This window comes from Uranotaenia lowii, chromosome 2, assembly GCF_029784155.1.
Source record: "Uranotaenia lowii strain MFRU-FL chromosome 2, ASM2978415v1, whole genome shotgun sequence".
In the NCBI taxonomy this organism is placed as follows: domain Eukaryota; kingdom Metazoa; phylum Arthropoda; class Insecta; order Diptera; family Culicidae; genus Uranotaenia; species Uranotaenia lowii.
In genome coordinates, this window is record NC_073692.1 from 320,451,938 (window position 1) to 320,520,118 (window position 68,181).

The 68,181-nt window shown below is 36.8% G+C and overlaps 2 protein-coding genes and 2 long non-coding RNA genes across 10 annotated transcripts; 3 read left to right on the plus strand and 1 right to left on the minus strand.

The window, feature by feature from the left end:
* The first annotated feature begins 1,158 nt into the window (after positions 1–1,158).
* Positions 1,159–31,583, plus strand: LOC129747839 (uncharacterized). Of its 4 annotated transcripts, none has more exons than XM_055742200.1 (5): positions 1,159–1,397; positions 29,668–29,767; positions 29,853–30,052; positions 30,271–30,505; positions 30,579–31,583. In XM_055742200.1, the coding sequence occupies exons 2-5, from the start codon at positions 29,738–29,740 to the stop codon at positions 31,545–31,547; spliced, it is 1,434 nt and encodes a 477-aa protein (XP_055598175.1). In that variant the 5' UTR covers positions 1,159–1,397; positions 29,668–29,737; the 3' UTR covers positions 31,548–31,583. The 4 variants fall into 4 exon arrangements, with proteins under 4 accessions (XP_055598175.1, XP_055598178.1, XP_055598177.1 ...); XM_055742203.1 differs by having other exon boundaries at positions 29,920–30,052; XM_055742201.1 differs by lacking the exon at positions 1,159–1,397 and adding an exon at positions 1,429–1,652.
* A 2,550-nt stretch (positions 31,584–34,133) lies between these two features.
* On the minus strand, positions 34,134–34,859 carry LOC129747379 (uncharacterized). Its single transcript, XR_008737497.1, has 3 exons — positions 34,716–34,859; positions 34,492–34,653; positions 34,134–34,432 (listed from the first exon to the last, which is right to left on the minus strand). It is a non-coding gene; the product is annotated as an uncharacterized LOC129747379 (long non-coding RNA).
* Positions 34,860–46,776: 11,917 nt separating this feature from the next.
* On the plus strand, positions 46,777–47,359 carry LOC129747378 (uncharacterized). The gene is made up of 3 exons (XR_008737496.1): positions 46,777–46,837; positions 46,899–47,099; positions 47,153–47,359. It is a non-coding gene; the product is annotated as an uncharacterized LOC129747378 (long non-coding RNA).
* Positions 47,360–55,173: 7,814 nt separating this feature from the next.
* Positions 55,174–56,620, plus strand: LOC129746580 (HIG1 domain family member 1A, mitochondrial-like). Of its 4 annotated transcripts, XM_055740305.1 has the most exons (4): positions 55,174–55,349; positions 55,410–55,504; positions 55,583–55,961; positions 56,063–56,620. In XM_055740305.1, the coding sequence occupies exon 3, from the start codon at positions 55,603–55,605 to the stop codon at positions 55,861–55,863; it is 261 nt and encodes an 86-aa protein (XP_055596280.1). In that variant the 5' UTR covers positions 55,174–55,349; positions 55,410–55,504; positions 55,583–55,602; the 3' UTR covers positions 55,864–55,961; positions 56,063–56,620. The 4 variants fall into 4 exon arrangements, with proteins under 4 accessions (XP_055596280.1, XP_055596278.1, XP_055596277.1 ...); XM_055740303.1 differs by having other exon boundaries at positions 55,174–55,417; XM_055740302.1 differs by lacking the exon at positions 55,410–55,504 and having other exon boundaries at positions 55,178–55,349.
* The last annotated feature ends 11,561 nt before the right edge of the window (positions 56,621–68,181 follow it).

The window sequence follows — 68,181 nt, forward strand, 5'->3', positions numbered from 1 at the left end:
ATTATTTTTCTCGAAGTTATTCAAAGTTGAAGAAAAAAAATCGAAAAAACATGCCTCGGGAAAAAGGCTATACATCAGTTAAGAGGGCTATATGTTGCATGTTGCATTCATGTCAATATTGTTTCAATGTTAATTTAATATATTTAAAATATTTTTGTCAAGCATCGCTCCATCAATTTTACCATATCACTAGAACCAGTATGAAATTGATTTTCTATCAAACATTTTCAGCAAAAGATTTTCACTTTACGAAAAATCACATGATTCCAAAAGTCGTTTTAACTAATTTTGCACTGTTTAAAACCGTTCGAAGGACGGACCGTCCGAATTTCGCCTATGTTGAAGTGTTCAGCTTGACAAATCTGCTCGGAAATTGAAAATTCCAATGAAACATGCATTGACTTTGATGGAAAACAAAATAACAAACACATTAAAAAAAGGTTTCCTAGTTTTGTTCATAGCATTTTCCGGTATTGAAAGAAACATTGTTAAAACGTTTTGATTACCAAAATCGTACCCAAAAATTATCGTTTTATAACATCAACTACAGACAAATATTTAAAAAATCATTTTCACCTACAAAATACCTCACGTAGGTCATAACGTTCTAAATTGGGCGTGTGAAATAATAATTGATAATTCACAGCAGTGAAACACAAGTGCCGAAAAAATTTCCCGTGTGAATCAGACCCTTGGAGGAACCGCTGCTCATTTCCACATACATATGGAGCGCACGCTCAGCTAGGCGGTAGTTTCCTCGTCTAAGCTTAAGCGCCTGCCTAAGTGTTCTAACGCTCATAGGTACCACATTTACTAATGTCGTGTGGCTTATGCTACCTAGTCAACCGGGCGGCGCGGCGCATCAAGCCTCAAGTCTGTTAGTCTTTAGTGCTAAAGAGAAGCAAAAAAGACCGCCTTATTGTGCGCGGGTGGAAGCTCTGGCGCATGATGCTGTTAACCGGGCAGTCAATTCACCACCCAATTCAACAAATCCCCCTCAATGCACTGCGCCCTGGCCAGCGCAGCCGGCTCAGACTCAAACTGAGAATGACTTTGTCGCGGATGATGGCGCGGAAACTTAGTTGGGTACCAAGTTGGCTTGGCACGAGCCGCCCTGTCGACTGTATTGATGGTTCTCAGTATCTTTTCGGACGTTGCTTGTTTTGGACGCCTCCTGGAAGCCAATCGGTTAATTCGGTGACCATTGTCAGACGCAAAAAAAAACCTCAACAGACTATAAAGATATATCGTTGGGGTTTCAACGATTCCAGTCCCGGTTTGAACGTGTCGTTGCCAAGTAGTCCCATTTAGTGATAGTGATCAAGTCGTTAGCTAATCCGGAAAGATTATCGGTCGCGATCTTTGTTGACGGTTTTTTTTTTTGCTAATCCAAGGAAGTACGTTAAATTTGTGACTCACCGTTATCGAAGAAATTGCTAAATGGACTGTTTGGATAAGCCGCCGCAGTGTGACAAAAATTGAAAAGAGCAATCAATGAACCGTGGACTGTTCAAAAGCCAAACTCTTACGAAGAAATAGTGTCCTAATTTTGAAACCATACGGATATACAGTTTAAGCCCAATCGGCTTCGACCAGTTTCGATATCGAAAAACCACCAACAATGTCGTAACGATTAGTAAACAAGCAAGCAAGTAAGGTTTTGGGGGGCAGTGCAATCAATATAAAATCGTTCACGGAGTGACAACAAAATAAAACCATACGTATGCGCCACCCATCCTAGAGGGCAAATTATACCTAACACAACACACCTGATCAGAGAGTTGGGCCAACAACGGCAAAACGGAGGGTGAAGAATTGTCTTTCCGTGAAATTATTTCTCCGCGGATTGAAACGAAAAAAAAACCTTCACGCTAGGGCATTTTGGGTTAGTTGAGAACTTTCAATTGAATCGTTTCGATTCAATTCTACCTTTTCGAATGAGTCTATCATAACTACAAATTTATTTTTTATTTGTGTTGTTAAAAAATGAACACCGTTCATTGAAAAGATTATACATATAATACAAACATGAAGAGATAGTTCAGTATAACCGTTTCAAAATTCGGAGACAAACAGAGAATTAGACATTTTTAAATTTCAGTATGAATTCATAACAATCATGAAATCATATAAATTTGTACAGGATTTCAATATAAAATAAATATTCAACAGTCGGAATCCAAATTCAGATTCTAATAATGCACATTTTGATTGAAAAAACATATTCAAAATTCGAAATGAGATTAAAAAAAAAGAGAAAACCGTTCGTTTTTGAGGCAGAGAAACCAATTATTGTATTAACAATCCTGATAGATTGAAATTTAAGTTAGAATTGCCATAAAAGATTAAGGTTGGATGCGAAATCCGGATTAAAATATGATTTTAATAAATCATCTTCTGTTTCAACTTTTATTTAAAATCTAGACTGTCATCAAAATGGAAAAAATGTGGTAAATGAGCAGTTTTCAATTTCGATCTTTAATAACAAATTGCGGACCAAAATATGAGCTCAATTGGGATTGAAAGAACTTTCCCAAAGTTTCGAATTTTTGAGCCTCAAAAATCACCAAAGAAGGAACCGAAGAACGGGGTAACATTGATCACCTTGAAAGCTTTGATCAACTTGAAATTTTTTCACATAATCATCAATAACTAAGTCTAGAGTTAATATCTTAAAACTTTTTTCTACGTTTAAAAACCTACATGTAGAGTTTCAAATTGGGAAAAACTTGGTTTGTTTTTGAAAATTTCAAATGTGATTAAGAAAATACAATTTCAAAGTGCGAGGGCCTAAAAAATTTGATGAAGGCAAAATTTCATTTATTTTGCAGTAAAAATTTTATAAGTAGGGGAGAGTGGGGATACTTGATCCCTTTTTCTTATTTTCACCATATCTTTTTGGAAAAATTTAGCAACTCGCCGTCTTTGACATTTTCTGACAGCTTGTAACTTCAAGTTTCTATGCTCCAAATTAGAACGATACTTGAACCCGTTGATGAACTAGAAGCATTTTCGTGGGAGTAAAAAAATTATTCTGAAGTTAGGGGAGACTTGATCCCCTATTGAAAGAGACTTGATCTTTTATTCAGGAAGCCCTAATCCTTGTATAAAAATCAAACAACACCCCAAGATAGAATGTTAATTGACTATTTTGGTCATGTTTGTTCTCATTTCACAATTTATAGCAGACATAAGAAGAAAATTCTATAGCTTTGTCTCAACGCTAATAACGTTGCATACTTAAAGGCGCTATTTTTTATAATTAAGAGAAAATTAATTATTTTTGCTCTTTTCTTCAGACAATTGTTTGATAAATATTAGTTTTTGGATAAATATTAGTAATTTCGTAATCAGCAATTATAACGATCAATTCAGAAGAAGAATATGCCGTTTGGCAGGGGGATCAATAATTGTACCCAACTCTAGGGGATCAATTGTACCCATAATAAACATTTTAGAAAACTTTTTCTTAAAAAATTTGAGAGTTTCCCATTGCTTTGGAAATATGGCATTATGAAGTTCATTTTACGCGCGAACGATTGATACATTGGAACAAATACTTTTTTCATAATTTTCCCATGTAAGGAACATTTTAAAGTGATGAAAAAAGATCTTCAAGTTACATTTTGTGAAATTTTTCAAACAAAGTTCATTTACTCAAACAATTATTTTATTAAATTTTTTTAATCTACAAGCATTGTTGTTTTGCTCATTTTGACACATTTTTCTAGAACATTTGATCTTTGTAAGACATTCCAGTTTCGAGATATAGCTAAGGAATCAAGTATCCCCAGGGATCAAGTATCCTCATTCTCGCCTATTGTTAAAAAATTCAGCCCCTTTATTTATGCAGCATCATTGTCCATCTTTCGATTTTAATTGTTGTTCGGCCTTAACACACGAACTACCTCAGTTTATCAATTACTAGCATTTGTGAATATTATGAAGGTGTTTTGTATCCTTTATGATCAAGAAAACTCGTCGAAACCGTCAAAATAGAGACTGATCAATGTTACCCCAAAGCATCAAATCCCAAACAAAGTAGAAATCGATTTTAAAATCAAATTTAAATTATCTAATAAATTTCTTTTTTTTTATATAAAACATGCCATATTGAAAAAAGGTATCAATCTTGCCCCATTTTACAGAACCAAAGGAAATCGGGAAAATTGAAATAAGAAACGCATAAAACGTCGAGCTTTGGTATTATTTAGAAAAAAAAATGTTTTGTCGAAAATCGGCTTTCAGGGTTGTTTTCATTTGTTTTTTGGGTATGGTTCAACTGAAAATATAGCTTTAAATTAATTTTAAAAAGCAAATCACATAGATTTTAAAAATAAAACGGCTCAAATAGTCAAATGACAAAAATAACGAAAATGAAGGAATAGTGACAAAGGAGAGTAATGACAGTAATGAGAGTAATGATAACAATCACAAAATCATAAAAGTTTACCGTTTTTGACATTTCAATTGATTTTGTAATTTTTGTTAAACCGAAGCAATCGAAATATTCCCTTTAATTTAACCACGGTATGAGAAACGTTTAAATATCGAATTATTTAACCAAGTAGGCTCACCAACACATATTAAAGTTCTTTTTTTAAATTTTTTTTAAGTTTCATCATTTTTGTTTCTCTTTTTGTAATTTTCTGTAGTTTTAATTCTTTTTAATGCTTTTGTTATCTTTGCAACTTGCAAGTATAATATTTTTTGAACTACCATGTATTTTTTGTTTTTCATAATTTTAGTAGTTTGTTTCTATCAATATTTGTAGTTTTGTTTGGTTAATTGTGTTGTTTTTGTTATTTAAGTCATTTTTTCATATTTCTAATTTTGGTCGTTTTTGTTGCGCCCATCATTTTTAAATTTTTGCCATATTCAATCTTTCATATTTTGTCCTTTTATTTTTCAATTTTATGGAAGTCTTATGTAACGTTCGATTTTGGCAACATTCGTGCTGAACATTTTGATTTTGGTAACATTTGTGCTAAACAACAATGCATTTGAGCCAATCTAATAAATTTAATGCTTATATCATGTTTTACATTAATTTTAATTGAAATAAAAAGAAAAAAAATATACAAAAACACGGTTCGATTTTTGTAACACAAAATGTACGAGAGTGATGCCAAAATCGAACGGGGTCTGTACTGGCCCGTGCGAAGGCTATTTTTTCGAAATTAAATTGAAGGGTTTATAAAAATTTTAAGCTCTGAATATGTTTTGGCCGTCTATTGAAATATTGGGTCCTACAAAGAACAACATGTAGAAACTATCTTTTACTTTCAAATATTCCCGATTTATGGGCTTCCAAGAAAAATTAAAAAAAAAACACAAAAATACAGGATTGAAAAACAAAGAAAAACATATCATTAATATTACAAAAAAAATTGCTAAAACATGCTGTGAGAGTAAAATAAAAAGTTTTATGCAATTCGGTAAATTTATTTGAAAAATTAAAATGAAATATGAAGATGAAAAAGATAAGTTTTTAAACAATTTAGAAGAAGATTTTTTCAGTAAAAATAGCTTACAGTTTTAAAAAGTTATTTGAAGAATTCAATTGGTTACTCACACCTTTAATTGGTTAACAGCATTTTGGAGCCTATGTTTAAAAAAAGGAAGATTTTGGCGTCCTGAACTCGAACCTTATGTCAGATTTTGTCTGTCACCTCTAGTTTTGGTTATATGATGTTTATTAATTGTGAAATGAAGTTGAGTTGAGCTTTAAGTGAAATCAATCATTGATATTTGATGAACTATCAAATCTATATAAAAAACGATTCTGAATTTGTTTGATATACTTCATTCAAGGAAGGAATAATTGTTCAATGAAGATACCTAATGAGAAATGATATGAAAAAAATTAAATTCTACAGTTTTTAAAAATTTGTAAACATATCATCACATCGTTTGTTAAATCCTGTCAAACGATTTGATGTTTGCTCCAGAAAATATCTAATATTCAATTCGGTTAAAAACTTTATTATTTCAATAAACTTTAAAAATCGTCAAAATTCCCGTATTTTACAAATAAAAATCTTCTGTAACTTTTTTCGCAGAAGTTGAAAGTACTTGCGGTCTAAAAAAAAGTTGATAATTGGTATAAAAATTTATTATGACTTTTTAAGATTTTGTCAAAAACAAAATTGTATATTTGGATTCAGGACACCCAAATTTATCATAATAAGTTCTAAAATTCTGTGCACCTTTAAAAATTTGAATTTTGTGACTTCGTGTGATTTATTAAAACTCTTGAAAGCGAATTTAGAAGATCAAGAATTGTTTTAAATCAAGGCTGAAATTGGTTTCTTGATGAACGTTAAACCCCTACATCCTACATCGAAACAACACCTATACACGTCGCTGTATGCATTTTTAAGTCATTTGGTTTCAAAATAAAATTTCGAGGCACCCCTAAATCAACTCCGATTGAGCTGATATTTGGCACGGGCAATTTTTCGGACTAACAATTAAATTTATACATACATCAACATGTTTATCAACATATTTTGTTATTCGAATGTTTAGCCACACTGAATAATCATTCTTGTTATTCTTTAAGAACTTATAATTTTCGAGGATTTTAGAAAAAAAATCCTGTAAACATAAATAGACTTAGTGCCTTTTGTTATTGCGAAATCACAAAAAGCATGTTATTTAGTTATTATCACCTATCATACAATATGATATCTGAATTAGTAGGGGAGAGTGGGGTATCGTGGGCCATGGGGAAACGTGGGCCACTTTTAATATCTCAGGTGTGTGTTGAGATAAAAATCTCGAACCAACTGTCATCGTCGTCGCTTTGTGTGAGCATGTATTCCTATATGATGTTAACTGAAATACGCATCATGTGCTTCTTTAATTTATCGAGCTAAAAAAAATTAGAAAAATTTACTTAGATAATTAAAAAAACACTTGCTAATTTCATCGATGGGGAACCTAAAGTGCATAACAAAAATATGTTTATACGCTTATGATCTTAGTTTTGTCATGATCTTTCACTTGGAAAAGGAAGTTTTGATGAAACATCAATAAGTCATACAAACGCAACCAATTTGCAAATCATAGCTTGTGGGGAATCGTGGGCCACACATCTTGAATCACCTACATTTTTATGTTTTTATACACATTCAGAACTTAAAATACGTTTTACCTATCTGCAAAGTTTTCTTATGCCAAACGAAGAGTTATTAAAAATGTTTTGTCCATCCTATATAAGAAATTTTGATAAAAAGTTCGCGAGCCAGGTTTTGGAATCTATGCGATCATACACAGCTCTCTTTTTTGTTTAATCATCTGAAATTGCTTTTAAATAACGAAATGAATTAGGAAATCGCAGTTTTGGGTCAACTCATAAACTTTGCATGTTATTTGGTCAATTTGGATTTAATGGCCCACGATTCCCCACCATTTTTCAAAATCCAAAAAATATTACTTTTTTTCAAACAGTCAGAATTTGGGGAAAATAACTTATTAAAAAAATTAAAAAAATACCTTATGATACCTTGAAAATGTAGAAAACCATACCATTTTTTATTTTCATTTTATCTTTTATAATATAGAAGTTATGGACCAACGAAAAAAAGTGGCCCATGATTCCCCACTCTCCCATACTTATTTCAAAATATTTTTGAAGACATGATCCGATTACATTTATTTTTAGCAAGCCATTCTCTTGTAAATTTGATCCTATCCACCGTACAGTTTGTAATACAGTTTGCATTAGATGCAGTAAAAGGAATTTGGAAAACTCTTCTTAACCTACTTGCGAGTAAGCACATTTGCATCAAACCTCCCCTACAAATGCTGATGGCGCGAAGTATATTTTCGGGTGCTATTTGGAAGAACGTGTTTCACACAAAACGCATGCGAGCATAAGCTTAAGCCACGCACGTTTTTATTATGACCACACGACAGGAGTCCCAAATTCATCACAACCAACATACATAATGCGTTTCAAATCGCATTGATTTTTGACATGTTGACGATTGGTTGCTGACCGACGATCATTGGATAAGGTGATTTTATTCCGACTGGCTATTAACATGTAGATACATAGTTTTCCACAATCAAAATTGAGCTGTAATCTCATTTTGAATGGGGCTCAACAAACGCCGTATGAGTTCCGTTACGGTTCTTATAAAATATGTTCGCTCATGTTTTGTTGGTATCCAAAACAAACAAATTAATCTTCGTAACATATTGCAAGCAAGCAAACAGATTGATCATCCAGTGCTGCACTTCCAGGTGACCACCATTACTGTGAAGCCAACTTTTCAAAACAGTCCTCAGCCCACAGGTTCCGCATTCAAATGTCCACCTGAGTCACCTGGGCTTTGAGCAACCTCAATCCCTTCTCCAGCCGCGACGGCTACCAAAACTAGGTATAAGGCAACCCAGAATATATCATACGTACGTATAGGTAGAAGTTCAAACCGATTATCATAAAAAAGCGCACCAGAAACAGGCGTTCTCCATCTGGATAAACCCTACGCCCACAACTGGAAGCCTATTTAAGTTTAGTCGGTTAAGATTCTGTTGCGACAATTACCGATTTCGACTTAGTGCGGGCGCAGGACCACAAGGTTTTCTTCTTGTGCTCCAGTTGAGAAAGCCTTCCTCATAGCTATAGTGACTAGTGAATAAGACTAACGTGTTGCAAACTGCCACGGCAATGTGCATTCGCATGAGTAAATTGTGTGCGGTTTCGGAGTTTGTTTCCAATCGCCCATATCAGCACAATAATAAAACTTGTTATAATATGTATGCTGCTGGGTCTCAATTTGTTCGGTATAAATTGGTCTTACTTATCACCCAAGGTGAACCATTATCAAAAAAATTAATTTAAAATTTTCAGGTGCGGCTAATGATTTTTCCTAATGCTAGCGTATTTGACGTTTTCGTTCCATAGAATTAACGATTTAGCTAAACAGAATTTGGCTGAACATGGTTAACATGTGAAGTGGGACTTTTATTTTTTTAAATAATTCTTCATTTGAAACGGCTCATACGTTTAGGTTCGAATAGTCAAACTTTTTTTTGTTTTGAATTTCTTAATTAACTACCTTAACTTTAATTGTTTGGTCTATAGTGGGCCTAGAGTGATTTTTATTTATGTAAGGCAAAGCCGTGTGAATGGAGGAGGGAGTTTTAGGGGTTTAACCCTCCCCATGAAGATTTTTTCCAAGTAAAATTTTTAGTCCAAGATATGAATTTTATCACTCTAAGCCTAAGACGTTTAATTTACAACACTATTTGACATGCACGAATGGAACTCATTTTTAATTTATTATTATTATTATTATTATTATTATTATTATTTTATTAAAGACATTTATTTTACCATTTTTATGATATTCGTGTTTTAAAGGGTGATACGGTCAAAACTTGGTCGATATCAACTTGACGTATTTCTTTCAATTTTGCATTTTAAAAAACCTGAACATCCCTTATTTGGAAGGTGTGTGTGTAGAATGCTGCTCCTATTTTGATTTTGGAGTTCACTCTTTAGTTGTCAAAATGCCGTCCATGGAAGAAGAGCTGCGTATCAAAATTTTGCTCGCGCATCGCGAAAATCCGAGCTACTCGCACGCAAAGCTGGCAAAATCACTAAAAGTTGCCAAATCAACCATTACAAATGTAATCAAAGTGTTTGAGTAACGTTTGTCGACAGCTAGGAAGTCTTTATCGGGGGGAAATCAAAAACCGGAAGCCGCTGAGACGACAAAGAGAGTTGCCGGTAGTTTCAAGCGAAACTCTAACTTTTCTCTCCGAGATGCCGCAAATAAGCTGGGTCTACAACCGTGCATCGAGCCAAAAACGAGCCTGATTATCGACTTACAAGAAGGTAATGACTCCAAATCGCGATGATAAACAAAATACGACGGCCAAAGCGCGATCCCGGAGGCTGTACACGACGATGCTGACGAAGTTTGACTGCGTGGTAATGGACGACGAAACCTACGTCGAAGCCGACTACAAGCAGCTTCCGGGACAGGAGTTTTATACGGCAAAAGGAAGGGCAAAGGTAGCAGATATTTTCAAGCACATGAAACTGTCAAAGTTCGCCAAGAAATATCTGGTTTGGCAAGCCATCTGTACCTGTGGCTTGAAAAGCAGCATTTTCATAGCTTCCGGGACTGTCAACCAAGAAATTTACGTGAAAGAGTGTTTTAATAAACGTCTGCTGCCTTTCCTGAAGAAACACGGTTGTTCCGTACTGTTTTGGCTGGATTTGGCATCTTGCCATTACGGTAAAATGGCCATGGAGTGGTACGCCGCGAACAACGTGCAGGTGGTTCCCAAGGACAAGAACACTCCCAACACGCCAGATCTCCACCCAATTGAGAAATACTGGGCTATTGTCAAGCAGAACCTAAAGAAGACCAAAAAAACTGCTAAGGACGAGCAGCAGTTCAAGGCAAACTGGCTTTCTGCGGCGAAGAAGGTGGACAAGGTAGCTGTAAAAAATCTGATGGCAGGGGTTAAGTCAGCGTAAGGCCCGGCAATTCGGATTTGGAAAAGCGGAAGCCTAACTGAATATTTGTCCTGAATTTGATACTAATTAAACTTGAAAAAGAAATTTAATTTTATTTTTTAAATAAACGATTTCACCAATTTACACGCGTTTTCCCTTGACCAAATTTTGACCGTATCACAGTTTCTTAAAAGCTAATCAACATAATGATATCCTAACTTAAATCTTGATGAACATTTCAGTAGCTTTCATGAAGCTTATAATTGCTGTTTCTTTCGATGAATCGTTATGTAGAATTCCACAGATATCTCCGGTTATTCTATGATCTCGTTTGGCATGATCATATCCATCACAATCAACGAGAATATGTTGAAGAGTAATCCGTACTCCACAGAATTGACAAACAGGTGGCAAGTCTTTCTCGAAAAGGAATGAATAAGTTAATCGAGTATGTCCTATTCTTAACCTACTCAAGACTCGCTGTTCAGAAGCGTTCCTGCGGTCATTCCATTTAGTGGTACATTTCTTAATCCTTCTCAGGAAATTTGAAGAAGCGTACCAATTTTGTTCCCATTCAGCTCTTATTCTGCCTTTAACTTTTTAAGCGTTTTATGCCTTGGGCTGGGAGAGGTATAACCAAAGGTGTTTCATTTCTTCCTGCTTTAGCTAAAGAGTCAGCTTTATCGTTACCCTGTATGCCAGCATGCCCAAGAACCCAGGCTAAAGAGAAATTATTGTTAGCCAACATTGTACTTAGCTGTTGAATCCAAGGGTTTTTTTTAATTTCCCAGTTTAATTGCATCAATGCAGCTAGCAGAGTCCGTTAAAAAGATGGTATTTTCGGTATTAACTGCATGTCTCAGCGCAAATGTCTCTGCCGAAAAACGCTACATATACCTGGAAGGCTGAAACTTTCACCAAGTTCACCTTTTAAGATGCCGGCTCCGACACTGTTGTCTTCTTCGATCCATCTGTGTAAATTTGAACGTGGTTGCTATAATTTGACATAAAATCACAAAATACGGGAACTACAATCGTGTTAACTGTGCCTGCTTTTATATGCTTACGCATGTGATGGTAAATATTTATATTTGGTGAGTACCATTTGCGTTTGCAGTTATGTTTCACTTTGGCAACTTCAGGTAAATCCAAATTTGCAGTCGTATGTAACAAATTTTTGACTCGATGGTGTAGTAGAAGATTCTCAGAAATAAAACCTTTTCCCAATAATCGTATCGATTAGGATGGCAAACGTTCAATCATCAGATAATGGAAAGGCAAGCAACCAGCTTCAACTAGGATAGATTCTACAGGACTGCATCGAAACGCTCCACAGGCTAATCGCACTAGTTCATTATACTTGGTCGTAAGCGTTCGATTCATCCCATCGATGTTGAGGCTTGTGATGCCTAAGCCATAAAAGATTTTTTTAATTTTTTAATTTTCAATTTTGATTAGCAATTTAATTAAACTTTCATCATGAAACTCAAATCTTTACACTCAAAAACCCTAAAACTTCTTTAAAATGGGTTTTTAGAAGAATAACGAAAAAAGTTCAGAATTTGAAACTAATTTTAACTTTTTTCAATTCATTCATCAAACACTATTTTGACAATTCAACAAGTTGGTAGCCATGTGACAAGTATTTACTACCCAGAATAGTCATCATAATTAGCAAAAAAAAATTCCTGAAACCTAGTATCCATTACTTTATAACTTATCACTTTGATTATGAAAAAATGGTTAATGTCAATACAAGTTTTAAGCTGATTTGTGTTTTTCTTCAAGAAACCAATTTCCACCTTAATTTTATTTTATGTTTCTTGTTCAATTCCACTTTTAAAAGGATTTTGACAAATTCCTCAAGGCCACAAAATTACGTTTTCCCAGATGCAGACAATTTAACAGCTAATTTTACAAATTTTGGTGTTCTGAATCCGGATGTGCTTATATAATAAATAACTTTTCTTAATTGGTCATAATCATATGAATAATTTCCGAATAATTTTTTTTTGCCTAATCCGAAGTAAACCTAACAAAAAAAATAAAATAAAGGTTTGAATCAATTTTCAACTTTCAAAAATACAAAAGGTTAGTTGAACTTTTGTGAAAAAGAGTTTATAGAAATTTGGTATTTGTTTACTTTCCCTCTGAATTTTAACGAATTGTCAATGTTGTAAACCAATTTGAATTTTAGATGTTATTTAAAGTATGACAAAAATACTTATGATGACATCTTTTGAAATTTTTAAAAACTGTTTAATTTAATTTAAGATCATTTTCTAAAGTCTAGGCAAAATATTCTTCTTGAGTCAATTAAGCATAATAAACTAATTCAGAATTAGTTTAGTATGTTTGTTGTTTTTTTTTCAAATACCAATGATTGATTTCACTCAAATCAGATTCAATTTTAAATATGATAAACTTCATGTAACAAAAACTAGAGGTGATAGACGAAATCAATTGATTTTTTTTTAATTTCAAATAAATGAATCGAATTCTAGTCAATCTATTTGAAAAAATTTGAATTTTTTCTATAAGTTAACTTTGTTTTTCGTTCCTAACATTTTGTGTACGAATCTAAATTTTCAGTAAGAAAAACATTGTTTGTATCTTCCGTTGTTTCGGGACCAAATATTTAAATTGACAGCAACAAAACCGTGCTTGAAAATTTATAAATGTATTACATATTTTTATTTTTTTTAAATATCTTTTTTGAATCGATCGTGATTTTTTATTAATCTATGAAAAGTTTTAAAATTATTTAAAATATGAACTATGAGCAGAATGTTTATGCAAATGTTAACTAAATACGTATTTGCTTTGTGATTTCAATACTTAAAGGGTGATACGGTCAAAATTTGGTCAAGGAAAAACGCGTGTAAATCGGTGAAATCGTTTATTTAAAAAATCAAATTAAATTTTTTTTTCAAGTTTAATTAGTATAAAATTCAGAAAAAATATTCAGTTAGGCTTCCGCTTTTCCAAATCCGAATTGCCGGGCCTTACGCTTAACCCCTGCCATCAGATTTTGTACAGCCACTTTGTCCACCTTTTTCGCCGCAGAAAGCCAGTTTGCCTTGAACTGCTGCTCGTCCTTAGCAGTTTTTTTTTGTCTTCTTTAGGTTCCGCTTGACAATAGCCCAGTATTTCTCAATTGGGCGGAGCTCTGGCGTGTTGGGAGGGTTCTTGTCCTTGGGAACCACCTGCACGTTGTTGGCGGCGTACCATTCCATGGCCTTTTTACCGTAATGGCAAGATGCCATATCCGGCAAAAACAGTACAAAACAACCGTGTTTCTTTAGGAAAGGCAGCAGACGTTTATTCAAACACTCTTTTACGTAAATTTCTTGGTTGACAGTCCCGGAAGCTATGAAAATGCTACTTTTCAAGCCACAGGTACAGATGGCTTGCCAAACCAGATATTTCTTCGCGAACTTTGACAGTTTCATGTGCTTGAAAATATCTGCTACCTTTCCACTTCCTTTTGCCGTATAAAACTTTTGTCACGGAAGCTGCTTGTAGTCGGCTTTGACGTAGGTTTCGTCGTCCATTACCACGCAGTCAAACTTCGTCAGCATCGTCGTGTACAGCCTCCGGGATCGCGCTTTGGTCGTCGTATTTTGTTTATCATCGCGATTTGGACTCACTACCTTCTTGTAAGTCGATATTCTGTTTCTTTTTTTCTCGATGCACGCTTGTAGACGATACGCCCAGCTTATGTGCGGCATCTCGGAGAGAGAGGTTAGGGTTTCGAGGTGAAACTTCCGGCAACTCTCTTTGTCGTCTCAGCAGCTTCCGGTTTTCGATTTCCCCCCGATCCAGACTTCCTGGCTGTCGACAAACGTTCCCCAAACACTTTAATTACATTTGTAACGGTTGATTTGGCAACTTTTAGCGATTTTGCCAGCTTATCGTGCGAATAGTTCGGATTTTCGCGATGCGCGAGCAAAATTTTGATACGCTGCTCTTCTTCCTTGGACGGCATTTTAACAACTGAAGAGTGAATTCCAAAATCAAAATAGGAGCAACATTCTACACACACACCTTCACAATGAGGGGTGTTCAGGTTTTTTCAATGCAAAATTGAAAGAAATACGTCAAGTTGATATTGACCAAATTTTGACCGTATCACCCTTTACAACAAAACTTTTGATTCCTTATACTTTCATCAGTTTCTAATTGATAATTCAAAAAATACAATTTCCCAACATGTACTTTGTCAGTTTTGCTTTTTTTAGCTAAATTTGAATTTCCTTCGCATGGGCCTGATGTAGGGGATAGTGGGGTATCGTGCAAAATTTTTGTCTTTGCCCCATTAATTCTTTATTACAAAAGTTAAGATTAAAAAGATAAATGGTATGGTTTTCTCTACGTTTCTAACGTATCATTTTGCAATATTTTTTTTTTTCAGTTCTGAAGTTCTGACCTTTTTAAAAAAAAAAGGGTAATTTTTTGGATTTTCAAAAATGTGCGGAACTGTAGGCCACCAAACCCCAAATGTCCAAAAACATGCAAAGTTTATGAGTTGACCCAAAACTGTTATTTTATGATTCATTTAGTTGTTTTAAAGCCATTTAAGTTGAGTAAATAAAAAGAATGTTCTGTATGATCGAATAATTTTAAAACCTGGCTCGCGAACGTTTTGTCATAAATCTTCACATAGGGATGGGATTTACGTTCGTGTCTATCGCATTCAATAAAATTGATCAAATATTTTTCATAGCTCTTCATTTGGAAAAATGTACGGATAGAGAAAATGTATTTTTTATTCATAAATGTGCTAATATTTATTGTGAGCCTTCTTGGTTGAATAATTCTACTGAATCAAAGTAATCGAAAGATTTTCTTTAATTCAACCAAGTTCAGATACCGGAATTTCGATAGCAACTTACCTACTATCTTCTTTAGTGAGCGTTTTCGATTGATCTATTCGATTGACTATTTTGCAACACTCATAATCAAGAACTTCCTTTCAAAACCTGATGACAGTAGCAAAATCATCGGCAAAGACATGATATATTTTGAAACAAAAGGGTAGTTATCTGAAAATTTACGAGATTTGATGAATAACCTGAAGTCTAGTTAACCAACTAAAAACTATAATGAAAAATCTTTCTCAATTATTTCCTTCTTATGGGTTTTAAAATTGCTAAATGTTTGAAATGTTTTGCAAAAATACTAACTTAAAATTCAAAAATAGCATATTAGATAAGTTTTCGTATGCAGTAAGAGTTTTAAAACGTACTTCGTTAGAACCTTGCTGTATAACTTCCGGGCACGTCCTTTGGCAACTACATTCTACTTCAATGTCCGGTTTGATTGCTTACTGGCCCGATAAGATCGTATTTCGCGCAGCAAATCCTTCTGACGGTGCACCGGTCGGCATTGAATTTCTTGGCGATGTCTATAGTCCGACTGCCCTGGGTTTGCCTTGATCGTTCTCAATACCTTCAAATGCAGTTTTAGATCCTTAGTTCCACTATGACGCTTGGTATGAACCTGCCGATCGATAGTATGCATCTCACGGAAACGTTTAAGAACGCTGCACACGGTAGATTTGAACATTTTTAACAATTTCACGATTTTTTGAACCCGACTACGTCGGTTTTTAACGTGGGTGTCTAAAATTAATTCTCGTCTCGCAACTTTCATGACGTGTAACTTTTTTTTAATAAAACGAATCGTAATGAAATTTTAAGCACTGTTAGAGGGAACATTTCAAAGCAAAGTACTGTCAAAACATTCCAGATCCGACAACTAGGAGCACAATGGTATAATAAAGATGATCAATGCTTAAATTTTGGAAAATGAACTTTTGATGAAACATCAATAACTCACACAAACGCAACCAATTTGCAAACCATAGCTTGTGGGGAAGCGTAGGCCACAGTTTGTGGGGTATCTTGGATTATCTATATTTTTATGTTTTTATACACATTAAGATCTTAAATTAGGTTTTTCTTATCTGTTAAGTTTTATTATGCCAAATGAAGAGTTATGAAAAATATTCTGTCCATCTTATATAAGGAATTTTGCCAAAATGATCGCGAGCCAGGTTTTAGGAAATATTCGATCATACACAACTCTTTTTTTTATTTCATCAACTGAAATTGCTTTAAAATAACTAAATGAATTATGAAATTACAGTTTTGGGTCAACTCCTTAATTTTGCATGTTATTGGATCAGTTTGAATTTGGTAGCCCACGATTCCCCACCATTTTACAAAATCTAAAAAATATTGCTTATTTTAAAACAGTCAGAAATTGGGGAAAATAACATATTGAAAATTTAAAAAAAAATGCCTAATGATACGTTAGAAATGTCGAAAACAATTCCATCATTTTTTTTTCATTTTATCTTTCATAATAAAGAAGTTTTGGAGCAAAGGAAAAAAGTAGCCCACGATGCCCCACTATCCCATACGATTTTCCGAAAGGTTCATATACATTTATTTATGAGAATATTTCAAGATCCTGATACTGGTTGGCCTGAAATTAATTTGTACCTGTAGTATGTACCTATTATTTTCGAGAGTCAACTGATTTTGGCCTCTCTATTTTGTATTTTAGCAGTGTGTTTTGGAATCATGTACACTACCGGCCGAAAGTTTAAGATTACCCCCTCAAAAACATGAAAATTTGGATCGACCATATCGCAGCCATTTTATTACATATTGGAATTCTTTTGATCTCATTCAAAAGATCATAAGCAAAACCTTCTTTGTACAAATTTGCATATTTTTTGAACGGTCGGACTACTTGGTGAAAATAATCTTGGTGAAATTAATTTCTAAAGAAGTTAGTCTCCTAAAATATTACAACTAAATATCCATAATGAAAGTTCAACTCATTAGCTTCCAAATCAGCTAACCAGTTAAACAATATGTTGTTTGGTAAGACAGATACGCGTGAAATAAAAGCGCATGTTTTAGAAGACTGATTCAAAACTTTTGGCCGTTACACCATATTTACTATGGGGTGATCCCAAACTTTTGGACGATGACTGAAGTAGCTATTTTATATATTTTGGGTACATTGCAAATTTTTCGCACAAAATTAACTAAATGTATTATTATAAGTATGAAAAAAGAATTCCAATACAACTCGAATTTTGAAATTTGGTCCGCCCCACCCTCAGATGATCGGACTTAAATTTGAAGTTCAGTTTTTAAAAAATGTCCAAACTTCAAGCTAAATTTAAGTCAAATAAATACAATATAAACAATCTATCAAAAACATACAAAGAAGTTTTTGCTCACGATCTCTTGAATGAGATCAAAAGAATTCCAATATGTAATAAGATGGTCGAGATATGGCCGATCAAAATTTTCATGTTTTTGAGGGAGTGATCCTAATCTTTTGGCCGGCAGTGTATGTATCTATTAAAAACACATACTCAATAATACTTATCAAGTTGAAATATTTCACACGACGGTTTTTCCAATTTCCAAGTATATGTTGTCAAACATGCTCAAACTTTGAAGAGTTATTTGGATTTCATTCCAAATAAGCAAAAATCAATAAAGATGTATCAAACATGAGAAGTCGTCTCCTTTAAATGTTTTTTTTTCATCATGTGCATGTGAATTTGGCCCCTTCATACTACATCTAGGTATGAACGATCAACAACAAACCGTTTGAAGCCATTTTCAAACATTTTCCTATGATGGTAAAAATACACTTATAACGATTTTTACGTAGATACCTTATTTCAACATTGAGAGAACGATTTTTTCTTGCATTTATATTTCTTTTTGGTGAAATAGGATAAGCCGACAGACACGCGACTTTGAAGATAGTTTGCGCTTGCACATCTCAATCAAAAGCTGTTTAAAGTTTTCAAGCATGTACATATTTGGATACATACAGAAATATTGACTCTAAAAGACATTTTGTTTTGCGTTTGACAGTCATTTTTCTATCATCAACACTCTCAGCGTGTCATATATCATCATATTAACTACCATTTCAATCAATGGTCGAACACAAAAGAATTGAAGACTGAATGGCTATAGAGCGCTAATCAAATAGTCGCCATCACTCCGCCTGGTGGTACTTGACATGAAAAATAATTTCTTAATTTTCGTATAAGGTAGTACTCATGTTCAACTCACGATTAGCAAATCGCACGAGTCTCACTACAACTGAACCTCTTTAGCTGCTAATGTTGATAATTGTAAGTAGTTACCTACTTACATTTCAAAGCCATTAACGGAAGCAAACAGCGTAAGAGAAGGTGCAATAAGAACTATAGTGTTTAGTAATTCGATTACAGTCAAAACATAATTGACCGGAGATATTTGTATGAAACAGATTCTTCCGCGAATGGAAGTTGTTGTTTTATGGCATGCAGCGTGCTCCAAATTCCCACGTTCAACAAAATAAACATCGGTCTCCATAGAGGGCACAAACAAAGCGGTCTAGCTGCTTCTACTTTAAGGTCTCTATCCGACTTAACCTCAAGATTAGTTGCGGAAAATAGCTTACCTACCCTCCCTACAACAACAGCCCATGGCCGGCTCTCTTGTTGAAACGAAAATTGCATAAATTATGAACGATTTTTGAAGGTCGTCCAATGGCATTGACTGTTAGATACTTCTCGATAGCAACTCAGCCAGTTAGTGAGGGAAAACCCTGCGATATGCTAATTGAAACAATTTCATCTGATTTTCCCTTTTTGTCATTTCGATTCTCTTGAAAGATCGATAATACCTTTGCTGCTTGACTGTTGTCTTTTGTTTTGTCGTTTCTAACAAAAAGCCCGCCGAGGGCAGTACTGTCCCAATAATAATGGCCCACCACCATGAATGTCGTTGAGTTCGAGCAGCCGGTTGTTTTGTGACAGTGCGATTAATTGAAACCTCATCAATTTGTCACGATTGTCAGATTAGGTCTGATGTTATTGGAAACCTGCATAGATTGCAAACATATAGTTGTTCTAATAGACACAACAAAGAAAGTTAACGATATCAATTACATACTAAAGGGTCTATCTTTTGCTTTCTTTGTTATAACCGGATCATGCAGCAGCGATATGCGTGATCACGAAAAATTCTGCATCCATAATCAGTTCAGCCTTCCATTCCATTGATATTATCACATCAACCTAGGCTTGCCAGATTCTTAAAAAAAAGCGGGACATTTCATGACAAAAAGCGGGACATTTAAGAAACCCTTAAAAAAGTTCAATTGTATTGGCAAACTTATACACTCAGAAAAATACTATTATGTATGCCATAAGATTCTCTTATGAAGTGGCGCCATAAGAAAAATCATTGAAATTCATAAGATTGTCTTATGACGCGAATGAATCCTGAAGATGAACGCCTATTGCAATGAGAGGTTGTTGCTTTTCATAAGAGGTTCTTATGGAAACAGTAAATCACTTTCTAATAAGAATAATTTAATTTTTAGATATTTCATGCTGAAAACATTATCTTTATTGTTTGCCAAATTTTTTGAAATCAAATCATTTATGGTCACCATCAGCAGTGCATCAACAGACGCTTCCATCAAAGTTTTTTTTTTTTGCCGCATCCCAATCTTCGACCTTGTTAGATCAGATAGCTGAAAAGTAAACAAAAATGTATTTCAAATTACTAATATGTCGCTCACATCAGAAACAACAAATCGGACTTACCATTCCGGAAATGACAATATCATTTATCTTTGAAGTAAAACTAGTAACTATGAACTGGCGATTGCTTCGTTCTGTTAGATGATGAAAAAACTGTTGAAATGAACGAATGTGTTCATTACTTTCACACAATGCCGTTTCTTCTATTTTTCATAAGAACATCGTATGAAAATTGAAAGAATTTCATAAGACTCTTATGAAAAATTATTTCACACTCTAAAAAGCGGTTCATAAGATGCATCTTATAAAAATTATAATAAGAATTTGCCTGAGTGTACGTATACCATCAGCTAATGTTTTTCAAAGAAAATACACTAAGGTTTTAGACTTCTCTTCTTACACGCCTTCTATTTACACGGTTTTTTGCCATGAACACGGTTATTTTCCACGATTCTCACAAATTAACACGTTATATTAGGGCAAAATATCAAGTCCTACATGTAAGAACGGCGGATTAACTATCGCGTAAAAAACCTTTGTGCAGTAACAAATATTCCAAATTTGTTTTAAAATTTTTAAAACTCAAGAAAACTTCCATCATTGTATACTTTGGACAATTGAGTCAAAAAAGGTGTTGTATAAAAGCTAATTTAACTAAGAGGTTGTCGAAAAAATAGGATCTATAAACACTTGGAAGCAACTTGAACATTATTTTCTTCAAACCAGAGTTATTTACATTGCATTGGAAGTCAGCCATGATGCCAGTTCACCAAGGACGTTTATAAATTTTTTATCTAAACGCACAATATGTATGTCGTGTCGGGATTCGATCTCATGCCCGCTGGCTTAGAATAATAATATATTTGACCCATTCCAGCGTGACATCACACCGTTTGCAAAACAATTTTTGGTACATTGTATGTAAATTTTACAGTTCATATCGCACATTGAAAAAAAATTATACCGCTAAGTTCAGAATTTAATTCGCTACAATCAAAGGTTTTTTTTTGAACGAATAGTTATCAAAATATAACTGAAACCGTATTTTTCTGCTCCGTACAATAAACCGAATTTTTCTGCTCTTCTGTTTATTCTAATTTTATGAAAATTGCAGAAAAGTACCAACAAATCGCTGTTTTTGATTTTTTTCAAATGTTGATTTAAATTTATTTTAGAGCGATTCAGTTTCGTGACGTCACAACGCACCATTTTTTTTAGCGCAGTTTTGCAAAACGTTGTGAAACGTCACGAAATTTTATGGTCAGCTACATGAAATAAATCAAAGTATAATCCTAAAGCTAATCCTGTATTTATTAAAAAATGTTCAAAACTCAACAAATAATGTGATTTGATGATGAAATCGATCCATTTATTCCCAAAAAAATAAGAGCATTGAATCTAAAAGGCCCATACAATATTATCTAGAAAAAAAACTTATACTAAGAAACATTTATTCTTAAAAGCGTTGAAATGTGTCTCTGAATATTTTTAATATTTAATTGCAAAGGAAAGAAAAAATAAATGAGAATTCGCCTTCAATCTTTTTAAAGTAAGTTAATGGACTCTAGATTGCCTAAATCAGCCGTCTTATGAAAATCTAATAAGTTGCCAGCTTAATTTTATCCTAGGCTTAGCACAAAGTCCAGTTCCAAATTTTGGGGATCGGACCACGGAAATGCCTTAAATTTATATGGAATTATGAGAAATTTTGATTGGAAGGAACATTTTTTTTTTGTTTCGATTATAGTCGTTTTACCATCTTTATGGCATTCGCGACTTTATCAACGTTGCAGTTGGCGGATCGTTATTGAAAAACTTATACGGTACAACTGTGTTCGATGTTTACTCTTGGGCTCGAACTCGCGGACATCGGCTCAGGAGACAACAGACTTGCCAACTGAACTATATCACAAGCCCAGATTGGAAGGAACATGAAAACCCAGTTTTGCACCAATTTCTGAAGTACCTATCGGCTGATTTGTTATCATTATAGTCATTCACAAAGCTTTCGTTATGACAAATAGCCTACCCCAAGGTACCATTTGGATAAGGGTTTGGTAAAAAAAGATATTGAGTTTCCAAAATTAGCTTCTGATGGGTCAATTACAAACAAAAACATGAATGATCGTTAATCGACGCTTACAGTTGCGTTCAAAAAAGAATGAAATCGCGTAAAGATGCGCACCCACTTCCAACTTTGACAAGCTGCCATTTCTCTCTTGGTTGATATTTTTTCATGAAAATCTCACACAATCTGGTTCAACTATCCAACTAACATTCTACGAAATTTGAAGTCTTTACAATGACGGAAAACAAAGATAAAGCTATTTCCGTAAAAAAGGAAAATTTGAAATTGCTTCACTAAACTTGCTGTATCTTCAACAATTTTCATTGAAAAATCTTGAAATTTGGTCCAAAGATGTAAGAATGTTTGATCTAATACCAGGCCAAGTTTCGTCAAAATCAATGAACATGATCAAAAATGGTGCCAGGTAGAAAATCAGGTTCATTATCGGCAACGTACGATTTCATTCATTTTTGGACGGATGTTTGTATGGAAAACATCGTAATCCATGTATTCTTGGTTTTTTCTTTCACAAAACCAAAATTTATCACAAATAATGTTGAAAATTGATAAAAACTTCATTTGTGCTTTGTTTCGGAAGAGAAAATGTTTCAACGGAGTTCAAAATTAAAAGAACAGAGTTTCAGAAATGACATGCTAATTATTCCGATAAACAAATTTGATACACGATTAAAGCGAGTATTCTATTCGCTCTTGTGTTTCCATACCAGCTCTGTTGGAACTATTTCTATTTCTAAACAAAGCAGGAATAAAGTTTCTATCAATTTACAACATTCTTTGTAATAAATTTTGATTTTGTGAAAGAAAAAACCAAGAATACATGGATTACGATGTTTTCCATACAAACATCCGTCCAAAAAAGAATGAAATCGTATGTTGGGCGATAATGAACCTGATTTTCTACCCGGCACCATTTTTGATCACGTTCATCGATTTTAACGAAACTTGGCCTGGTATTAGATCAAACATTTTCACATCTTTAAACCAAATTTCAAGATTTTTCAATGAAAATTGTCGAAGATACAGCAAGTTTAGTGAAGCAATTTCAAATTTCCCTTTTTTTACGGATATAGCTCTATCTTTGGTTTCCGTCATTGTAAAGACTTCAAATTTCGTAGAATGTTAGCTGGATAGTTGAACTAGATTGTGTGAAATTTTCATGAAAAAATATCAACCGAGAGCGAAATAACAGCTCGTCAAAGTTAAAAGTGGGTGCGCTGCTTCACGCGATTTCATTCTTTTTTGAACGCAACTGTATATACCCGTTTTTAGAACTTTATAACTGTTTTATGATAACTTTAATCGAAATGCGTTCTTCAGATGAAATATTGTCATAATTAAAGCTTTAAAACACTCAAATTAAAAGAAAAAATCGGTTGATAAAGACCAAAATTATTGGTGAAAAACTGTTTTTTTTTGTTCATCCCGAACGAAATCCACGTAATTTAATACAAACTTTAGGTTTTTTGCACGACCACTTCACTTAGTATAATCCTGACCTCATTTTGCATGAGACCCTGTGCTAGTACCTAAATATTTTAATTTTGTAATTCAGTTAAAAGTCTCTTCGTGGAATTTAATGTGAATACGGGGATCGATTTGGATTTTCTAGTAACATTCTTTGAGGTAGAAATTTCAATAAACGACAATTTTTTGTTAAATAATTTGATGAGAAATTTATTTTCCAATGAAGTCTTATAAAATTGTTTGAAAAAGTAAGACGATTTATAAAATTCACCATGTTTTAAGATTTTTTAATCTCATTGCCTTTATTCTATGGATAATTTGTTATTTTGTTAGAACATAATGCCAGCATGTAGTAGAAACGGCGTTGTTCTTTTTGCAGAATTTTTATTCAAACCACAGATACAGTGAGGGGCAAAATAAAGTGTCCAAATTATTTTTTTTCAATTTCTTTTATTTTTCGGGTTAAAATTCACCGAAAATACATCGTAATCATTTTTCAAATATTGTTTATTATGTTCTTTTTAATTTTTGTTAATGTTGCGCTGGTAAAAAAAGTAAGTTTTTCTGATAGAAAAAAAAACAAATTATATTCCAAAAAAAATGGGCAAAATAAAGTGTCCAACTCAAAAATCAATATAATTTCGATAATTTTGTTTTTTTTTTTTTGTATTTTGACGTTTCATAAACAACTGGCTTGGCTCTAGAGTATTCAAATAGGTGTCTACATTCGAATAAGTTGTAAAATATGGAGAACGCATAAATTTCTGGTTCCATTCCGTTGTCCTTCCGGAAACTGGTTGTTCGTGATGTGAATAACGGTCAAACGCACCGGGAAGTGGCCGAGCACTACGAAATCAGCAAGACAACGGTAACAAAATTCATGAAGAAGATGAAAACGTTCGGATCGGAGATGGATCGTCCAGGAAGAGGACTGAAGCTCAAGACAGATGCCAGAACGGACAAGAAAATCATTCTTGAAGTGAAGAAAAACGCAATAATAACGATCCGGCAGATACAGGAAGAGCTCTAATTTTCGGTATTGCGTTGTACTGTCCGTCGCCGCATCCATGCAAAGGAGTACCATAGAAAGATCGCAGTGAGAAGGCCTTTCATCAGCCAGGTGAACAAGGCTAAGCGGCTCAAGATCGTCAAGGAACACGCCGATAAACGGCTTGAGTACTGGAAAACATTGTTGTGGGCAGACGAATCCAAATTCGAGCTATTCAACCGGAAGAAGCGGGATCATATGTGGCGCAAGTTGGATGAAGAGCTCCAAGATCGCCATATCCAAGGAAAAGTCAAGCACGGGGGAGGTAACGTGATGGTGTGGGGGTGCTTTTCTTGGGGTGGGGTGGTCAATTTAGTAAAAATTGACGGAATCATGACAGCTGAGTCATATTCCAATATCCTGCGGGAAAACCTCGAGGTATCCCTCATCAAGACGGGCCTCGAAGAGCGCTCCGTTTTACAGCAGAATAACGATCCGAAGCATATGGCCAATCTGATGAAGTCATTTTCCCGTTCCTGCCGCATCAAACCCCTTGAATGGCCCCCACAAAGTCCTGATCTGAACCCCATCGAAAATCTGTGGGCTATCCTCGATGCTCTGATTGATAAGACTGGTATGACAAATTAAAAATACTTGTTTTGATGCCATGGAGTATGCGTGGGAGGAACTCGATCCACAACACTTGCACAACCTTGTTGAAAGTATACCGAAGCACTTGTAGGAGGTGTTGAAGGCCGAAGGAGGCCATACCCATTATTAAATCGTATTTGTTTGCCTTCAGTTTGAATCAATTTGAAGCTGTACCGATCTGGACACTTTATTTTGCCCCTGCTTTTTTTGGAATATTAACTGTTTTTTTTTCTATCAGAAAAACTTTTTTTTTAACAGCGCAACATTGACAAAAATTAAAAAGAACATAATAAACAATATTTAAAAAAATGATTACGATGCGTTTTCGTTGAATTTTAACCAGAAAAATAAAAGAAATTGAAAAAAAATAATTTGGACACTTTATTTTGCCCCTCACTGTAACTACCTGCCAGATTTTTATTCAAATCACACATAACTACCTGCTGTATGATTCATAAATATTCTTTTAATAAATCGATGAGGATTTCATGTTTATGATTGTTTGTTTATTCTAGAATCAAATTTTTAAAAAGCGAAATTTTGTATTTTTTTATTAGAGACGTTTTAAAATAACCGCGTTTATACGAAAAAAATATGATTCCTAATTTCGTTAAAAACTTGATAATTGAATTCCTTTATTGAAGCCCATTGTTATGTAAAACTTGCTTTGATGCCGTATTCGTTTTCATCTGGTGGCCAACCGGTTGTGCACTAACTGCTGTCATCTTCATAAATATTTAAAAAAAAACGCTTTGACAGCACTTGGTGCACAACCGGTGGATCACCAGGATGAAAACGAATATGGCATTGATGAAATACTATAATAGTGTTGAAGTAAGAAGTAATGAACGTTTCCAAATAAAAGTAAATGAATTTTTGGGACGTCACAACGCATTCTTCACCCGGCTGCAACTCTCAACCTTCTGAACCGATTTTAATTCTGAAAATTGCATTGAATTCCTCTCAAAAAGTTTGAAGAGATACCCGATTTTCGATAATATGTGACGTTTAAAGGAATCATGAACTGAAAAACAGTAGAATTTTCGTGACGTCACAACGCTTAAGAATAGATACCATTTTTATCACCGATTCTAGAGCGTGAACTTGCTGTGATTATTGTTAATCTAATATCATGCTAAAAAAATGGATTTTTACAATCATTTTGCAATAATCTTTTTTTAAAAAGCTAGATTTTTGACAAAGTTATGTTTCAAATAAACAATAATTCCTATATTCAATTTATTTGCATACCAAAATTTTTAAATTTCAACGACCAAATACTCAAATCTAAAAAAGGTAACTGAATATTTTTTTATGGAAAATGACGCTCAAGAAATAACTTTTCTATTGCTGTACAAATTATTTTTGAACAATGAAAAATAAAAATCGGTTCTCCAGTTGAAGGGCGCATGCAATGGGTCATTTACAATTACTTTAAGTCTACATCTTATTACTCTTGAGATCCAATTCCATATTATATAAGAATTTGTACATGAGAATATCCTATGCAAATTAGAATCTATCTGCTGACAAATTTCACAATAATAACTATTTACATTAGCAACATTATGGATATATATATATATATTTTAATTTGGTTGGATACACATGATATCATCACTCAGAGAAATTATGGTGCATGAACCAAAAAAATATTGATTTTGATCAAAAAGAATATTATATGGAAACAAGCTCTTTTTTTATTTGATACAATGTATTATGAGTTTGGTTCTAAAGAAACATTTTGAAACAAAGAATATATTCTTTGAATTAAAAAAAAATACTTTGAATCAAAGAATTTTTTTAATTTCAAAGGTGAAAAATTCTTTGAAATAAAGGAAAACATATTAGAAACAGAGGATTTTTTATTTGTCCCAGAATCAAAGTAATTTTCCTTTGTTTGGCCACAAAACAAAGGAAAATTCCTTTGTTCTAAAAAACTTTTTCGCTGCGTGATTATAAACTTCAAATAACATAGATTTTGCTTTAGATGTTAGATTTTTTCCTATGTTTTTCCAAATATTTGTCCATTTCAGAGAGTAAGAAAGTATTTACTAAGAACATTTTTCAATTAAATTCAATCTCCGCGAATTGTATAAATGTATGGTTGATTTCATATTAGCGATTATCATATTAAATTTTGTGTCTCTCATCTGCTTCATATCACTTGTTTTAAATAGTTAATCCTAATACCTTTGATGAATTTTGTTCTGCGATAATCTGAGGACCCAAAGAACAACTGTTTCATCTTGAAAACCCTGATTTCTTGAAATTTAGTTTAATTCCTGCATCACTGGAATATTTATTGATAACTTCGAGAGCTTTAACAATTTTGTCGTCATTTTTTTTAACAACCATTGTCAAATCATCTGCGTAACCTGCTAGTATTTTTATGATTTTGTTATCTAGCAGAACACCCACCAGATTGTCATTTAAATATCTGATCATTGGTTCAATGTATTTATAATGAAAATAATATCATAGACAGGAGACAACCTTGGCGAACTGATCTTTTTATTTGAAATGAATTTTTCAAATATAAGTAAAATATTACACGTGAGGATGCCTTGCAATATATGCCTTATAGTAAGGTTGCCAGAATTTTTTCAGCACATATCCGGGCCGGATAAACCGGGCAAATTTATATAAAAACCTGGCAAAATCCGGGCATTTGATTTCAAAAGTGACAACCATAATTCCGGGCAATATCCGGGCAAATTTTCTCAAAAGCCAGACCTTACTGAACAAAAATTAAAAACAAAATTGATTTTTTTTTCATTAAAACTCGTTGACAGATTTTGAATCGTGTTTAGGGTTTCTTAAAAACCTTTCATGATTATTTTCATAAAACTTGCTCAAAACATTTCATTTTGGAAGCATTCGTGGTTTATTTTTATGTTTAATGAAGTGAATAAATCCGGGCATTTTTTAATGAAATCCGGGCAGCCGGCCCGGGAAGGGCTGTTCTCAAATTTTATATTAATTATCCAGGCAAACCCGGATAAAACCGAGCAATCTGGCAACCTTACCTTATAGACAACTTATAACCTGTGAAGGAAATCTGAAATTGCGAAATTTTCCATAATTTCGAATGTTGAACTGAAACAAATGCTTTTTCTTAATCAACAAATTTGAATCTTTTCGACTGATGCAAAGTGTTCTTATTATGTCAAGATTATCTGTACAGGAACCGCCAGGTTCGCAAGCTATTTGTTCGTTTCCTAAAATTTGTTGCATGCATAAAGAAACCCGTTGAGCTAAAATTTTAGTGAAGATTTCGTAATCGGTGTTCAGTAAGGATATCGGGCGGGTTTGTTAATGTCACTTTTATTTTCAGTTTTGGGTATAAAAATAATAGTTCCACTAGAAAAGATTCAATAGGCACCAAATTTCCAAATAATATCCCATTAAATAGTTTTAAAAGATCTGCTTTAATTGTTTCGAAAATATCATTAAAAGCATATGTGAGTCAGGCCCAGGAGCTTTTTTCCTGGTTGCTTTTCAATTCTTCTTCACCAATCTCTTCTAATAATTTCATTTTGCTTTCCACTGAAAGCTTCTTATGAAGATGATTTAAAGCCTCAAAAGTACCACTGAGAAAATGTATTCTTCCGTACATCAGATCACACAAAGGGCCAGTAAAGTTTTGGCCAGATTTGCCAAGCTGCCACTACAGCAATGAGGTACTACAGTGGTATCAGGACAACAGGGTGGATTTTGTCGAAAAGGACTTCAATTCCACCCTATCGAAGAATATTGGGCAATTGTCAAGTAGAAGATGAAGAAGAATGGTAGGACGACTCGGGATGCAACAGAGATGAATAGATGGTAAAACGAAATGGCCGCTGAGGTCAGCGAACAGGGTGTCCAAACTACGAGTAGTATTCGACGAAAAGTTCGAAATTTCATCAAAACCACATCAGTTTTTTTTTTTAATTATTTTTCCTTTAAAGTGCAATAAAAAACCCACATTTTGAGCACAAAACATTTTTATTTTAAAAAAATGTTTTAAGTGTTTTTGTTCTTGATTTTTAATCTGTTATCCCTGCGTTCTTCTTGAATTTTGCATGGATATTGCCTGAATTTCGGATTTAACATTTCGAAATCAAAAACGTCAGATTTTGAGGTAAAACAGTCTGGCTTTGGTCGGCTCGTATACGTGCGGCAAAAATTATGGTAAGAGCTTAGTTTAGTTGGATGTATATGTAAATAAAATAGGGATCCAAAAAGGAACCCTGGTCAACGCCGTTTGTGGTTTGCGCTTGTGGCCATTAGCTCAGACGGCAAGAACGTATCCGTATGGCCCACTTTTAGGCTTGTCCAATTTTAGACATAGCTGGTTGTTCGATATTCGGAATGAGGTCAAGCCTTATCAACATATTTGTTTATTAAATTACTTTTTATCCATTCAGTTAAGGTAAATTTTGCAATTAATTAGAAAAAAAATTCAAATGATTAGGAATCTTGAATAAGTTATTCACAATGCGATTGGGATACTCAACAAACATAAAAGTAAGTTCCGGTCGAAATAAACATATCAATACTATTAAAATATAGATGAAACCCAAAATTCGTTTAACAAAAACTTTTTGCACAGACCATACAAGTCCTTCCTCTGGCAGCATTTTTATTGGCCTCGTGTGGCTCGATTTTTGCCATTGAAGCACCGGAACCATCTTCTGTCCTGAGGCCCCGTGACATCAACCCGCACCCGTATGACGATGCCTACGATGGGGTTTCAATATTCGAAAAAAATGCCGCCATCAATGGAGAGAAATTCATGGAAAACTTACTCAAGTGCGTAATATGTAGTCATAAGTTTAGAATTGAGTTGGTGAAGGCATCTTATTCAAACAAGTATCGTAAGGCTATCTCATGGTTTAACTACCGTTGCAGTTTTGAGAGTATGTTTAAATTTTGACTACTTGACTAATGTGTCTTTACCTAAAAAGCCTCTCATTTACAGTCTACACACCAAACAAGTTAATGTTTATTAGCATTTCTATCTTCAACAGTCAAGGTCCCATACAGTTCCCACAGATCGTGGACAGCGACGCGATGAATGCTCTGCCTCATCCGTACGAGCGATTCGCGCTGAAAGAACGGGCTGGCAAGACGGAGAGGTTTTCCGGTGCGGACAATCTGATTGTAAAGCCAGCCTACAGGGCACTCGCCAAGCACGCGGCCAAGGTGTTGAATCGGCAGTTGGCGAAAAGTTTGGACGACGAAGACGAGATTGATAACTACAACGTAAGTTGCTTATTGTTTGTTGTAAGGTGTTAATTTATGGGTTTTATAAGTGCGTTTCTTTCTGTCGTTTTAGGAAGCTACTAATGTTCAGAATCAGTATGCATTTTCGTACGCGGTGAAGGATGCTGCCTCTGGAGATGATTTTTCCCACAGTCAGCAGCAGCAAGTGGACGGTGCTGTCAAGGGAAGTTATAAGGTGCACTTACCTGACGGTAGAATGCAAATTGTGAAGTACATTGCTGATAACAATGGTTATCGTGCAGATGTAACTTATGAGAATGAGCCGAATTCGAATCTCATTAATCATGCAGTAACAGCAGCACCAGAAGAGGTTCAAGTTCCAGCTTCAGCTGTTCCGGTAGTTTCTCCACTAGCATCAGCACAACCCATCTACAATTACTACAAAAATCTACATCAGCGCCAGCAATACATCCAGCAACCAGCCCTCATTCAGCAACAGCATCAACCTCAACAGCAAGTGATTTACTATCCGCAGACAGGACCTACCCAAATTCCTGCTCCTTATTACCCGGCTCGTCTTCGGGTTAACGATGTCAAAATACACAGCTACAATACGGCTCCTCATGCTAATACACTAATTCGCTCAACGCTGGCTCCGAACGGTAGAGCGGCCTACATTGCGTTACATCCCTCCGCTAACCTAGCGTACGTATCGTCGACACCGAATCCATCGGCCCAAATTCAATCGAACGCCCTGAACCAAGCTGGTCTGATCCCGGTCATTGTAACGACTGCACGCCCAACTGCCATCCCTTACTATCATCGTGATATCCACGTTACTCCAGCGCCTCTAGGTCCACGAAGAACAACTATTTACAATAACGGACCAGGTCAGCAACGGCTCTACGCCCAACAAATCGCTGCTCCCATCCAGGCAAACAACAACCAAGAACAGGCCTATCAATACGTGCAAATACCGGCGAGCAACCACGTGTACAAACGTAACACCGATAAGGACAGCAAGGTCGTGAAGAGTTCTGCCGACGTAGAGCAGAAGAAGCCAACGAAAGTAGCTTCGTAGAATAAGCAGCGAATGTGATTGATAATAAAATGTGTAATAGCTAATAATCTTTTGTAAATAAATTTCTTCCAAAGTGATTAAAATTAACGATACAAAAACGGTAATTAAAATTTCTTTTAATTCCGAAATACATATACACAAAGAAAATTTGATTTTTGAAACAAAACAAAACTGACTTTGATTCGAAACTGTGCAGGTCCCGTTTGTAGCATCGGCTATACATCTCCCCCCGACACAAAAATTTAAACATAGGAACATAGTTGTTTCTTTCTGAAGATATTTAGATTATAAAAGAGTTGGTCACAAAAACGCCTTTTGTTCTCCAAGTTATTTGTTATGATTTATCTTGGTCGGCTTTCCTATATGGCCTTCCACATTATCCCTAGGAATCATGCAGGTTTCAAATAACTTGTCACCGCTTCATTCTGTAACGCAAGTTTTTTTTAACCAGCACGTCAGTTTGGGTTTGATTTCGTTGGCACATTGCACAGTGGTCCGAAAGGACAAAAAGTGAAACTTTTTCATAGCGCCTCTGTCTTTCATTTTATCTCGAAAGTGTCTTCAGAACATTTTTTCAATTTTTTTCAATCCATTTTTTTTTGTTTCAATAGATTGAGCTTTACTTTATACTACAAGGTTGTACAATACGTGATAATATGAAATTTTGTTGAAAACATCAAAACTCTATCTCTTCTCAGAGAGATGTTTTAGAGGTTATATGTGTTTTGCGTGTTTCCATACAAAAAACCCGTGCTAAGCAGAACAAAGGCAGAAAGCAGTTGAACATAATTTTCACTCTTTATGTTGGTCTTCCCGATCCAACGTAAATTCGTAAAATAAACCTTCGGAACACTTTCCAAGTTGGTCCTCCCGATCCTACGTAATTTCATGAAGTGAACCTTCATAACACTCATCATGTTGGTCCTTCCGATTCAACGTAAATTATAAAGTGAACCTCCAGATCACTCTTCATGTTGGTCATTCTGATCCAACTTAATTTCATCAAGTGAACCTTCAGAACACATTTCATGTTGGTCCTCCCGATCCAAAGTCATTTTTTAAGTGAACCTCCAGATCACTCTTCATGTTGGTCATCCAGACAAAACGTAAATTCGAAAAGTAAATCTTCAAACACTCTTCATGTTGGTCCTTCCGATTCAACGTAATTTTATCAAGTGAACCTTCAGAACACACATCATGTTGGTCCTCCCGATTCAACGTAAATTCGTAAAGTGAATCTTCAGAAAACTTTTCATGTTGCTCCTACCGATCCAACGTAAATTCTTAAGGAGAACCTTCAGTACACACTTCATGTTGGTTCTCCCGATCCAACATTATTCCATAAAGTGAACCTTCAGAACACTCTTCATGTTGGTCCTCCCAACCAGCCAATTTGTCGCTTCAAAGTCGTTAATAAACAAAGAGAATGGGTACCAGTGAAATCTAGGAAAATATATCGGTACAGAAGCTTTTGGGAGAAACGGTATATAAAATTCCCGGAAAAAGGGTCCGGCAACACTGAACAGTAAATTGGCATTCGATTGACAATACTGTGAATTTAAATAAAAATTTTAGAAACGTCGCTGGTGAACTGGCAACAAAACACAGACTTCCGACAATCTAGTACTTCACTTTTCTTTGTCGGAAGTCGGAAGTCCGGACTTCCGAAGTAAAATTTAGTGCTGGCGCTATTATATTGTCGATGCAGTTCGAAGTTTACGCCTGGTAACCTTACCAACCAGCGACGATAAAAAAAATCATCAAATGCCTCGACAATTGGCAACCCTTTCTTGTGTTTGGTTCCGACACATGGAAGATGTTTGATATATGTTTTTTTCAACTTGGAATGTCGTCAGTGATTCGCCGTCACTGATGTTGACGAAAGCTCCGGTTTGGGGATTCAGCGACAATATTGTGAATTTCAATAAAATTTTGATAAACGTCGCTAGTGAACTGGCAACAAAACACAGACTTCCGACAATCTTGTAATTCATATTTAACTTAATTTTTGAAACAAGAGTTTAACCACTGACCACACTGACATCCCGAATAGAATAACACTGTGAAAAAACCATGAATTTCATTTTCACCTTACCATGGATTTCATAGTAGAAACCATTAAACTCATGGTATATGAAACTATGAATGTACTGTCAAAGTTAACGTTTTTGTTTGTGCAATTCATGGTTATGGCAAAATTAACCATGAAAAAAGGGGGTTGTTAAGCAACTTAACAATGAAAAAATTAACTTTTTTCCATACATTTTGAAACACAATACGATAATGTTTATGGTCATTACACCTTCCAATTTTGATCTAGAAGACAATGCAATTCATTGTTATCCATTGAATTTTCATCTTTTGATTTTCAATAAAAAACAACGTTTTTTCATCTTTTATTCTATTTTCGAAACCGTGAAATTTTATGGTTTTCTTTAATTTAATTCCATTTTAAAATAATAAAATTCATTTAAAAAACACAGAAAACAGTAATAATATATAAGATCCCAAATTGAGACAGAATTTTCTTTCGTACATATATATAGTCAAATCTTTCATTGGTTTTTTTATAAAACTTGTTAGGATTCCAGTAGCATCACAATCTCTTCGTTATTATTATTCCGCAATTCTTTGACACAATCACAAATAAAGTTGGCCGCACATTACCGGTTTCTGGTATTCTTTGCATGGTTAACTACCCAAGTCGGAACATCTGCAAGTGATCGTCCTCAACGTAAAATGCTTCGTTTTCCAGTGCTTCGTTTTCCACTCCATCCTGTCAATTTGTTCGTTTCATGGTGGCCTTTCTCTGGACCTGCTATTAAACGAAACACCTTTGCTCTCACCTTTAGCTAGAGCCGCGGAACTGCCTTTCATGTCAGCTCCTAGGAAACCAAAATTAAGGATAAAAAAAAGCGCTTAATTAGTCTAAAAAGGAACTCACCCTTGCACGATTTCCACGAAGAACGCAGAAGCCCATTTTCGGCGCCTCGTTTTTCACTGCTATCTCCGACAATAAGCTCGTTTTCCATGACCAGTGGCTTTCCTATTGCCCTGGTGTTGGACACAAAGTACTGCAGTTTTCGTCCCATCATTCTTAGTCTGTCTGTTGAAAAAAATTTCACATTTATTCTTGAATGTTACCCTCCACTCGGTGCCCATGTCTACCATAATTATTACTACGGTAATCGACCAGATAATCCTTTACGGCACTTGGCCAGCCCGACCACAGCTTTCAAACGATTGAATAGCGGTATAAACAGAAATATATTCAAATTAGACCGATTTCACTATTTTCGACCGTGACTAGATCGTTCAACAACGTTTTGAATCGTTTGCTTACACGAAAAACTGTAAATATGTGAAACAACTTTGAAAATAATGGTTTTTTACTGTGACCATAAAATATACGGTGATTTCAAAATATCAAGTGGTAGATAAAGATTTAGATATTATGATGAAGTTTATTGTTCAATTGAAAATCATTGTTCTGTTATATTAATACCACGGTCTTGGCTATTCGGGATGACACTTAGAACAAAACTTTAACCATTTTCTGTCTAATTTTTTGTTGTCTGACTTGACTCTTAGAACAAAAATTCAACCATTTTCTGTCTAATTTTTTGTTGTCAGCTTTTGCAGGTTCGCAATACCGACGGCAGGTGGCGAACCTGAAAAATTTGACAAAAAATGCCCTGTAGGAAAAATGGTCCTGTTTAGCCCGATTTTATCGTAGAAATTGCGTGTTTTATTTTTAAAGTTGGGTGGCATTTCCTAACTGGGATAGCATTTCTTCAAATCGATCGATGCGCACTCTGGAATCGACATTGCGTACTGTTGGAAAAATGATTTTTTTTTGTTTTTTTTTTCTGGAAAAATTATCCAGAAAACGAAATCGAGTGTATGTATGTATGTATGGCTTTGGTGTTTCTTGGCCGAGAGTTTTATACTCTATATAACCACTTTTCCTCTTTTTCTAGTTAGATGCTTCGAAGACACAGTGTGTCGATATTGAATATTTTTTCAAATAATAAATCGTGCTTTTTCCAAAAAGCTGAGAGCTTCTTTAATCTTGTCTTCGTTAAAATCTTTTATCAACTCGAAAAGATTGGAATATGTTTCCCAATCATAGTGGTTTCGTATGTGGTTATATTGTATGCAATTAAATAGGGCATGTTCTGTCGTGAAATTTACTGAGCATATTTCACATTGTTTCGTGTCACGGATACGCATTAGGCCAAGGTAATATGGCGAATAGTCATGTCCACTTAGTAGCCTATTTGTCGTGCGGATTTGTGTGTTACTCAACTCAGAATTGTAATACCATGGCTTTAGATTAAAGTGGTTTTGAAATTGGTAGAATTTCAAACCCTTCTGTTTGTTTTCTGCTATGTCTCTGTACCACTCGTTGGTAGACGTCGTGTAATGATTTTTGAAGCGCCTGATAGCGTCGTCTAGCCGAAATTTGTTTTCTAGGATAGCCGGACAGTCCAGGCCATGTTTGGCTAGTTGGTCAGCATTCTCATTCCCAATAATTCCAACATGTGAAGGTATCCATTGAATTGTTGTGCGTTTCTCTGTTGCTAGGTTACATATATCATAAGTTACCTTATCAAATATTTGATTTTTCTTATCTCTTTTCAGGATTTTACAAGCCGCTTGTGAGTCAGTAAAAATGACTGTTCCCAGGGAATTTTGATTGCTTATTTGTTCAAGTGCTACCCTTATTGCTAGGAGTTCTGCCGACGTAATGCTCACTTCCTGCGCCAGCGCTAGACTGATACTTTGATTTGATGAATCATCAAAGATCCCAAGTCCGCATTTCGATCCCATTTTTGAAGCGTCTGTATACCATTTATCGTGTAGAGGATATTTGGTTCGTATCATTTCTTGAGCAAGTGATTTCATTATTGTCGGGGATGTTACATTTTTTTTTATAGAAGATCCTATTATATGATCTTCAACCGTAATTTTCATTCTGCTACAAGGCCGTGTCTGTAGGTATAGTTTTTGAAAATCGTCGAAGTTTTTAATGTATACTTTTTCTATGTAAGTGTACTGTGATTCTTTTTTAAGAGAGTGTATATTTATTGAATGTAACTGTTGAGCAATTAAATCATTTTTATAAATATGTTGAGCAATTCTTTTTTTTGCAAAGAGTTCACGTTTGAACAAAAGAGGTCCTTCTCCACTCAATGCTGCTAACGTGTTTATCGGTGTTGTCCTCGTACATCCTGTTGCTATGCGTAAACCTTGTCTATTAATCGTCTCAAGCATATCACTGTATCGTTTCGATGTGTTTCCGTATAAGATAGATCCGTAATTTAAGAAGTTTCCGTATAGGGCTTTATGATACATCATCATCACTTTAGGTGTTCCTCCATGTTTGATTCCTCCTATTATTTTTAACATATTTTGTCTTTGAATGAAAGTCTGTTTTAATGTTTTGATATGGATTCCATATCGAAGAGTTTGGTCTAGGGTTATACCCAAATATTTGTAGCTGGTCACTGTTTCTAGCGTTTCTCCATTTAGAGAAAGAGGGAGTGTTTTGCTCGTGGTTTTGAAAATCATTGCTTTCGTTTTGGAGCTATTGAGTGTTAACCCTAGTTCTGCAGCTTTCGTCGAAAATTCATTAATTTCTGTTTGCATTTTTTGAATTGCTTTTTCAAGAGTTTTTGCTCTAACAATTTTCAGAAAATCATCTGCAAATTGGAGAGTGATATCGTCTGTTTCAGTGTTTGTGTTATGAAGTGCAGCAGTGTAAATGTTGAAGAGTACAGGTGATAATACATCTCCCTGGGGTACTCCACAACTTGTGATTTGTTCTACAGTTCCTTGGTCAGTATGGATTATCATTTTTCTGTTTGCCAGAAAGTTGTAAATCCATGTGACGGTATCTCGTTTGAATCCATAATCAAGCATTATAATCTTTAGTTTGTCGATGTTTACACAGTTGAATGCATTGGAGAAATCGAAGAAAACTCCTATGGTTGCAAAACCTTCTCTTTTGGCGGTCATTATGTAATTTGTCGCAAAAGTCACACAGTGTTCAGTTGACATTCCTTTCCGGAATCCGAATGATTGATCAGGTAGTATGTTGTTGTTTGAGCAAGTGAGTTGGATATCTTTCAATACTGATGCATTCAATGTTTTTACAATGGTGGGAAGCAGAGCTATAGGTCTACTGGATCCTATATCTTCTGGGGGTTTGTTTGGTTTTAAAATGGGTACAATTTTAATCTCCTTCAATTGTTCATCTAATGTTGCCTTTCGCCACATTTGATTCAATATTTCTAATAATTTGGTAACAGTGACCAAATCCAGGTTCTTCAGTGTATCATAGTTTATATTGTCTGTTCCCGGAGATGAACGAGAAGGTTTGTTTTTGGTAAAATTGTTCCAAGATTCCAGATCTACTATGTTTGTTCTTGTGTTCAATTCAGGTGGTAATGGTTGTTTAAATTCTGGTAATCCAAAGTTTTTAACAAGGAATTTTTCTGCCGTGCCTTTCTCATGGAGAATGGGGTTATTTCTGGGATTTTCAACAGGACTAAGTCTTAACCGTTTTATTAAGTTCCAATTTTCCTTAATGTTTCGTGGATCGATTGAACTAGACAGTTCTAACATTTTATCTTTAATGTGTTTTATTTTCATTTTTTTAAATTTTGCTGTTGCTTTTTTCCATTCTATCAGATTTCCTGTGCTACTAGTTCTATTATAATTCCTCAGCGCTTCCTGTTTAGCCTCATACAGTAAGGAAAGTTCATCGTTCCAATAATACTTCGGGGTATATACACTGAGCTTTCTATGCTTTTTACGAATTTCATTGGATAATGTGACAAAATCCTGAAATTCTTCAATTTCCCAATGTTTTATTTGGGAAATTTCTTGAGCAATTTTTATACGGTCAAAATAGAACTTTTTTTTGGGTTTGTAGCTTAGTTGTAGTTGTATTTTTAATATAAGGTGTCCACTTCCACCGAAACTCTTTCCCAGCACTTCCCATTGTGCATTATCAAATAAATTTGAAGTGCACATTGACAAATCAATAGCACTAAGTCTTTGATTAACGTTTGACGGCATATATGTTAGGTCTCCAGTGTTTTTTTTTTTTTTTTTGTTTAAAAATTCAGTTTTATTTGTCAATTTATCTTACAAAATTTGTCTCTTCTAATTTTATCACTCATCAACATCTAGATGGAAATTTAGTTCAGCTATATCGATTCTACCGTTACATTTATCAACGAAGCAGATATATTTTATTAACAATTTCAGAATTTCCATTCTACGCCTTTCGTTTATTCCTGCTAAAACAGGTCTCAACAGGTCTTCGAAAACGAGCCGCCTCCATCCTCCCAAGATGACTGCTATTCTCTGCTGAAGAACCGTCCAAGCCGGTTCGACTCGAGTACATGTGCAGAACTTGTGGGTTAGAGATTCCGTTTCGCCATTATCACAAAATGTGCAATTTTCGTCGTTAGCTCGCCGCATCACGAAAAGCAGTTTCCGATGAGGTGTCTTCTCGTTCACGAAAAGGTAGAGTTCGGATTTTTGCGCCGACGTCAGTCGCCTCGATGCAATATTACGCCACGCACGTGGCCAGTCGTTCGCCGGACTGTTTCGTTCCACCCTTGGCAGTTCGGTTTGCAATATGAAATGCTGGTGGATTTGATCGGCGGAGGGGTTTTGTTGGATTTGGTGAGGTATTTGGGATATGTTTGAAAGGATAAGTTTTAGGTCGGGAAGATCTATTGAAATTGCTGGGCGGGAATTTGCTTGGACAAGAAAGGAGTTATAAAAAGGAAGGGAAACGATCTCTTTTAGATGACGAGAAATTGCGAGCGACTTACATTTTAGCGCCGGTAGTTGCAGCTTCAGTCCTCCGTTTTCCCTGCTGCGAGCAAGCTGCATCATTGGAACGCGGGCAACCATTCCTCTCCAAAGAAACGTTCCCATCGTCGAGGTGATTTGCGCCGTGTGTACGCAGAACGGCGGTAGAATGGATGCGAGATACCAAATCCTTGATGTGGCGAAGGTATTTAGCATGGTAACCCGTTGATGCAGCGTCAACGTTCGGAGAGACTGCAGCCACATAAGCTGCGAGAATTTTCCCACTTGCGCATTCCAGTTTAGTGTTGTCATAAGACGTATTGAGTTCGCGAACACAACACCCAGAATTTTGACTGTGTTGACTGTTTGCAGCCATTGGGTGTTAATAGTGCTGCCTTCGCAAAACCCAACGTCGATGGCAACCGTCTTCAGCACATTCAATTTTGCTCCGGCAGCCCTCTCGAAGCGAAGAAACAGCCCATTCATCTGATCGATTTGCCTCGTAGAGGTGACAATCACACTGATGTCGTCCGCATACGCTACCAGCAGATCATTGGCGCACACGCGTTCCAGTCTGTACACGAGAGGATGTAGGTACAGCACGAAAAGGTGCATGGACAACGGGTCCCCTTGCCGGACCGATCGTTGGATCTCGAACGGCCGAGAAAGACGACCGTTTATTAGTAGCCGCGAGGTGGACCGGCTGGCAATGAGCGAGAGAAGAACGATGAGGTCCTCGTTGATGCCGAGCGACCGCATGGTCCCGAAGAGAAAAGAGTGCCGGACCCGATCGAAAGCATGATCGAGATCGAAGCTGATCAGCTTCCCGGCGCGATGGTGGTGGCGGAGGCTGGCGATTCGGTCCTTCAGAGCGAGAGTGGCTTGAAAAATATTTTGCTCTGAGTTGGAGCATTTCTGTCCGTCACTTAGAATGCGATGCTCTTTCATCACGCTCTCCAGCCTGGACTTAAGGATGCGTGAGAAGAGCTTGTAGTCGCTGTTGAGAAGCGAGATCGGGCGGTACGATCGCGCCGTGTTATCTCCACCTCTCTTTTTGACCAGCACGATGATCCCTTCGACAAATGCAGAGGGAAGATTTCCTCTGAGGGCCTCATTAAGCAGCAGATTCAGTTCACGGTGGATGACATCGAACATGCGGTGGTAAAACTCTCTTGGAATACCATCGCAACCGGGGGACTTACGTGGAGCACTTGATGATATTGCCGACCAGATTTCGGCCGTCGTGATTTCTCTCGTGCAGGCTTCGTTCGATGGGTCGTTAGGTGGGACGACATTTTCGCAGGCAAAGCTGTTTTCGTCCTCTGCTGCTTCCTCTTCTGCATAGAGAGTCGAGAAATAATCGATCATGTGCGCCTCGATCGCATGCGGCTCTGCTATTGTTTCGTCCTGCTCCGTCCGCAGCTGTGTGATGACGGTCTTTTTTCTTCGCCTTTCCCCCAACTGGAATACAGAGATGGGTTCTCCCGCCACATGCGTTTCATTGATTCGCATGAACGTGTGAGAAAACCTCCGTTGTAGGGCGAGCATTTCACCTTTCAGGCGGTTGATGGTAGCCAACATTTCTGGGTGCTGGTAGTACCCATCGTATGCAACACGCAGCTCGCTGTAGAGGCGCTGATGTTCGTCGTGGAATTCTTCGAAGAACACACGAGATTTCCACTTAAAAAATCGTTTGATTTTCGGCTTTGCAAAAGAAATCCACCATTCGATCCAAGAGCCAAAATTTCTACGCTGTCGGGTCCAGTATTGCCACTGTTGCTGGAATTCCGCAACGTTCTCGTGGGTCAGGAGATGTGGACGGAGGGACCAAAAACCTCGGCCCTGCTCTTGTCCCAGATGTGGGAGGCAAAGGCGGAGTGTCAGTGCTTTGTGGTCGGTGAATGAGCAAACGTGGGTGTGTGCTGCTCTCAGGTGATCGCGCAAACCGCTGCTGACGTACATGCGATCGAGACGTGATTGGGAGTTGCGGCAGACGTACGTGAAACCACTATCGCGTGGACATAATTTTTCCCATACGTCATGCAGCTGCAGTTGTTGGATGGCTGTTTTGAGAGCGGGACTGGTGTTTGGGCTGCTTGAATCGCATGCTCGAAGCACACAATTGAAGTCGCCGGTCAGGATGACGTGCGAAGTGCGGTGACGGAGATAGTAGGGAAGTGTTTCCCTGAAGAAACTCTCCCGAGCAACTCGTAGTGCGGAACCCGAGGGAGCGTAAACATTGCAGATTGTCGTGTCTTGCACTCGCAGCACAAGCAGACGGCTGTCCAGGCTTCGCTCGACATGAGAGACCTGGATGTGCTGCTTAAGTGCGATAGCTGTGCCTCTTCTCGTGTGGTCTACGTTGAAAAAAACGGTGAAGCCAGGCAAGGAGAGCTGTTCGTTTTCCACTTCTTGCAGACACACTATGTCGAGGTTTTGGCTGCTGATAAAGGTTCGGAGAGCGTTCAGTTTCGTGGGGTTCGTGATGGTGCCGATGTTGATCGACGAGATGTTGTACGACGAGAGAGCCATTACAATGGAATTGCCAGCTCCTCTTCGGCGTCCATGCCGTCTCCAGTGGGATTCGGTCGAGATTTTTTATTTTTTATTCGTTGGCTCGTTCTGCTACTCGTGGAGGCAGTGGAATCGTCGGTTTCATTGCCATTGCTGCTTTTGCTCTTCGATCGCCCCGATTTCTCCGCTGGCTTCTTAAAAGCATCGACCAGAGGGACCACCAGTTGCGGTAGGGCTAACGACGACGATAACGACGACGACGTTGGGATTTGCGTTCGTTGGGTTCGTGATGGTACAACCACCACTGCAGGTTCGTTGCTCGAGCTCGAGGTTCCATCGTGGCCCGGAGCAGTCAGTTCAGGAAAAGCCGCCGACGACGATAACACTGGTGGTGCAGCGGTACACTTTTGACCGACTGTGTTTTTTGGTCCCGCACCAGCTGGCTTTCTGGGTTGATGATCGGTGGTTGATCTGTTCGTCTGCCCAGAGTGCTTCGCCACGTTTGCGTAGCTCTTCTGAAACAGAAGCTTTTTGTTCTGGACACATGATATGCCAGTGTGTGCTTGCTCCTTGCAGTGGCGGCAAGTTTGCAGCTGTCCCTTGTAGGTGACGAACGCTGTCTCTCCGTCGATGTTCACCCACGAATCGATATTCTGCCTCACTATCATACGGGCAGACCATATGCCGAGCGGGATCCCTTCGTCTTCTTCGCTTCCGCCCCACATCACTTCGCGGATCGAAAACACTTCACCGGACTCGTTTAGGAAGCTGACGATTTTTTCTTCGGGCACGTCTTCAGGAAGATCATGGACCCGCACTTCAACACTGCCATCTTCCAAGCTGATCCGTAGCTTGATCTTCTTCCCCTCCCCAACCTCCACTTCATGTTTCGCGTCATGTTCATCTACGACTTTTTGTGCTATCGCCAAGTCAGTGACCTTGACGAAAGCACAAGCTCCACCTCTGTGGCACTGAAGTCGTTTAATGTCTTCTCTCTTCAATCCAAGCACGGATCGACAGAAACCAAAAAGTTTTTCGACCGACGGCTTGACGGTAAACTGCGAACAGTCTATCTTGAAGGTATTTTCACGCCTCATCGCGGAAACTTCAAAACGCGACGCGGCACGGCACTGAGAAATACAATTTCCAACGTTAGATGCTTCACTTGTGATAAGCGCACTCGAAATAAAAAGACGTCTGCACGTCTCAGAAGCTGAGCGATAACTGAGTGTTCATAAACAGTAAATTGGAATTTGTAATTAGATCATAAACCAAATTACCTTTATTATTTGTTTCTGAGCATCCCCACAACTCATTATGACTGTTAAAATCTCCTCCTATAAGCACTTTTGGGTGGTTAGATATTTCATTTAGTAGTATTGATATACATGTTTCGAGTTCTTGGATAGTGATTCTTGAATTTATGTAAATGGTTACAAGAACCAGGTCGATTGAATGTATTTTTATCCCCAGAGTTTCAAAATTCATGGTTGAACTGAGTGTGATCTTTCTGAAAGATAAGTCTGACCGCAAATAAATGCCTACTCCTCCAAAACCATCGGATCTCGGTGCTAGTACACGGTGATATCCTTGGATATTCCACCGTTCAGTTAACATTTGATCTGGTTTTACCCAAATCTCCGATAATAGTGCTGCGTCATATTTACCAGAAAAAATTTCATGTGTAAGTTCATTTTTGTTTGTTTTTAAGCTCTGAATATTTGCTTGTAATATGTTGAACATGTTTTCTATATAAAAGTGTTTCCAGTCCACTCACCTGCTTTTCTCAACTCACCCATGATTTGAGCGGATAGTTCCTCTCCTGGTGTGCCGTGAGGTTTTAAAATTTCTACTAATTTTGTGCTAATTTCTTCCATAACTCTATCCCATTGTGTTTGTGTTTGCTTCTTGATTGTCTCTTCTAAATGTTTCTTCAGTTTTTCCATTTCTCCTGTTCTGTACTCATTGCTCAAACCGTTTCCTATATTTTCTTCCTTTTCTTCTTCCATTCTGCGTTTCTTTACAAACTCCTTCTGTGTCAGACTCGATGCTCCTGTTGTAAAATCTGCTCCTTCTTTTCCTTCCTTTCCTTTATTTTGTCGGTTGTTTATCGGTGTATTATTCCGTGTTTTAGGTACTTGTTGATAAGATTTTGTTGTCCTTGTTGTAATGTTAGCATATGATTCTGCCGGTGTTGGATACTCCTCAGCGTTTCTTAAAACATCGAACTGGTTTTCTGTTGGTAGTTGATATGATTGTCTTGCTTCTTGATACGTCATGCTTTTTTTCGCCATGGTTGCTTGGATATCGCTCTCTTTCTTCCATCTTGGGCATGATTTATCCGTCGTTTTGTGCTCGTTGCTCTCACAGTAAAAACATTTTATTTTTTTGCAGTTTTTGTCTACCGGATGTTCCTCTGAACAACTAGGGCATTTTTCGGCATTAGCTTTGCAGTTTTTCGACAGGTGGTTGTACCTTAGGCACTTGTAGCAGATTACGGGCTTCCTGATGTAGGGTTGTATTCTGAAAATAGCAGAAAAAATACTAATATAAGTGGGAAGAATATTGCTCCTGAATACCACCCCCATTTTGTGCGTTGGCTCTTTTTTTCCGTCCTTGAAACGACTCATCCTGAACACTGATTCAATTTCTATGTGGCTTTGAATGTTGTCTTTTATTTCTTCATCCATGTCTATGGGAATCCCCGAAATCACTCCAGTTATTGTCACGAATTGTTTCGGTATGTATGCCTTGTAGTTTTTAAGTTGCAGATTTTTGCATGCAGCTAAACGGTTTGCATCTCTCCAGTTTCCTACGTACACCGTCACCTTATTCCTTCCAGTCTTCCTAATGTCCTCGATTGATTTATCGAAACCATTCTGATGCAGGATTTCTCCGATTTTCAAGCGATTGAGTGTCTTCGTTTTCTCAATATCTGTGTTTTCTATTTGTACTCTGTATGGCCGTCCATCACTCGGTTTGTATTCGTAGTTTTTAAAGATTTTTGTTGATCTTTCCTGTTCATGTCTTTCTGTAGTTCTATTTGTGTTAATATAAATTTCGTCCTGTTTCCTGTTTGTTGTTTGTTGCAACTCGATGCATTCCATAGAGTCATCTCCTCGTAGTGCTGACTCATTCCCAGTTTCAAGGTTAGGGGGCCTTGTCATTTTAGATGCTGCTCCATCAGGAGCAGCATCTGCGAAGCTCATTGCTCTTTTTTCACTGGTTCACTTCACTATATTGTTTATTTTTGCACTCTACTTCACTAAACACGTTAAAAAAACACCATACAGCGACGATACAAACGAAAAAACTATTAAAAATTAAAATTTTTTTCGTCAATAATTAAAAATCGGCCTTCCGTGTCGAAATCAAAACAACCTTTTTCGAAATCGAGTGTCCAGTCAGTATGGTCAGTGGTTTAACCCCATCTGTACACGGAAAATAATAAAAAGGTAAAATTTACGGAGATAGCAAGGTGAACGCTCGTGAAAACCAAAAAGGTAAATTCTACCTCTTCGAGGTAAAATTCACCTCATAGCGAGGTAAAGTTTACCTGTATTGAGCTGAATAGAAACAAGACAAATCCATAAATGGTACCTTTTTCAGACGCGCATATATTAAGGTTATAGACATTTGCCAATTTGTCGACCAATCTCAGGATGAGCAAAGGAAAGGATCATCTGGCCGGATCATCACGAGAAAGTTGGGAAGAAAGCTGCGTTGGTTAGCTTGATCAAGTTCCTCATTTGAAATACGGCGGCAGGTAAACTATTCAATAAATTTTCATTCCGCTCCAGTGTTTTAAATGCTTTATTTATTTTTCAGATTGTTCGTTATCATAATCAGAAACGGATCCGGTCAAATGTACAACCCGCTGGCAGTACGAAATTGAAGTGATCCTGTCCTTTTGTAATTGAACGTCATTGAAGTGCATACGAATTTTTTGCTTATCTCATAATATAGGTATTAGCAGGAAACTCTCTCATTCAAGGATGAATAAAATCAATATTTGAATAAATTTTGTTTTTTGCATTTCTAAATTGAACTATTTCATTGATAAACCAAAGAAAGAGGGATGGAAAAAATCACCTCTGCTTTTCAATAAATTTTATTTTTTTTTCGTGTAGCTTCTACGGCCATGAGTTATTCACAAAACAGTATTACTGTTTTCGGAAAAAAGGCAAAAAAAAAGGAAATTTTTAAGAATGGGGAGCTCTTTTGCATAGGGGGTGTTCCGATTCACCCAAAACTTTGGGTTTTTCTTATTTACATTACAATGCTTCTGGTTCAATCGGAGAGGATCGATGAGTTTTCATGGTCATTTGATATGGAATGATTCATATGTAAGCAACAGTCATGATTTCTTAACGTTTAATGCATGACCTTCAGACCATGCTAGATGACCAAATTTATTGCCAAATAGACGCGTATATTCTAAATGCTGTAGCCATGGATTACTCTGCTAGTATCAAACTAATAACCGCAACTATTTTGAAACGAAAAAACGGGTGCTTTATGTTGTTTTTATTAGTTTTTCCTGATTGTTAAGTGACTGTTCTGTCTCGGGAACACTTGACTCATATTAGACAAACAGAGCAACTTGTGCCGTGTCTTTATTTGATCAACACGATTTTCAAATACTACACGCAGAAAAAGAACGGGGAGTCGTTTCAACAAAACGGTTTTGTTGATTTATTTTATATTTTCAATGCAGATTATTTCATAACTATCACAAAATAAAGGAATAGAAATAATAATAAAAAATAGTAATTTGCACACACACATTTTTTATTACCTTGAATTTCAATTTGGGTTATTTTTATGCGAAAAAGAGTTTATTATAATAACCGTGTAAATTAAAATCGATAAGTCGAAAAAAGAAAAAAAAACCGAAAATTGGTCCGCCGGTTCTCATGGAACGTTAAAGTTTTCCAGTTAAAGTGAGGTTTTATGGTAAAACTGTGCTGTTGATTTATTTAATTACGTGTTTTTTTTTTCCAGAAAAATCGTTGGTTTGCAGATTCATAGGCCGAAATAACATTTTTCATCTATGCTGGAAGTTATCACCGCTGCCGCAGAGATGGATGAAATTTCAAAAACATCCAAGTCCGTTTCACATAGATCCCGGAGACGGCCAGAAAGTTCAGCAGCAGTCGGCTTATTTTGCAGCTGTTTTGTCCGCTATACTAAACTGGGCCATAGGTAAATATACACAGATTTACATTTGAAAAGTCGTTCTGATTGCTTTTTTTTAGCTGGTGTGTGAATGCCCTAAACAACAGCCGGCTGGCTATTTGGATTTCGGCAAATTTTGGATCGTTGGCAAATTGCACTTTGCCCCGACCTTGGGCCGACGTCAGCACCTTCTTACTCTCCCGATGGTAGCAGGTTATGAACGTGGAACTGCCGCCTGCCGCTGCTGCAGGGTGCCACTGCATCGTATTGGGGAATCAGCAGTGAGGAACGACAAAACTCATATGTAGCTATAGTGTTAGTATCATAAGTTTTTATTTAATTAAAGGTTTTTGAAAAATTGAAATATATTTTTGTTCAATCATCATTCTTTGAAATCCAATAAATAACATACATCCAAATAGAAACCAACCAAATTTTTGCTTTCATCTCGAATAACAATATTGTTTTGTCTCAATTCGAATTCGAATTTACTTTAGCCTAGTCCACACTAGGCAACATGAACTGCGATTTTTGTTATGAGACGAACTTTGTTGTCTGTTGTTGTTGTTGGAAACCTGAGACGGTCCCAGTGTCTCCCGAAGAAAATGGGAGACGCTGAGACCGTCTCGAGACGAACCGTCTCCTAGTGTGGACTAGGCTTTTCGTACCAAAATTTTATTATTTTGACAGCAATTATGTATCATTTTTAAAAAGGGTGTATTTTATTTTCAATCAAACGATAAGTTTAATTCAAATCGATACTTTTATTCAGTGTGGCCAAAAATATATTTGTGCTTTTTCCCAACCAAAATTTTTATTATTTTTGGCCGAAATCTTATTATTTTTAAAATATATTTTTCTGCGTGTAGTAAATCGAATAACATTTGCGCTCAAAAGCCAATAGCTTCATGCCCAAAGCTCGCAGTTTGCCTATATCCCAGCATTGAATAAATATTTTATTGATATTTCGATTCATCTTTTTTAAGGTTTTTTTTTTTCTATCTCGTGCTATGTAAAAAAAGAAAGAAAGACACTTATAAGAGAATTGTTAAAACGAAACGACCGAACATCAATTTTGTTTGCTCAAACATGTTGTCATTCGTCTCGCATCACTTACCACAGCCAGACGTGTTTCTTATCCCTATCTCTCGCGGTGTGATAAAAGTGCAATAGTGCAAAAAAGTGTTTTACCAGTGCCTCTTGCATCCGTTGGGGATGCTATCAATCCGGACTTAAGTGCCGTAATCGGTAGCGAAACCCCAGAACAGGTGTGAATAGTGAATCACCGGTTGTTCGGTTGAAGTCATTCGGCCTTGCTGTTGTGTGTCGTCTTCAACAAAACAAAGTTGAAACAAAAGGACCACGTTTTTTGGATCAACAGCAGACTGGTACACACACGGTGTGCCTAAACAAGTATTTTTTTTCCAAAAAAAAAAGTTTTTTTTTGGTTTTTTATTTTCTTTTCTTTTACTTTTACTTGGTTTTTCGGTTTCCTTTCTTTACCACTTCGTTGTATATAGTTATATAATTATTATTAATATTATTAATTTTATATTTTTATATATATTTTTTTTTAATACTTTTTTTGTATTTTACATTTTATCAAAATTATTTTCATAAGGTTTTGTTCTCCTCTTGCCCATTAGCTCGGAAGTCTCCGTCTAATGGATGACGACGGCGAGGGAGGAAAAGAACCTCCCATCCAAGAGGAAACTGCATCCGAGGAAAACTCTTCTGATGAGATAGACCTCCATATCCAACCGAATGTTCGGAATGTTTCGGATACTGAAACTAACCCTTCTCCTTCCCCTTCCCCTCAACCATGTGGCTTATCGATTTCACCGATTGCCTTTACATTCGGCAACCATTCCTCAACCTCAAGTGTTTCGCCTCCAATATTAAACTCACCTCAAACAAACGCTCCCCTTTTAGAGTTGCCTAAACCGCCCCCTCGTCGTCGGGTTTACCAACCTGAATCGACGGGACCTTGGGTAGTCTATTTCCGGTCCAAATCGAAACCTCTAAACACAATTTCAATTTCCCGAACCCTCGACCGATCGTACTCTTCCGTAGTCAGCTACCAGCCGATGAGTCGGAACAAAATGCGCGTTGTTGTTGGTAGCTTGAAGGAAGCAAATGCCATTGCTTGTGACGAGAGGTTTACGATCGAGTACCGCGTTTACGTTCCCGCTCGTGACGTGGAAATCGACGGAGTGGTAACCGAAGAGGGTTTGACCGTCGATGACCTAATGGAATCAGGGGTTGGCCGATTCAAGGATCCTGCTCTTCCAACGGTCAAGGTGTTGGACGCGCGACAATTAAAATCAGCATCTGGCGAGGGGGAAAAACGAAAGTTTTCCCTGTCGAACTCTTTTCGGGTTACCTTTTCCGGCACTGCACTTCCTGATTTCGTTGCGATCGGGAAGGTTCGTCTACCTGTGAGACTTTATGTGCCTTCGGTCATGTTCTGCCAGAAGTGCAAGCAGTTGGATCATACGGCCGCCTACTGCTGCAATCAGGCACGCTGCTCTAAGTGCGGGGAGAAGCATGAGGAAGCTTCGTGTACAACACCAGCAGCAAACAGGTGTTTGTATTGCACTGGGGAAGCATCTCATGCTCTCTCGGCGTGTCCGAAGTACATATCGCGCCGGGAAAAAATCAAGACTTCTCTGAAAAATCGTGTAAAAATGTCCTATAGAGACATGGTTCTGAAGTCTTTGCCAATCGTCTCTGAGAACCAGTTTGACCTTCTAAGTGACTATGAGTCCGAAGGGGAGGATCCATGTGAAGGAACATCAACTGGACCATTTTTAAAAAATAATGTTTCACAGGCGCCAAAAAGGAAACGCATCATTAAAACACAAACCGGATTAGCTGCCAGCAAAATTAAAATAAAAAGAAATCCTCAAAGTGGAAATAGTAATTCTGCCCCTCCTATTCAGAGTCCTCCGGGTTTTAATCCGTCCCCGAAGGACTTTCCTCCACTTTCTGGGAAGTCAAAACCCCAGGCTTTCCTTCAGAATTCCGGCCCATCAGTAGCTAACAGGAATGCAACAATTCCCAGAGAAACTGCTACTGATCCATCGTCGAATGGTTTTCCCAGCTTTTCGGCTGATGGTAAGATGAAATTCTCGGAAATTGTTGCGTTCATCCTGGACTTTTTCAGTGTACCAGCAGGATGGAGGACTATGATTAATATGTTTGTACCCCTTTTGAGAGAATTCTTGAAAAAGAAAGCTCTCACTATGACCCTCATCGCAGAAGCAATTTCTATCGATGTATAATTCATCCAATGAGGGGAGAGAAATTGTTTCTGTATTGCAATGGAACTGCAGAAGTATTTTACCAAAATTAGACCCATTCAAAATATTGGTACACAATTTGAATTGTGATGTGTTCGCCTTATGCGAAACTTGGCTCTCTCCAAACATAGATTTCACCTTCCACAGCCACAACATAATTCGCCTGGATCGTGATGGTCAAAGAGGGGGTGGCGTTCTTTTGGGGATCAAGAAATGCCACTCGTTCTATCGTATTCAACTACAACCATCTCCGGGTATTGAAGTCGTCAGTTGCCAAGCTAGAATAAAAGGTCAAGACCTTTGTCTAGCCTCGGTTTATATTCCGCCATCTTCAAGCGTTAGCCGGAACCAATTGGCGAATATTATTTCACTTCTCCCAGAACCCCGGCTAGTTCTGGGAGATTTTAACTCCCATGGCGTGGGCTGGGGTAGCTCACGTGATGATGAACGTGCTAACATTATTTATGAGCTGTGCGACGACTTCAACATGACTGTCTTAAACAATGGGGAAGTGACTCGAATTAATGGATCCCAATCACAGCATAGTATTTTAGACCTTTCTCTAGCTTCTTCCTCTCTGAGCTTGGATTGTATGTGGAAGGTAATCCAAGACCCTCAGGGAAGCGATCATTTGCCTATCCATATTTCTATCGCCAGTGGTCGTAGTCCACCCGAAGAAATCAATATTCCTTATGACCTCACAAGGAATATAGATTGGAAAAAGTATGCATCGGATGTCATTGAAGCCATCGACTCAACAGACGAACTGTCTCCGGAGGCAGAGTACAGTTTTATTTCTGGAACAATTGTGGACTGTGCAATCGGAGCACAGGTCAGACGGAATAAAAGCTCGACGATACAGAAACGGCCTCCCACTCCGTGGTGGGATGGAGATTGCTCACGCGCGCGAGGTGAAAAGTGTCAGGCGTTTGTTGAGTTTCGCAGAACCGGATTGCCAGAGAAGTTCCAACGTTACTTGGCCTTGGAACGCAAGTTCAAGAACTTGATCAGGGGCAAGAAACGGGGATACTGGCGGCGATTCGTGGATGGGTTATCTCGAGAAACGTCTTTGCACACGCTTTGGAGAACGGCACGAAACATGCGAAATCACACTCCTTCAAACGAAACTGAAGAAAGTTCAAGTCGATGGCTGATACAGTTCGCGAAAAAGGTCTGCCCGGACGCAGCACCAGCTCAGAAACACTATCGGGATACAGAGAATAGTTCCGAAACGGAGGATCAATTCTCGATGGTCGAACTTTCACTTGCGCTCTGGTCTTGCAACAATTCAGCTCCCGGACTGGACAGAATCAAATTCAACTTGTTGAAGAATCTGCCAGATACCGCTAAGAAACGCTTGTTGAATTTATTCAATAAGTGTTTAGAGCTGAACATTGTTCCGCATGACTGGAGACAAGTGAAAGTCATCGCCATCCAAAAACCGGGAAAACCAGTTTCTGATTACAACTCGTATAGGCCGATTGCAATGCTCTCGTGTCTCCGGAAATTGCTCGAAAAAATGATTCTCTTTCGGCTGGATAAATGGGTTGAATCAAACAATCTGTTGTCAAGTACACAATTTTGATTCCGTAGAGGCAAGGGTACGAACGACTGTCTAGCATTACTTTCATCAGACATTCAATTGGCGTTTGCTCAAAAAGAGCAGATGGGGGCAGTATTTCTGGACATCAAAGGGGCATTCGATTCGGTGTCCATAGAAGTGCTATCTAGTAATCTTAACTCTTGCGGACTTTCACCAATTTTGAACAATTTTCTATATAACCTGTTGTCTGAAAAAATCATGCATTTTAGCCATGGAGAAACCAAAGTTGAACGAATTAGTTACATGGGTCTACCCCAAGGCTCATGTTTAAGCCCCCTGCTATACAACTTTTATGTCCGAGAAATCGATGCTTGTATGGCACAAAATTGCACGCTAAGACAGCTTGCGGATGACTGTGTTGTTCATTTCACAGGTAAAACAGACACTCAAATAAAACCTCCGCTACAAGAAACTCTAAATAATTTATCACATTGGGCCAGGAATCTAGGCATCGAGTTTTCGCCTAGTAAAACCGAGTTAGTAGTTTTTTCAAGGAAGCATTCCCCTCCTCAAGTAGAGCTCCTTATGATGGGTAGAACTCTAACTCAATCTATTAGTTTTAAATATTTGGGTGTCTGGTTCGACTCTAAATGCCTCTGGGGAAAACATATTAGGTACTTGACTCAAAAATGCCAAAAGAGAATCAATTTTCTTCGAGCGATTACTGGAACCTGGTGGGGTGCTCATCCACAGGACCTCATCAGGTTATACCAAACAACGATACTGTCGGTCATTGAATACGGAAGCTTTTGCTTTGGGTCAGCCGCGGATACCCACTTGATTAAACTAGAACGAATACAGTATCGTTGTTTGCGTATTGCCATGGGTTGTATGCAGTCGACACATACGATGGGTCTCGAAGTACTGGCGGGAGTCATGCCGTTGAAAAATCGCTTCTTCGATTTATCGCTACGTTTCCTAATTCGAAGTGTAACTATGAATCCTTTGGTGATAGAAAATTTGGAAAGGCTTATGAATATTAATCCGCAAGTAAAATATGTAGATAATTATAAAACTTTTAGTCAATTAGAAATAAATCCTTCTTTACTAAATTCGGACACGAGTCACTTTTACCCGATTAGCAGTTCCTTGATAAAATTCGATCTGTCCATGACCGCTGACATCCGTGGAATTCCAGATCACGTCCGACCCAATATCATTCCTTCAATCTTTGCTTCAAAAGTACGTGAAATTGATCCTATAAAAATGTTCTTTACTGATGGTTCTAGAATCGACAACGCGACTGGCTTCGCAGTGTATAATGAGGGCTTTGAAGCTTCGTTCAAGCTTCGAGAGCCATGCTCCGTTTACACTGCTGAGCTAGCCGCTATTTACTGCACCTTGGAACACATTTGCACACTGCCCGTAGACCACTATTTCATCTACTCGGATAGTCTCAGCTCCGTTGAGGCGATTCGATCGATGAAACTGATGAAGCGCTCTTCCCATTTCTTGCTGGAAATTTCTGGGATATTGGGCGCTCTGATCGAAAATTCGTATAGAATTACCTTAGCTTGGATCCCGTCTCATTGTCTTATACTAGGCAATGAGAAGGCGGACTCATTGGCTAAGGTGGGCGCGTTACAAGGTGAAATCTTTGAGAGGATAATAACTTACAATGAATACTTTTCAATACCTCGCACTTTAGCGATTAACGCTTGGCAGTCTAGCTGGGATAATGGCACAAAGGGACGTTGGCTCCATACGATCATCCCTAAGGTTCCGACGAAGGCATGGTTTAAGCATTTTAACTTGAGTCGCGACTTCATTCGCGTGATTTCTCGGCTCATGTCAAATCACTGCTGGCTTGACGCGCACTTGTTTCGTATTAATCTCGCTGCAACCAATGTTTGCGTTTGTGGGGATGACTACCACGACATCGATCATGTTGTATGGACGTGTGAAAGGTATGGTCAAACGAGGGCTTGGCTACTGGATACCCTTAGGGCCCGAGGTAGACTACCTGGTGTCCCAATTCGAGACATTTTGGCAAACTTAGATTTTGGATATTTGTTCCCAATTTACAAATATCTCAAGCTGTCTGACTTGGTCGTTTAGTCCGCTTACCCACGTAAACTCTCCCCTTGTGTGTTCTTCATTTAATGTCTGTTTTGTTTATTTATTTATTAGTACCACCTCTCATCCAACGGGTTCGACACATTCCTGATGAAGGCTGGCCAGAAGATCTGAAACCGATACCAAACCGTAGCTATCAAAACCACAGCTACAGGAGGCCACCACCGGACCCTAATGGAAAACTGATATCGAAAAATAAACCCTATGAACCCCTTCCTTTTCCCTTATTTAATTTTTTTTTTCTTTTAACTGTTGAGTCGCCGCGACTATTACGGCCCCCTTCCCTACTAACCTAGTGAAACGAATACACTCGGCACATTGAAACTTTGTAAAAGTAAAAGGCCTTTAATAAACTAGTTTTAAATTAAAATAAAAAAAAACATGTTGTGTGTACGTTCAAATTCACGTAAATTTAATTTCTGTATTATTTTGCGTGTGGTAACCCGAAAATTTAAAAAAAAATCTAAAACAAATTGCGGGAAAACATTTTTATAATGCACATTTTTCCCTTAACGGAAAGATAAAAGTACATAGATATAGCTATCTTCAAATTACACTTACCGACTCTTTCCGTTGACTATTACGTCCGCTTCGGAATTGATTATGGCTGGATAGCCTTTTACATTTCCCGGAAAGCACACGTCACCTGGGACTTTTCTACTAGACAACCGTAAGCGATTAAACAGTAGTAGTCTTCTATTTACTTATCTTTTTTTACTCTTCTCCAAATTAGTGAAATGGTTTTGTTCGAAGTCCAGAGTGGTTCGGTCGGACAAGGACGCGTATCGTAAGGATGAATCATTCTTGTGGATAAAAAAAAACATTCGAATTCTCAACTATGATAAGATAAATAGACGCATGAATTACATGCGATTTACGACGAACTAAATAGGTACTAAAATACAAACAATGCACAATTTTTTCTCGCTATTAAGTTTGAATTGAATATTCTGTCCACTAACTTTCAAGCGGTAATGTTGAAGAAAATTTTTAGTCACCCTGTACTCCCCCAGCTGATCGCGTTCATCGGGTAAGAGAGAGAGCTTCTGTATGGGAGGTATGGGAGAGAAAATGGAGAGAGAAAATAATAAACAGGCGAGTACAAATAGCACACACGCGCCAGCATCGAGAACACGCCAGCGCTTCATTTGTCAAAACCTCATTGAAGAAAAGAAACCACCTCATCCATTACCACCTTCCTTCGTCGAGGACCAGTTAAGGGACATTGCATCATTTTTCGGAGTGAGGGCGACGTTCCTGATCCGGAAAACTACCCGTAGCATCCCCTAGAATTGAGTAAGCAATCTTATCAAATTTTTGAGCGCTTAAATTTGATAGAACCGATTGTTTTTTAAGAGCAAAAGGTAAAAGCTTTTGTCTACGTGACGTAACGTTCTTCATAGTTTGTACTTGACCTTGTACGAATAGCATCACGCCGAAGTTCGTGCTAGGTAGAAAATTTCTCGACTACAGGGTATTCTTGTAACAGGTAATAAAAATTAATTAAACATTTCTCGTTCATTCGACAGGACTAATTTATCGACACTTAATGGTCAACATGGAGGAGGGAGGTGGAGACAAACTTGCCCGCAAAGCACGTGAATCGCCCTTCATGCCCATTGGATTGGCCGGGCTGGCCGTGGTATGTGCTATCGGCGCATATAAGTACAAGAACCGCGGCGAAATGTCCACCTCAGTGTTTCTGATGCAGCTCCGAGTAGCAGCCCAAGGAACCGTAGTTGGAGCCCTATCCATCGGTCTGGCATATACGATGTTCAATACGTACGTGCTAGGGAAGAAGGATAATTAGACGCTACCTTAGGATGATTGTACCGAAACCTATAACTTCTAAACGGGGTAGTACTATAAGGGTGCTAAATGAGCTGATTAGGATTAAGTCTATGATAGGTGAGAAATTGTGCCAAGTCTAAAAACGCATTTAGTGCCGTAATTTACTTTTACCCTTCAGACTTTATCTCAGCCGATAACATTATGCTCTTTTGTTTCAGCTTGTGAATAAGTATTAATTTTCCTGGAAAAGTTCATATATTTATTTGCCAATGAAGCACAAATGACGACGACCTCGATGATCCGAACACCAGTGACCATTAATATGCTTCAACCCCACTGAGTTTATACATATTTCCAAAAACTATAGCATATATTGAATCTGCATACTCATTGTGACCTACTGATATATTCGAGGAGTGATATGGAAAATTCATACAAAAAAAAAATCCAACAAGTGTAAATAACCGGTAGATCATGGAAAAACATAAAAGTGCGAACAGCTAAGCTTTATGAGACCCGTGCTAATAAATGAATGCAACCAACTTATAGTAACGTATCAGTTCAGGAGGAATCATCATGATTCAGCAAAATTTAAAAAACAGGTTGCTGCAGGTGGCTAATTAAATGCTGAAGAAGGAAACCAAAATCGCGTTCGAGGAGAGAAATGTTAAACTCCACTACTCTCGCATTGTTATACCTTTAATTGAAGCGTCTAGGAAATTTTGAATGTCTGAAATAATCTGTGTACCTAAATAAACAGATTTAAAATGTTATAATTTTTTTTTTCAATTTCCGAAACACAAATGATACTAGAGGGTGTAGAGAATAAGACGAGAGATTGGAATGAATTATGTTAATCCAACAGAAAAGTAGTCTAAATAAAAAAGAACAAGTGGAAATGATAGAATGGCATCCCGGCGGAAACTAGAAACGAACGTTCGTTAAACCGAAACCAGGAATAACGTTCGTTAACGGGAGAGAGGAGAATGAATATCACTGCAAAACTGAATGAGAGAAAGCAATCGTTGATCAGGATTGATAAGTCAGTTTACAGAAGGATTTCACAGAGGAAGGTCCGTGTGTGTGGTTTTTCTCAGAGAAGGAACACTTTAAACGCGAAAGAATGGCGAATGGGACGGTCGGTTTCGACAATGGCGCAGTCGGTAAGTGCATTATTGTGGAACTGAATAATTGTTTGAAGGATGTGTTTTTAATTGTGGTGATATTGTGAATGGCTCGGATTGGTGAGTTGTCGAATTGATTTTGTTGGGATATTTTTGTTCAAAATGTGGAATAACCAGTTTGAGTTATTTTGGTTCACTGAAAGATGAGCTTGGTAAGAAATTGAAAATAACGTAGTATTCTGAAAGTATGGAGTGTTTGGTAAGGAAAGGTTTGAAGGAAACAGGGTTTTCAAGCATTTATATCGCATGAGAGTGAAAAAGGAAATATTATTGATGAAATGGAGGTATAAGTTAGAAAGAAAAAAGGATCGGTAGAGCAAGCTGGTTTTCAAAAAAATGATGAATTTTGAGAACTTAATTTGGAACGAAGGATGAATTTTTCCAGGCCACCCCGGAAGGGTTTGAAATTCGAAGCATTCGAAGAGAGTGGATCAGACTTTGCATTCTAAAAACAGCTTGGCTGCATCAGGTGGGTTTAATTTAATCGATTTTACAGATAATTTTTTTTTTCTCGAATGAGGGGTTTTGTCGTTTTGGCAGTGTAGTATTGTACGCAGTGCGTGCATAAAAAGCAAGGGTACTGATAATAAACGCTTGAGAGTGGAGCAGCGGTAGACGGAGAAACAAGAAAAGGAATCACGGATGAAGTAGGAATGGAGGAATGGAAACGAAAGTTTTTCTCAAAATATTTTAGTTTAGGAGTGGAATTTGGAGCACAAAAGGGGATAAAAAAAAAGGGGGACGAACAGGAAATTTTGAATGAAGAAGTATCACAAGACTGAATGTTTGAAAAAGAAATACAAGAGATTCTGTAAAATGGAGTACGGAGAGGGGAGTTTTGAAAAGGGAATGTGGAAAGTATAAAAAAAATCATCAAAATGGAAATGGGTAGACAAAAGAAAAGAAGAAGTTCTCAATTTTGTTTTTGTTTATTTTGAAGTTATCATTACCTTTATAGTGAGAATTGATAGCGAGAATTTGTTCCAAAATTGATGCGGAGCAATTGGTGGTACGAAATAGATACCTACGGGTTCTCAGCTTTATTTCTAAAGATTTTTTAAATTCAAAAATGTATGTTGCGTGAGAGCACATGAAGTGAGAGGTACAAACCCCTGAAAGGGGCAGTACCATGAAATAAGAGGTACAAACCCCTGAGAGGGGCAGTACCATATTTGAGACGTACAAACTCCTGAGAGGGGCAGTACCATGAATTGAAAGGTACAAACCCCTGAGAGGGGCAGTGTCATGAAATGAGAGGTACAAACCCCTGAGAGGGGTAGTGCCATGAAGTGAGAGGTGCAAACCCCTGAGAGGGGCAGTACCATAAAATGAGAGGTACAAACCCCTGAGAGGGGCAGTACCATGAATTGAAAGGTACAAACCCCTGAGAGGGGCAGTACTATAAAATGAGAGGTACAAACCCCTGAGAGGGGCAGTGAGAGGTACAAACCCCTGAGAGGGGCAGTACCATAAAATGAGAGGTACAAACCCCTGAGAGGGGCAGTACCATGAATTGAAAGGTACAAACCCCTGAGAGGGGCAGTACTATAAAATGAGAGGTACAAACCCCTGAGAGGGGCAGTACCATGAAATAAGAGGTACAAACCCCTGAGAGGGGCAGTACCATAAAATGAGACGTACAAACTCCTGAGAGGGGCAGTACCATGAATTGAAAGGTACAAACCCCTGAGAGGGGCAGTACCATGAAATGAGAGGTACAAACCCCTGAGAGGGGCAGTACCATAAAATGAGAAGTACAAACTCCTGAGAGGGGCAGTACCATGGAATGAGAGGTACAAACCCCTGAGAGGGGCAGTACCATGGAATGAGAGGTACAAACCCCTGAGAGGGGCAGTACCATAAAATGAGAGGTACAAACTCCTGAGAGGGGCAGTACCATGAATTGAGAGGTACAAATCCCTGAGAGGGGCAGTGCCATGAAATGGGAGGTACAAACCCCTGAGAGGGGCAGTGCCATGAAATGGGAGGTATAAACACCTGAGAGGGGCAGTACCATGAATTGAGAGGTACAAATCCCTGAGAGGGGCAGTGCCATGAAATGGGAGGTACAAACCCCTGAGAGGGGCAGTGCCATGAAATGGGAGGTATAAACACCTGAGAGGGGCAGTACTATGAAGTGAGAGTTACAAACCCCTGAGAGGGGTAGTACCATAAAATGAGAGATACAAACCCCTGAGAGGGGCAGTACCACAAAATCAGAGGTACAAACTCCTGAGAGGGGCAGTACCATGGAATGAGAGGTACAAACCCCTGAGAGGGGCAGTACCATGGAATGAGAGGTACAAACCCCTGAGAGGGGCAGTACCATGAAGTGATAGGTACAAACCCCTGAGAGGGGCAGTGCCGTGAAATGGGAGGTATAAACCCCTGAGAGGGACAGAACTATGGAATGGTAGGTGCGAACCCCAGAGAGGGGTAATACCATGAAGGCGTAATCTCCTAAGAGGGGTAGCACCTTTGTTTGCAAATTTCTGAAAGGCAAATGGAATATTCCAAAATGAAGTAAGAATAAAAAGAAATATTAGAAAAAAGGAGAAATTGAGTACGACATTAAGAAAAAGTTTTAAAAAAGGATAAAAATGGACGAGAAATTTGAAAGAATTCGTCAATAGTGTAGAAAAAAGGGTTGAAGTGAGAACATGCTAATAAAAAAAAAACATGGACTCTGTAAACGAAGTATTTGTATCTATGTATCGAAGTATCTATGGAGTGAGAGGTACAAACCCCTGAGAGGGGCATGATCATAAAATGAGAGGTATAAACCCCTGAGAGGGGCAGTACCATGAGGTGAGAGTTACAAACCTCTGAGAAGGGCAGTGTCATAAGATGAGAGAAACAAACCCCTGAGAGGGACAGTACTATGGAATGGTAGGTGCAAACTTCTGAGAGGGGTAGTACCATGAAGTCGTAATCTCCTAAGCAGCATCTCTGTTTGCAATTTGTGAAAGGCAAATGGAATATTCCAAAAGAAAGTAAGAATAAAACGAAATATTAGAAAAAAGGAGTAAGTGGAATAATCAAAAAGTGAGTATGACATCAAGAAAAAGTTTAAAAAAAGGACGAGAAATTTGAGACAATTCGTCAATAGTGTAGAAAAAAAGTGTTGAAGTGAGAACAAGCAAAAAGAATGGAACATGTACTCTGTAAACAAAGATAGAAACAAAGAGTTTTTAAACGAGACTAAGGTTGAATTAAGTAAAGTAACAAAGTGAAGTGATTACAAAATACATTGGAGTTGAAAATCAAGAATTAAGAAATGAAGGATTGAAAAATATAGTATGATGACTAACATTTCAAAATTTGATGTAAAGGGGAGTATTAAATAATAAAAAAAGATCAAAAGCAGTTCAGCATTTCAAATAAAAAAACACCAACTCCTAAGTGAAAAGGAATGAAATAAAGTGAATAAGGAATATTCATAGAAGTTTAGATTTAAAAAAGGAATAATTATAGCAAATTGAGTAGAAAAAATAAGATTCTGCTAAATGAAGAAAGAAAATGGGAGTTTTGAAATGGCAGTATGGAAGATATATAAAGAACAATATGGAGTGAATAGGAGAATAGCACTAAAAATAGCTATTTGCAAAAAAAAAATGCATAAAAAAAGGCAAGAGAAAAAATGGTAACGGATAAATGGATCAATGGAAAATGGAGATGAAGATTTTCAAAAAGGATAATTTGGCAAACTTAAAAAAAAACTGTCTAAAAAAAAAGGGGAGGGCCTTAATAAAAGAAGAGACAGAAACCTAACCTTAAAAAAAATTGTAATGGTAAATGAAATATGAAAAAAAGTGAAGAAAACAGGATATGGAATTTTTGATAAAGGAAGTTTAACAAAAGAGGAGATTGAAAAAGAAAGGTGAAAGTAGAAAGAGTCAAAAAAAAAGTTGAATGGAGAAGAAAGAAACAAAAAAGTGTACTTGTGAAAAAAACATGGTCAATGAAAAAATGAGAAGGGAAAATCGAGGACAAAGAAACTAAAAAATGGAAGGAAGGAGAGTTGAAATAGGAAAAAGATTGAGAATCTAGAGATTTCGAAGATCAAAGTGGAGAATGAAGTAACAAAAAATAATCAAAAATGAAAATTTAAATCTAGAACAGTGGATGTTAATACAAAAGTATTGATAAAAGGAGATTTACTGAGAGTGGAAAATAAAAGTTATACAGCGACAAATGGAGAAAAAATAGCTAATTGATAAAGGCTATATGGATGATTGGAAAATGATGTCATAAGGAATGGAAATGAGCAGTGTTCGGCATCGCTAACTGAAAAGTTAGCGGCGCTAATTAGATCGCTAACTCGGTCAAAGTTAGCGATCGCTAATTAAAACCGCTAAATGTTGCGTAAAAGTTATCGATCTATAATAAAGCGATAATCGCTAATAGATACTAGTTTTGAAGAAGATTAGCAAAACACAAATTTAGCGGCCATCTTTAATTATAATATTGTTTTGGAAAGTTGTTAAAGGTATCAATAGGGGCAGTTTTCGAACTTATTTTGTAATATTTCTGACCATGTCAGTTGCGTCAGTCCACTTTTAATTTTAGTTGACGTGTTTGGTGGAAAGTAAAAGGTAAAACTTTTGAATTAAATTTTTCAAAATATTTACCCGTTTATCAAGTTTTTGTTTTGCCTCATTTAATGCAAAGATTCTCTTAAGGTAGATGTTTTGTTTTGTCTGAAATAGTTTTTCATCTTTTTTGACATTGATACTCAAAAGGTTGGTTGATTTATTGACTTATTTTGTTCTGGAAATTTCAATTTTTTACAACCTTTTTTCATCTCTTTTAAATTTGAAGAAGGCTTATCCTTCAGACCTAAAATCAAGTCAAGACAATTCAAAAAGACGTATATTCCTATGATTCCAGTAAAAATCGAGATCGAATAGCTTCTTAAATCAATCTTTAACGAAAGTAAAAAAACCGATCAAAATTTTAAATCTGAATGATGCCGAATATATGATCTATAAGTCTCTGGCCAAATTAACACTTCAAAGAAGTAGCGTTCTTCAGTTAGCGGAACTAAAAATTAGCGGAACTTTCTTATCCGCTAGCTTAAGAAAAAAGTAGCGAGAAAATTAATTCGCTAACCGAAAGTTAGCGGACTAACTAGCGATTAGCGGAATAGCGTTTTTGTGCCGGACACTGGAAATGAGGAAAAAAGACCACAGATTTCAATGGAAAAAGGAGTATTAAGTAATAGAAATAGAAAAAAAAGATCAGTGCCATTTGAAAAAAAAACACGAACCCCTGATTGAAAAAGAACGAAAACATTTCAAAAGAAAGATTTATAAAAAAGAGATTAAAAAGAGGAAGAATTGAAGCAGAATGAGTAAAAAAAAAATAGTAGATACTGTAAAATGGAGAAACAAAAATGAAGTTTGAATAGGCAGTAAGGAAAATATAAAAAGGTGAATAAGGGGTGAATAGAATAAAAAAGATGCATAAAAAAAGGAAAACAGGGAAAATAGTAATGGATCAAGGGAGAATGGATCAATGGAAAATGGAGATGAAGATTTTCAAAAAAAGATAATTTAGGGATTTAAAAAAGTGTCTAAAAAAAGGCCGAACAAAATTGGAGACAGAAACTTAAGCATGAAAATGTAATGGCAAATTGAAGATGAAAAAACAGAATAAGCAATTTCTGATAAACGAGGTTTAACAAAAGAGGAAATTGAAAATAAAAAAAATGTAAATGGAAAGAGTAAGGGAATGAAAATATTGAATGTAGGACAAAAAAATAAGAAACAAAAAAAAAACGAGTTGTAAAAATAGAGTTGAAAATTGGGGAAAAATGATTAATGAAAAATAAGAAGTGAAAATTGACTTTCAAAAACTGAGGAAAAGGAAGGAAGGAGAGATGAAAAATAGGAAATAGAAAAAGAATTCAAAGATTTCAAAGAACAAAAGAAGATAATAAAAAAAAATGGATTAAGAAAAAAAACAAGAATTAAACAACAGAGGATAAAAAAACAGAAGTATTGACAAAAGCAGATTAATTGAGAGTGGAATATGGGATCATGGGATTTATATAGCGGAAAATGGAGCAAGAAATGAATAGCTCATTGATGAAAATGAAAATGAAAGTTTTTGGAATATATTTTTGATAAGAAACTTAAATCAGAAGTAAATAATAAACATAGAATATGAAAAAAAGATAATGAACAAAAAGAATGAAAATAAAGGATGGGAAAATATAGTATGATGACAAACATAACAAAACTGAATTAAAAAGGGAGTAAGAAGAAGATTTTCAAAAAAAGATAATTTAGGGATTTAAAAAAGTGTCTAAAAAAAGGCCGAACAAAATTGGAAACAGAAACTTAAGCATGAAAATGTAATGGCAAATTGAAGATGAAAAAACAGAATAAGCAATTTCTGATAAACTAAGTTTAACAAAAGAGGAAATTGAAAATTAAAAAAATGAAAATGGAAAGAGTAAGGGAATAAAAATATTGAATGTAGGACAAAAAAATGGAAAATAGAATGAGCATTAAAAACTGCAGGATGCAAAACAATGACTAAACGATACAGAGAGTTAAAAATTAAGAATGAATAATGTACAGCAGAAAATGAGACATGAAAAACGAAAATATTAGTTGAACTGGATTATGAAGGAAAGATGGAGAATATGCAACAGAAAAAAATGATAACGGATAAACGGAGATTGGAATGAAGATGAAAATTTTCAAAAAGAATTATTTGGGTAAATGAGGGCTGAACAATGAAAGAGATATAAACACTTAAGCCAAAAAAACAAAAACAAAAAGAAGATTGAAAAAGAAATAATAGGAAGAAGAAAACAATAAAAAATTGATAAAGGAAGTTTTTCCAAAGTGGAGTTTGAAAAAGGAAGAATGAAAGTAGAAAGAGTATAAAAAAAAATAAATGGAGAGCATTTGTTTTGATAACAGAGTATGGAAAATATAAATTAAGGATTATTAAGGTAATGTGAGAAGAGAAAATTGATAATCAACTATGAGAAAAAGTGCAACAGAAGATGGGGCATTTAAAACGAAAGTATTGATAATAAAATATCATGAATGGATAATGCAAAATATACATCGGTAGTTGAAGGCAAAAAAAAAGGAAAATGGATGTATGGAAAAGGGATATTAGCATTTTCAAAAAGGATTATTCATCTGGGGAAAAGAAATCAGAGTACAAAAACAAGTGACTGAACAAAAGAAAAGATAGAAACTCGAGTTAAAAAAAATAGAATAAAAAACCAAATTTTAAATAAAAGGAGTTTTACAAAAGAGAACATTAAAAAAAGAAAAAAATAATGTAGAGAGATAAAAAAAGAGTTATGGTTAATGTAAAAAAAAAGAAGTTCAAATAGCGAGTATGGAAAGTTGGAAAGAAAAATTCCGAAGGAAAAGTAAGAAAGAAAAATAGAGGAAAACAAAGTAGAAAATGAGAATAAAAAGATCAAAACTGAAAAAAAGCAAAAACCAAAAAGGGAAAAAATCAAACATGAAAAAACTATACAGTGAGTTGGAAATCAAGAAAGAAACATTTTTAAATAGAGAATGAAGAACGAAAGTATTGATAAAAGGAGATTATTTGAGGAAAAAACTTGGAAAGTATTTAACGAAAGATAGAAAAAAATGAGTCATGGATACAGAGGAAGTGAATGAATGGAGAATCAAGATAAGAATTTTTTAAAAAGTAATGTATTATTTGAGAATTTAAAAAAAAAAAAAACATTCTGTATCTTAAATAGTGTATAAAAAGAACAACGGAAAATCAAAAAAAAGTGTTCATGAAAACGGGAGTTATAGGAGTAGCTCAGAATTCAAAACAGCAATCTTTACTCAACGTAAAACAGGGAAAACGGAAGTGCAAGCGCCTGGTGGCATTATAAAGAAAAGAAGGCGAGAAGAGTTAGCGATAGAAATGTGAAGCACCTATCAAAGCAGTGTTGATAGAGATTCAATACGATCATGGAATAAGTTACAACAAGAAATAAACATTCTCAAATAACGCTGAAGTACGTTAAACACAAACATCTGTGAGAGTCCGTCAACTAGAATGAGGAGCAGTTGGATAAAAATAGGAGTTGGAAAAAAGATTGCTAATGGAATTGGCAACTTAGAAGAAAAACTTTTTCAAACTAGTTCAGGAGTATAGAGGCGAAGGCGAATGTAGAGAATAAGACGAGAGATTGGAATGAATTATGTTAATCCAACAGAAAAGTAGTCTAAATAAAAAAGAACAAGTGGAAATGATAGAATGGCATCCCGGCGGAAACTAGAAACGAACGTTCGTTAAACCGAAACCAGGAATAACGTTCGTTAACGGGAGAGAGGAGAATGAATATCACTGCAAAACTGAATGAGAGAAAGCAATCGTTGATCAGGATTGATAAGTCAGTTTACAGAAGGATTTCACAGAGGAAGGTCCGTGTGTGTGGTTTTTCTCAGAGAAGGAACACTTTAAACGCGAAAGAATGGCGAATGGGACGGTCGGTTTCGACAGAGGGGTTTGTGATTAAACAAACTTATCTTTTTCCGAGTAGTCTGCACGAGACGCTACTCGATATGTTAGGATGCCAAAAGCGCGTCTTGTTTTCTTTCTTTTTTTAAATTGATCGATAAAATAAGAATGTGCCAATACGAGTGGGTTAAAAATTTACTCACGCACCATCTCTGTGAACCATCTGTTTTAAATTTCATTGTGGTAAATTCAATCAAATTCACCCAGTTCATCTAGCTCATGAACGTGCGATTGAACGGATTAAACATTCATTCATTTTCCATTTTCTATCTCGCTTAAAAAGAAACAGAGCTGTGTCTAGGAGAACGCAAAAAGATTGTAGTGAATTGAATCCCCAAACAAGAAGCAACTTGCTATCTAAAACATTAAAAACATTATAATAATAATAATTCTTCTACCAACATAGCAAAACCATGCAGCATCCTGGAAAATGAATGATTGCATCTTTCATTTTTTTTTTTCAATGTAATCTCTGTTAACATCCTTCCTTCCCTTTGATTAATCATTTTCTTTGATTAAAAATTTCTAACAGTTGAGTCGAAGCGACTTCCCTTCCTTTCCTACTAGTGAAACAAATACGCTCGGCACGTTCAAGCGTTGTAAAAGTAATAGGCCTTTAACCCTCATCAGCATCAGATTTCATTACCCTAATCAGCACTAGGAGTGTCAATTTGACACTACAAGTTCAAACTTTTGGCGTGTTCAACCGATCTAAACAAAACTAATATCAATAGAAACTTTGTAATGTCAGTGAAATATGTTTAGAACATTATATATAGCTAAAGCTAATAGTTTTCTCGTTATTCAGCATGAAAGAAAAAAACATGCCTCAGGAAAACTGCTGTAGTTCATATATTAAACGTCCAAAAAAATATTTGCACAAATGCTTATGCACATAAAAGCTGAAATCAATGCCTACATCATGAAGCCAAGAAATATTTTTTTAAAAAATTTTTTTTATGAAATGGTCACAAAAAGTTCAAAACAGTGGTCTGAAAAACCTACATTTCATTCGATTGCTAGTAAATACTGTTTGAGCGATGGTAGAGTTTTTAAAAAAATATGGCTACAAAATTTATTGAAATTCTAACATTTTGCTGTCTAGATTTTCGATGCAACAAAAATTTAATTTACTGGAATTTTTCACTACTTTGCAAATTGAAATTTCATCTGTCCACCGTCAGGTTGTACCCGGATTTTCAGTGCTTTTACTTTGTTTGGACTAACGAGCCTATAGGGTAACGGACCAATTTTGGACCGCTTTGGGAAGTGGCTATGCTATTTTCTGAAATAAAAAAGTACATGTTACAATTTTTTACTGCTTTATCCGTTCATTACGAAAATCAAGGCTTTTTCTATCGAAACATATCGTCGTTTGTTGCAATGTAACAAGATTTAAGCCTAAAAACTCGTTTTTTTGATCATTACTCAGGTCGGTATTTTGGACCACCAGGTTTCTATTTTGGACCACCCTTTGGACCTATTTTGGACCACCCTTAATCTGAATTAGTTTTTTTTTCTTAATTTTGCTTTACTTACAACGTGAACAATCAAAACTTGTAGTCAAGTTTTGATTGTTCACGTTAATTCATTCCATTTTTTTCCCTTGCCTCTATTTAGGTACACTTGTTTGTTGAATAGTTCCTACTACAACCATCTGTCATTTTTCAACAACTTCTACTGCTTTTAGACAGTAGTTTTTGATAAGAATGGAGTAAAAACAGAAAAATTCCCCAGTTATATAGTGTGTTTCAAATGTATTGAAAATTCCGACAGCATACTACGACGAAATTTGTTCTGCAGTGTTTAATACTGATCAGTTGACTATATATATACGAGAATTATGCAATATTTTTTACCATCTTAAGAGCAAACGCACCAAAACGGGAGTATACGCGGCCCGATTTTGCTCATTTCAGCGGACCTATTTTGGCATACACACTCGTTCGCGCACCGGGCGGAAGCATAATAATTTTTAAATTGAGCATTGCACTGAGAAAACTTTTGCAGAAAATCTTAAATTAAATTTATACCGATCGAGAAAATTTTCGGAGTCGATATGTTTTTCGTATTTATTTCGATTATTTCATTATTATTAATAATTATTATAATACATGGGGATTGTTGGCGGCTATTCGACTGGTTAACTGCTATCCGTGACGTGACGTCAAAGTCGACATCCTGGTTGAACATGCCATACAGCAGCAACAGGGCCAAGCAGCTTCGAGCGTCCTGCAACCAAGTCCGGTGGTGGATGCAGCAAGAACTTCTGTGCAGTAGCAGCCGGAATCATCCGAAAGTCAGTGGAACTTGCGCGAAATAAGCCAGCTGCTGTGGAGTTCCACCACGTTCCTTCATCAAGCAGGAGGTTTTCCGCCGCTGGTCCTAAGACTTCGGCTTCAGTGAGTCGGAACCGTTTGCCCTGGTGCAGCGCAGCGAGAAGGAGGACTGTATGCGTCATTGCCCCGGTTCAACCCTATCTGCTAAAGATACTGCTCATGGACCCGGCCAGATGGTGAAGTTTTTTCTTCTATCTGTTGCGTACTTTTCCAAGCTGTACGGAGAGTAGAAAAAAATTTAAATTTTCGCTAAATAAACAGTTTTTTCACTTACCTTCATCGCTTGTGTTGTTG

Coding starts and splice junctions, on each gene's coding strand:
- LOC129746580 (XM_055740303.1), top strand. CDS start 55,603: ATGGTCAACATGGAGGAGGGAGGTGGAGACAAACTTGCCCGCAAAGCA.
- LOC129747839 (XM_055742200.1), top strand. CDS start 29,738: ATGCGATTGGGATACTCAACAAACATAAAA. Junction 29,768..29,852: donor GATACTCAACAAACATAAAA/GTAAGTTCCGGT, acceptor CTTTTTGCACAG/ACCATACAAGTCCTTCCTCT. Junction 30,053..30,270: donor TTCATGGAAAACTTACTCAA/GTGCGTAATATG, acceptor TATCTTCAACAG/TCAAGGTCCCATACAGTTCC.